Genomic DNA, 60948 nt, shown 5'->3' with positions numbered 1-60948 from the left:
GGAGACAGATGAAAACAGAATAAGTAAAATTTTAAATACAGTGCATTAGACAGTGATGAACGCTATGGAGAAAAAAAGAAACCAGGAAAGGAGGACAGGAAATTTCGAACAGACGACTAGGGAAGACCTCACCAAGAAGGTGACGTTTGACTCAAGACCTGAAAAGAGGGGAGGAGCCAGATATTTTCTTCTTTAACTTGTTATATATAGGTGACTTGCTTCGAAATCCCTAGTATGTATTCAGATATCCTTTAAATCAAGTACATTAATCATTCATTGTTTATCTACTATAATGAGCAAAATGTTAACCCTGATATATCAAAAGGGACAACTACACATCTTAAACATTGAATGCATCATGAGATAATTGTTTACAATATACTCACAGGAATGAAGCAGCCTGTTGGGAATCTTGGAACTGTAGAACGAAACACAAAGCCCCTATATTAAAAAAGAAAGAAAGGGAGAAAGAAAGAAAGAAAGAGATATGATTTTCTACATCTCTTTTTTAAAGCGAGGATTGTTGTTAACATTATTCTCTTTAATCAAATATTCAAAAATGCAAATCTGGGTATGATGGGCATCAATGAGGTTTAAATGCCACTGGTATTGGTTGTTAGGCATGTAGGTAGAAAGGCATGAGAAAAATTATTAAAAGGAACTTAATTAATAAGTATATGATTACCTGGAAGAGTACTTGGGAACTGGTGGGGGAAGAATATCGTATTGTCCCGGTGAAAGCTGCACTGTCTACACATGACAGACAAGGACACCAAAAATAGATTAATACAGGTCTTAAGATCTCTTCATTTTATTATCTGTCATTCATCACCCTTTTTTAAATGACAATATTGCTGTTGTTAGATGCCACTGAGTCAGCTCCACATGCCGACCTCAAGTGATAGAGTAGAACTGCCCCATAGGGTTTTTTTGGCTGTGATTTTTTTTTTTTTAATCTTTACAGGACCAGATCACCAGGTCTTTCTCCCACGGAGCTGCTGGATGGGTTCAAACCACTGGCCTTTCAGTTAGCAGCCAAGCACTCAACTGTTGCACTACCAGGGCTCCTTTTTATGGCCATACAACATCGTATAATTTATTCTCTGTTTTAATAGTGCAAAAGGTACCTTTCCAAAGGTGCAGCGTCAAAACATTCAACACATATTCACTTTTCATGATGAAGTTTATCCCAGTATGCCTGAGATTCCACGTAGAAAAATGCTGTAAATGTACTGTATTCAAGAAATCAATCTGACCACCACTGACTGAGCCTGTTCTGTGTGGGCACAGCACTGTATTAGGTGTGGTGGAGAACACAGTGGTGGGAAAGATATGGCCCTTGACTGGCAGGAGTGAAAAGCCTCTTACATAAACAATTATAATACAAAACACCGTCATCAGTGTGAAGACAGAGACTGGAAATTTTGGGGAAAGATTAAATCCAACTGGGTGACCTAAAGGCAGTAAAGATGATGAAATTTGAGCGAGGCTTTAAGGAAGGTGGAACCCTGGTGGCACAGTGGTTAAGAGCGCAGCTGCTAAGCAAAAGTTTGGCAGTTCGAATTCACCAGCCACTCCTTGGAAACCCTATGGGGCAGTTCTACTCTGTCCTATAGAGTAACAATAGGTCAGAATTGACTTGACGGCAATGGGTTTGGTTTGGTTTTGATTTTAAGGAAGGTAGGGCTTCCTCAAGGGAAGGAAGGGGGGACAGTCCAAGAAGAAAGAGCCTTCCATAAAAGACTGTCTCTCTGCTCATTGCTAAACTTGCTGCTAGATCCCTGGGTGGCTCCATTGCCCCTGGCTCTGTGGATACTAGCCCAGAGATAGGAGAAGAAAGGCTGGAGAGAGGGATATGTGCAGGGGGTGAGCGAGAAGGAAGGAGAATGAGAAGTGGGGAGGAGACAACTGGCCAGACCTCCAGAACTTCCTATGTTGAAGGAGCAAGCAGGAAGGAGCTATATTATATAAGATCCTAGGAAGTATCCTTGCCAAGGCAAACAACCCCCTCCCCCCCTCACCAATTATGTCTAAATTAAATTTTTAAGCACAATACTGCCATTGTTGAAGATGAGGCACCGGTATCCTGGGATTATCTGCCACGTGGAAGCTCAGCTATTATATTTCCCCCTGCAGCTGTGTTTCACATGTTAACGCACAACTTTGATTGAAGAGGCAGCTTTTTGTGGGTACAGTGATGGTGACAGTAAACACACATTTTATGATGAAACGCCCACATTGTCCTGGTGCGCCTGCGCCTTTTTAGTTGCTCACTTGACAGAGTAAACACTGTGGAAATGCTGGTATGATTTCATCATACCACAAGAGTATAGAAACTGGTACTTTAAACGGGGCTGTCTAGGGGGACAGCAACTTTCTATTTTTTTCCTTTGATGGTGGTTATATACAGGTGCTTGCTTTCCATTTACTTTAAACTGTCCATATATGCTTTATGCTCCTTCCCCTGACTGTCTTTCTATCTGCCTATCTCTCTGTCCATCCATCCATCCATCCAACCCTCTCTCTCTCTACCCATTGATCTCACTCACACACATACACACAAACAGGAGAAAGAAGAACTGGGGAAAAAAAAAAAAAAACTCTTAAAGCAGCTGTTTCTTCATCTCTGCTCAGCAATCCACATCAGATTTCTGTAATGAAGTGCTCATGGAAAAACTCTTAGAGAGCATTAGTCTGGAAAGGAATATTGGTTACCATAACATCTATATTTGTCCTACCTCACTTGGCATTAGCCATTCTTTGCAATTTAATATGGCTGAGAAGGCTCATTTTTTCCCATAAAGTCTCAAATAGTCAGCTGCCTTTCATAAGAGACGACCGATCTGCACATTGCTGAACTTGTTGCTAACTATCTGGGTGGTCCCATTGTTCTCGGGTCTGTGGCTAATATATAAATGTTCACTTTCTTTTCTATTTCCCACATATGCTTCTCAGTTCTTCAGAGTTTCAGAGAATCTAGACAATGTGCCCATAAAAATACCAGTTGTTGATGTTTCAGTCCATGTTGATTGGACACTCAGAAACCTTGCAATAGCTTGGAGTCATAACAATGGCCGGATACTAGTGCGGACACTTAATTCAGCAACACTGGACCAACACCATCAACGTCAGAAAACTGGAATATCGAAAAAGTCAACCCTACTTATTAGGCTCTTCTCTGTGTTGCTGTAACGATATTTTGAGAATCCAGATAGTAAACGTTGTTGTTAGTTGCTACCAAGTTGATTCCAACTTACGGCAACCCCATGTGTGCAAATCGAATGGTGCTCCCTAGGGTTTTCAAGGCTGTGACCTTCCGGAAGTAGATTGCCATGTCTGTCTTCTGATAAAAAAAAAAAAAAAAAACCCCAGTGCCATTGACTCAATTCTGACTCATAGTGACCCTATAGGACAGAGCAGAATTGCTCCCCAGAGTTTCCAAGGAGCGCCTGACAGATTCGAACTGCGGGGTACAAAAGGAAACAAACTTTTTGTTCCTATCAGAATAATCCTAAAGTGAACGCAGTCAAAGGGCGGCAGGTGCCATATTTTCAGGTCCCACCAGTAGAAATTCCATCCAGTGCCTCTTCTCTCTGAGAAGTTTCTTGTGTCACATGGAGGCATCTCTGACTCACTGCTCAGGCTTCTTTATGGTCTCAGAAATAGACAACATAAGACTTTAATTTTAAAAAAAGATGCTTGCCTAATGACACCAGTGATATTGTTCTGAATTTTACCAATGCCCTGTAAGTTTCATTGATTCCAAATGGACTAAGAGCCCCAAATGAGTCCTAATTTCTCTGTATGCAGCTTCCAGGCCTCATTCTCATTTGCGACCTCTTGACACATATGCAGAGCCCAGGGGTCACAGTGGTTAAGAGCTTGGCTGCTAACCAAAAGGTCAGCAGTTCAAATCCATCAGCCGCTCCCTGGAAACCCTATGGGCCAGTTCTACTCTCTCCTATATGGTCGTTATGAGTTGGAAACCCTATGGGCCAGTTCTACTGTCTTCTATAGGGTCGTTATGAGTCGGAATCGACTTGACAGCAACGGCTTTGGTTTGGTTTTGTTGACATATATGCATGTGACAATCACCACTTTGTCTTGTCCTTGGTCAGAGAAGTTCAGCCTCAAAAAATATCTGCTAAATAAGGTAACTTTCAGGGTCACTTTTTCCATTTAAATAAATAAGGAATTGTCTCATCTTCTTTAAGTTTTTTTATTTTAGTTTTTCTCTTTGTTATCTCTACATTTAAATCTTGAGTTCCAAAGGCGACAGGCACTCTCCCTAACCCAGCCAGCTTCCATCTATATAGAGAAAGTGCTCAAAATCGCTGCCAATTTTGAATTTAAAATGAGTATCCAGATGGCTGGTTTTTTCTAAACAAAATTTACCATTTACCATTCTGCTGCACACACTGAACACTTCAGGGAGGGTCCGCAGAGAGAGATGCGATGGCCAGTGAAGGTTCCAGAATGCAAATGAACTATGCTATAAATATTGGGCTTCCTGAGGTTTTCTTTTTTTTTTTTTTTAATATACTGGGGAGATGCTTCCATATGAACACATAAAGATTTACCTTTTTATTCTTAATGGTTGCAGAGTATGTCATTTTATGGATGTACCATTATTCAACTAGTCCTCTAGTTAAATACAACAATAAACAATGCTGCAATATTATATAAATATCTTGCTGCACTTTTGTAAGACCATTCACAGGGTAAATTCCTGACAGTGGAATTGCTGGGTTTAAGGCTATGTGCCCTTAAAACCTTGCTAGGAATTGCCAGATTGCCCTCTAAAGTGTTTTAAAGTCCCCCAAATTAAAAAAAAAAAAAACAACAAAACAAACCAGTTGCCATCGAGTCAATTTCAACTAACAGCAACCCTACAGGACAGAGTAGAACTGCCCCATAGGGTTTCTAAGGAGTAGCTGGTGAATTCGAACTGCCGACCTTTTGGTTTGTGGCTGAGCTCTTAACCACTGTGCCACCAGGGCTCCAACTGCACAAACAGTGGATGACAAGACCTGTTTCTGGATCCCCTTTGCTAATAATGGGTATCATCAAACTTAAATTGTTGATCACCTGATAGATCAAAAATTCTGTCTCACCGGTTTATGTCTTCCCTTTATAATTATTTATTCGTTTAAAGCCAAGCATCATTTTGTTTTTTAGTTATTCACATCTCTTTTGTGAATTGGTAGTTCATGTCTTTTGCTCATTTTTAAAGCTAGAATATACATTTTAGTTCTGTAAGAGAATATGACTCATTTTACCTTTTGAAGCAAGAGTGTTGAAGCCAGACAGTTAGTAGTCAGTTTTCTTGAAACTCTTGCATCTTCACAGATGCCTTCTTTTAGATTAAATGACTTTGCTCACTTTGATTCACTGTCAATGGCCTGGGGCTGTATCACCATCTTCTCCCTGTCTGTTCATTGTAGGGAGACTGAGGAACCGTGTTCTGTCTGGCACCGACTTCATTGACTTCAGGGGGCTCTGAAGTTCTCCTAGCATGCTGATTTTAAGCTTATACTTTAAACCTCCTGTCTTAGCCTGGGTTCTCTAGAGAAGCAAAACCAGTAACATGTATACACACATAGAGAGAGATTTATATCAAGGAAACAGCTCACGCAATTGTAGGGATCCCAAGTTCTTGGATCAGGATAGAGGCCTTTCCCAATTCATGGAGCCACAGAAGCTGGCGAACCCAAGATGAGCAGGTCGGAGAGCAGGACTCTTGTTCACAGGCTGTGACAGTCGAGGAGTCCCCAAGGTCGGCAAGGAAGACCTCAAGGTTTCTTCTGAGTCATGTAGCTGCTGGGGCTGGTGAGCCCAAGATAGGCAGGTCGGGGAGCAGGACTCTTGCTTGCAGGCCATGAAGATCAACGAATCCCAAGATGGAAAGGTAAGCTGCTAGTTCAAGTCCCAAGAACCAGAGGTCAGACAAGAGACAGCTACTGGATCCAGAACAATCCAACAACCTTTGCAAGGTGAGCAGAAAGGAAGTAGGCGGCAGAAGGTGGAGAGATGAAGGCTAAGGGGGCAGTAAGCCGCCACAGGCCCTACCCCCACCGGTACCCCCCGCCGGTACCGCTCAGCAGATTCCATCATGGGGGTGATCACATATCAAATTTCAACAGGAAAGTGATCACAACATTATACAACTGTCAAAACACTGAGAACCATGGCCCAGCCAAACTGATGCACAATCTTAACCATCACACCTCCCTTTTAAATCACTTGGTCCATGTTTCAGTTGAAAATATGAGCAGTGCATTTTAAATGGTACCAGACTTATACTCTACAAGGTAGAGGTGCAGAACAGCACAACCTCACTATAGGGCATTTTGGCAACGCATCTCAAAAGTCTTAGACTTCTACATACACTTTCCCCAACAATTCCACTTCTATGCCCAACTGTGGGAATGGCTGAGTATATTCGGGTATGTCCATACAGTAGAGTACTATGTGGCTATTAAAAATCACGCACAGAAGAATGCAAAATGGGTGGAAAAGGTTCACAAATATATTGCTAAGAAAAAAAAAAGTGCTGGCTTTCTGCTGGCCGACTAGGTTGTTTGGATGAATATCCCATTACAGACAACTAGAAATCAGGGATAAAATACTAAAGACAATCAACCCATGAAATTTCTGACAAGATAATAAAGAATATTAAGACCCCAAGCCAAGAAATAGCCAGAGTCCAGGGAAGTTAGTAGCCTAATTTTGCCCTAAGGATGCTTGCTGGTCCAGGCTAAACTCAGTAAAGAGACAGAGCTGGGTGTGAGGGGCTTCAGCGCCCTGAAGGGACCCAGAGGGCAAAGCCTGGGCCCATCAATGATGGGGGTCTAAGGGGACTCGCGCCCACAGGAAGCCAAATCCTTAAAAGGGTACTTCCTGAAAGTAAACCCTCCTACCTCACCCCATTGCCAGGAACTGTAGAGACAGTTGCCTTGGAGCTAAGCAGAACTGGGAGAAGGGAAAGAAACCCACTCCTGAGAGACTGTAATCATGAGCTGCTCCATTCCATGGATTTCAGCCCAAATTCACACCACTGGGGAGATCCCCAAATACGTTAACAGCACACTGAAAGCGGTACCAGACCAGTGGTTCTCCTAAATATTAGCAGAGCCAAAAGCAAATCTTCTCTGGAGGAAAACATTTTCATCTTAGGCCTTGAGAAATTCACGAAAATACTTTTTCAAGAGCAATGAACAACATGCAGTCAAAGGTAATCACACTTGGCAATGAAACAGTAAGGCCCAGCCAGATTTCAGATACTTGAGTAATCGTTAGTTCATTTACTCATTCAACAAAAATTCAGGCCCTGTTTTAGATGCAGAGATATAGCAGTGAACAAAACAGATAAATATGCATGTCCTCATGAAGCTTCACTCTCACGGGGGGAGACAGACAACAAATAACAAATGTAACCAAAAACCAAACCCGTTGCCATCAAGTCAATTCTGACTCATAGTGACCCTGTAGGACAGAGTAGAATTGCCCCATTGGGTTTCCAGGGGCTGTAGCTCTTAACCACTGCCCCACCAGGTCCCCAACAAATGTAAAGTAAAAGTAAATTTATAGTATATTTAGTGGTTGTAAGTGCTAAGGAAAAAGAATAATAATAAGAGGGTAGGGAAGATCAGGACTGTGGATGGTAATTGTAAATGGTACTCACTGAGGCGATGCTTGAACAAAGCCTTGAAGAAAGAGATAGAGTGAGCCATAAAGATATTTGGGATAAAAACACTTCAGAAAAAGGAAGTTCCAGTGCAAAGACCCTGAGGTGAGTAAATGACATGTTCAGTAAGCAGCCAGGAGGCCAGTGGGGCAGGAAGAGAGGAAGAGGGCGTAGAGTAAGAGATGAGGTCACGGATGAAGCCAGTTCACCACAGACCTGACACCTCTGAGAAAAACCACACAGGTCACACCCACATTGTGAGGATCCCAGTGGTTCTCAAAAGGGACCACTTTCTTTCTTTCTTTTTTTGTTTTTATTGTGCTTTAAGTGAAAGTTTACAAATCAAGTCAGTCTCATACAAAAATTTGTATATACCTTGCTATGTACTCCTAGTTGCTCTCTCCACGAAGAGCTCAGTGGTTAAGAGCTACAGCCCCTGGAAACCCAATGGGGCAATTTTACTCTGTCCTACACTCCTTGTCTCCACCCTGTATTCCCCGAGTCCATTCAGCCAGCTCCTGTACCCCTCTGACCTCTCACCTACCCTCCAGACAGGAGTTGCCCACATAGTCTCATGTGTCCACCTCAGCCAAGAAACTCACTTCTCACCAGTATCATTTTCTATCCCCATAGTCCAGTCCAATTCCTGTCCAAAGAGTTGGCTTTGGGAATGGTTCCAGTCTTGGGCTAAGAGAAGGTCTGGGGACCATCACCTCCGGGGTCCCTCTAGTCTCAGTCAGACCAGTAAGTCTGGCCTTTTTACAAGAATTTGAGGTCTGCACTCAACAGGGACCACTTTCGCCACTTGGGGGCATTTGGCAATGTCTGGAGACATTTTTGCTTGTGACAACTTGGGGTGGGGGGGGTGGTACTGGCATCTAGTTGATAGAGGCCAGGGATGCTGCTAAACATCTTATAATTTACCAAACAAAATCCCCCCAAAAGAACTACCCAGCCCAAAATGTTAATAGTGCCAAGGCTGAGAACCTGGATTAGATAGACAAGTGGAGAAGTCAAAAAGGCAGTTGAACATACAAGTCTGGCGCTCAAGAGAGATGCATGGGCAGGAGATATAAATCTGGTACTCATCAACCACAGAGAGTGTTCAAAGCCTTGAGACTGGATGAGATCAGCAAGGACGTTAGTGCAGACGTGGCAGAGGTCTGGGTGCTGGGGCACAGAAACATTAAGAGGTCAGGAGAAGGGGCGGAACCAGCCCAAAGGGCTAAGAAGAAGTGCCAAGAATGAGGTTTGGGGAGGAGGTGCTAGAGGTCTGAAAAGAGGGAAACAGTGATAAAAAGTCACCTTGGAGAGTAGAAGAGTAACAGGACTAGAGAAGTCCACTCAGTGCCCCTTTCACTTGAGATGAAGAGCTTAAATGGGACCAGTCATTCAGTTACATGGATGCAAGTACAAAGTACACAGAGTAAGATCTGACCAGGGTTGGGGCTTTGCCAAACAAGTAAGATGAGTCATCTGGGCAAGGGAATTGAGGGCGAAAGTAGGGCATAACTCTAATGCCTGACTATGAGCGTTAAACTTTGCAAGGAAGGGGAAAAAAAACGAAGGTATTGAGAAGCAGTGACAGGGCGGTCAGATCAACGGCTTATAGGCTGGGAGGAATGGAAAAATTGCTAGGGTTGAGATATAGAGGGAGTGAGGTAGAAGGATAGGACAAGGTGGCCAAAGAGTAGGATACATGTAATCGACACTATGGAGGGCTGAAATAATTGGTCTTAAAAAAGTCTAACGAGCGAGTGGCTGAGGTAAGGTAGAAGAGAGTTCAAGAACCTGAGAAGCCAGGCTGGTGGAATATCATCTACGTGTGTGTGGGAATTATGAAAGAAGTAGTGGAGAGAGTGGGGAGTCCCTGGGTGGTGCAAATGGTTAACTTGCTTGGCTGCTAACCAAAAGGTTAGTGGTTCAAGTCCATCTAGAGGCTCCTCAGAAAAAAGGCCTAGCGATCTACTTCTGAAAAATCAGCCACTGAAAACCCTACGGAGCATGGTTCTACTCTGACACATTTGGGGTCGAAATAGGTCAGAGCCAACTGGTTTCGTGGAGAGCGTGACCGTGAGCAAAGGAAGCAAAAATCATCCAGGAACAAGGGAGAGTAACCGAGGCCGCACTGGGGGTAAAAAAGCCGGTCATAAAATTGTATATATGGAGAGGGATGGCCCCATTTTTGTACATATATTCTACAATGAAAACGTATTCTTTCTTGATAAGAAAAAAGTTATTGTAAAAACTAAACTGCCACCTCAAATCCTTTTTGGAAAGGGCCAGATACAGATAAATATATGCATACAAACACACACATATATATACATACAAATTTCATGTATGTGTATATATATATATATATACATGTTTGTTGTTCGGTGCTGTTGAGTTGGTTCTGACTCATATATATATATATGTGTGTGTATATATACGTATATAACAGCAACAACAACAAAAGCTCAAACCCACCACTGTCAAGTTGATTCCAACTCATAGCAACTCTACAGGACCGAGTAGAATTGCCCCATGGGGTTTCCAAGGAGCAGCTGGTGAATTCAAACTGCCAGCCTTTTGGTTAGCAGCCTGAGCTCTTAATCACTGTGCCAACACAGCTTATATATACATATATATATACTTGATAAGATTCTTTGATATAGATTCTCCAACTGAATTACATTCTCCAAAGTTGTTAAACTAATAAAAACTTTTTTATAAACAAAAAGCCACACTAACGAGGTATAAAAGTGTGTGTTCTATTAAAGCAGAGCATTGGAATGCTCTTCCGCCTTACTAAACAATAACGTGTATATTTCCAACTGTATCTACCTCAAATTCAAATTACTTTACTGAGTTCTTGTTATCAAAACACCCGAATTATGTGTTTTATTGGTGAGTGAGCAATGTTACTCCTGAATATCCCCCTGTGAACAGACTACCTATCATATACCTTTGAAATAGAAAATTAGGAAAACATTTAATTCTCCCAGTTTCTGGAGTCTGGTTCTTTGTGAGGAAGTGGAGAGGCAGGGGTGAAAGAAAAGAAACAGGAAGAGCCAACTTTCAGAAGTCTTGTCCATCCCTCTGGGTAAACAGAACTCTTCTACATTCTTCTCCCCTGTAAACAGTGGGCTTGAAACACCCCTCAGAGCCTCTAAAAGCAAGAAGAGAGGAAGCAGAAGGGAACTACACGGTGGAAGAAAACAAGAGACAATGACTTGGTATTTGAGGTGGCCAAAAGGACTTCGCATGGAGCAGTTACCTGACACCAAGCCATAAAAGTCTATGTATAATTTAGCGTCTGTATTCATTCACTGAAGTGAACAGGACAAGGTCTACCCAATCAACATTTATTATCCTGCTCTGTTTCAAAGTTACAATTTGTTAAGCTGTTGGATATGGCACGTGTTCATCCTGCTGAAAGCTTTTTGTCCTTTGTGGTCCTCACACCCCCTTGTACCTAATTCAAACCTCTAGCTGCAACGCGTTCCGCCTCGGATTACGGAAACAGTATTCTGATGAGGTTGGGAAGACTGTATTATTAACTCTTTCTAAATGAGAGATACTAAGGCAGGGAGACAGGGGCCCAAAGGTCCAAGAAACAAAGTCCAAGTCCTAACTCTGTCCCTTGAACAAGCTCTTCTCATTCCTCAGCATTTGCCAAGGCTGTGCCCCACACCTCACCCCCGCAAGTGCCCCCCTGCTCATTACCCAGGCCCAGAGCCACCGGGTACCTGGAAAGGGGACTGGAGAGTGGGCTGAAATTAGCTCAGAAGCCCTCAGGCAAAAGTACAGCTTCACCTACTTACTAGCTATGTGCTTTTGAACCAGTTCAGACCAAACCAAACCAAACCCAGTGCCATCGAGTCAATTCCGACTCATAGCGACCCTATAGGACAGAGTAGAACTGCCCCACAGAGTTTCCAGGGAGCACCTGGCAGATTCGAACTGCCAACCGTTTGGTTCGCAGCCGTAGCACTTAACCACTACGCCACCAGGGTTTCCTTGAACCAGTTACTTAGTCTCTACTCACCTCGGTATTCTCACAGGTAAAATGGGGATAAAGTCTAATCTGCGCATTTCAGAATGCTTGGGAAGATCAGCTGAGAGAATGCATGTGGAAGCCGGCACAAACATCATGCGTTATTCAAGGTCCAGCTCAAATCCTACTTAATCCCGGGTGGCTTTTGGCCTTTCAGTGCAGCCTGCACTGAACTTTCCCCTGGCATTTCCTGGCTACACTATCCACCTCAGCGCTTGGATCTATTTCGTCTTGTATTGCTGTTTAAATACTTCACAGTCAGGACACCTCCCCTCCACAGGGCCTAGCATAGCGCTGTAAGCCTAACAGTGCTCTTTGTTACCTACGGTACGGGTGAAGCTGTAGAGCTGAGTAGAATCTGACCCTCCCGGTGCTGCGGGGCTCATTTTTACACAAATATTTTTCAAAAATTAAGAGCATGCCTGCCAACCAAAAGGTCAGCAGTTGGACTCCACCAGGCACTTCTTAGAAACCCTGTGGAGCAGTTCTACCCTCTATGAGTCGGAATTGACTCCCTGGCAAGGGGTTTGGTTTTTGTTTGTTTTATGGTATACAGTTACATGCAAGCTCTAATAAGGATACTCAGCAAGAAGCAGAGTTTGCACTTGAAAAGAAGAGGGTCAACTGTATAAACTGGCCCAAACCCAGATAAATTCCCAGAGGCTCCCCAGACTGGGGGAAAACCACCTCCAGCCAGCACCTCCCCACTGTCAGAGAACCAAGAGGGAAACATTTCTCCCCATGTATTCTCCTTAGACCTCACAGGGAAAAATCTTGCAGGACATATTTGCCAATCAGGCAGCTGTTGTTTGATTTCTGTAGGAAATAAGACATTCTCAAAGTTTTTCATTTCTCCTGGGGACAATATACTCTATGTACACAGAGCATTTTCTTCAGGGACTCCTAGTAACTTTCCCACAAACACCAATCTGTTAACAGTGCATTACCTGATCTTTGTAAACCAGTGAGCTGGGGCTTGCCCGTGGTTTGTCTTTAAATGAATAAGTGGCCATTTGCTTCTTTAACAATTCCAGTGAGTCAGGAGGCATGTACTGGGGAATGTCATTTATGACTGGATTGTTTCTGTGCACAAGAGGTGGTTTTCTTCTTCCTTCATTTTTAAAATTGTAGGTTGCTATCACTGGATTTAATAAGGATTCTTCAATAAAGGTTTTCAAGTGGTAAGTGCCAGGTATAGGCGTATTCTGTGGAAAATTGACACAGTTGAGATCATTGAGCAAACATGTGACAACTTTTCAAATACCTTTTTTGGAAGGGTCATTCCTAAGTGGCATTTTTTCTTCATTTTACATTTTAATGAAATTCTATCAAATATAATAAGCATTCTTGACAGAGTAAGATTTCTAGAGAATCATGATTATTTATTTCCTTTCTCAAACAACTGGTAAATTAATACCAAATGGATCATGGCCATAGCTGAAGTGTACCTTCTGAAAAGTAACTGCAGGGGTACACTTAAACTTATGATTTAACTGGACCATAAATTCCAGGCATCTAGTAAGACCACTCAGGGTAGCTTCTACTGTATTTTATTTTATTTTTTTTTACAAGTATCTGAGTTTATTTTTAATTTTTTTATTGTTGTAAAAATATAGATAACACATTTGCAGGTTCAACATCTTTCAAGCATACAATTTGGTGCCACCAATTACATCAGTCACGTTGTGCAACCATCACCAACATGTTTTGCTAAATTTCCCTTCACCATAAACAGAAACTTAGTACTTCCTAAACGACCTGCCCCTCCTCCCGTCCCTGGTAACCTCTTTTATACTTTGATCTCTATGTATTTGCCTATTCTAGATATTTCATGTAAGTGAGGTCATACAATATTTGTCCTTTGGTGACTGACTTTCAGGATAGCTTCTTGACAAAATAAAAGTTATTCTACCTTTGCTTAGTATATACTATGTGTTGGTTTCCAACCCTCAAGTGGGAAGCTAAAGGATAATAGTATGAGGCTGGGATGAAGTGGCAGAGCACAGGGTCTAATGAGTCCAGTAAGAGGTTTGGTACTTCCAAATCTCAAACACGATGTGCCTAAACGAGCAGACCTGAAAGTTTAGTCGCTGTTTCTCCTGCAGCCATCTTTCCACGGAGCATGCCACTCAGCTCTGCCATTACAATTAGTTACATTCCAAAATCCTTGGACCCATGGGGTCCCTCTGTTGTCTAGGTATGTTAACAGAAAGTATTTCCAAAATCTAGAAATTATTTCTCTTGAGGGGGCAGGGGTCTTACGGTCATTTTTCAGTTTTGGACCATCTTGCTTTTGTACATGGACCATGTTAACAAAAGTTCTCATAGGCACTAGACCACCTAAGTCAGACAAAAACTGAAACCAAAACACCTTCCAGCATGTATTTTTTCTTCTTTGTGCACTCTTACCAAGATCATAAACTGGGATGACCTTATCTAGATTCCTATCTACAAAGCACCTGGATTCTCAGAGTTGCTTTGCTTTTCCAAGCTTTTATGGCATTGAAAATGCAAAGCTAACTTCTCACTCATATGCTGATACTACATAGATCTGAACAACCACTGTGTTCTTACCATTAACTGTCACTGACTTAAGAGGTAAGGCTGACTAAAATATTAATGGAAATAAGAATAATCTGAATTGAAAAGACTGAAAATATACGTACTGTTAGTGCTATTCTCCACCATCCTTCTCTTTCAAAAGATGATGACTTCCGGGTTGGTTTCTAGTAACAGACACAATATATGCTTATTCATTTGAGAGGCACTCTCTTGAAGTTTAAATATAATTTATAAAACAAGTACTTGAAGAAATTAACATCTTCACCAAATGGGTCAGTCGGTATTAAAATAAAAGCTGCATAAGGATAAATTTTGCCTGTAATGTTTCCAGAAATTGCTACTTTATGATCTTAGGTGTTTTTTTAAATATCTAAATTCCCTTTGGTCAAATGAGAGTAATAAACATCCTCATCTCACAGAGATGTTGCAAGAAAATATTAGATGTGATAAAAGCTGTGCTCTTAGGAAGGGTAAGAGTTGTATAAATCCAAAATTGTGTTACTACGAATTAGATTTTTGGCTCAGGTGATTCAGCTAGGTGCTCAAGGTCAAAGTGTATAGCTCTATCAAGGCACTATTGGGATACAAGTTCCCGGCAACATGGCAAACGTTGAGAAATGTCATTTCCTAGGTTTACATACACTTATCAAATGTGACAGCGCTCCAGTTCTCTTAGGCTTGTCCAGCTAGAGCCTGTGAAACTTGAGAGGCAGAATGATAAAAGAGCCAGACAGACTTGGACTTGAACCCCAGCTCTGCCATTTAATAGCTAGGTGCACTGGGCAACTTAACAGCCTCATAAGCCTTATGAGCCTCAGCTTCCACAGAGTATAAAAATAGGGCACTACCAGGTTTGGTGTCAGAATAGGGCATTATGTATACAAAGGCTTGCATTCACAACCAGCGCTCAATAAATGGTAGCCATTATTTTTAATGTCTCAGCTGCCAAGTCAAGAAGAGGATTACTTTAGTGTTCTGTGGTTTTCAAGGAAGCACTTGTCTTCCACAGTAAGTTCTAGGTAAAATCATTAATTATGGAGTTGTAGTCTCAGTTATAATGCTTTGTTATTACCATTAAATATGAGTTTCCTCAAACAGGAATGCATTAAAAATATAAACAATCTAATCGGGAAAATGGATATAATTTATTCTTCCTGTCTAGTAAGTTAAATCCACTGCATTTATGAGTACCCAGCAGGCTTTATTTTACTATAAGGTATGTGCATGTCTCTGCAAACGTTTCACACACACTGCTAAGTCTGAATTTCTTCCTATATGTTCCCTTTATTAGATGTCTGTTGACTCTTCTCTGTTGCACATTTATAGTCACAGAAATTGAACTTTCTCGGGCAGGTCAAGCCAGGTCTCCCCAAGCATCTCCACAGCGGCTCCATTTCTACCTAGGAACCAGGGAAACGAGGTGGGAGAACAGCGAAGAAGCCAACAAGACATGTGTCTAAAAGAAGTAACTAGTAACCGCCGTTTCATTTTGTCCAAAGCCGCTGGTCTGAACTCCACTCATCTTCTCGTCACTTTAAGTTGAAAGATTGCAGGCAGGTTATTTCAAAAGAAAGGTAATTTCAAATATTTTACCAATATTCAAATACGAGATAAAGCATGTCTGAAATACTGATACGGGAAGGGAAACCCCATTCTCCGACCGACGGAGGACAAAGTGAAAAAGTTGTGTCACCCAAGGCAGAAAGGTTAGAGAAGAAAACAAAACGAAGGAGAGATCCAGAAAGGTCCAGGAAGAAAGGCCCGCGGGTGACAAGTGGGGCAGGGAGAGACAGGCAGAAGAAGGAAAGAGAGCCGGAGGCGCAAGGGCCGGGATTCAGGGAGGCGGGAGAAGGGCAGCTGAGCCCGGGAGGACTCGGCGGTGGTGGTGGCGGCAGGAGGGAGGCCCCAGGTCGTCCCTTACATTGGTGGTGGTGAGGGTGATGACTGGCTGGTCCATGTCAGCCCCGCTCCACCTGGGCAGAGGCTGGCGGCTGGTTGCTAGGAGACGCCTCGGCCGCAGCCCCGGGGTGCGCGCCGGCCACCCGCCAGGTGGGTGTGTCTCCGGGGGTGCTGGGCGCGGGGGGGGGGGGTGGGGGCGCAGGAAATGGCGAGAGACGATCACGCACACGCGTCAGGAGTCGCCAGAGAGCCCCTCGGGTAGTATCTGCGCCAAGGGCAGCTTGTAGGGGCTTGAATGGACCCACATCTCCCACACTCCCTCCCCAAATCACCCCCAACCTACACCTTTAGGCAAGCTAAGTGGAAAAAGTATGCTTGGAAGTCATACTTAGCTTTAAGGCAAAAATCCTCCATAGCACTCATTTTCTGAGATTGACATTTGTTTTTAAGTCCCTCCAGATAAATCCTGGGAGGTGTGAGCACGGGACGCAGATGTCGCTGGCTGCGAGACCACAGGCCACCCCTTTCCGCTCCTTACAGTCTTCTCAAGGTCTTGTGGCTGTAGGTTCTTTTAAACCTGTTAACATTCTTATCTTTAAAAACAAACCCTCTCAACCTTAACAATTCATTTTATAGAGTATATACAGGGTCGCTGGTATTTCACCTACATGATCTCATTTAATCCTCACAACAACCCTGAGAGATAGGAATTAGGCCCACTTACGAGTGAGGGAACAGAGGCGTCCGAGGACGGTTCAGCACCCAGCATCACCCAGAGGCGGCAGAGTCAGAATTCCACCCCAGCTCTGGCTCCCAGTCTCTGCCCACTACACCATGAAGTTTGTTTCCTTTCACGAACTTTCAAGAAAACTGCGGATGCAACCTTTTCCTCACCTCCCATACTTTCTTAAAACCATCTTAATCTGACATGTGCACACAGCGTTCAGTTAAAATCGCACTTGCTGGACCACCAGTAATCTGTCAAATCCAACGAGGACCTCTCAGCTGGTGTCAGACTTGACCTCCATTTGTCATTGCTGTATTTTACTCCACTCCCTCATTCCTGAATTCCTCCCCCTCCCTCTACTACCAGGATTTGAACCCTGGCTGCATGTACTGACTTGCTCTCCTTGCCTGTTATCTACAAAGTTGGAGATAATAAACAGGTACCCACCTATATGATGTTAACTTGAGTAAAATGTTTGGTGCAGGACTTCAAACCGGTTCGAACCCCTGCTGAGAACCTGCATTTCCACCCCAGATGCCTTCAATCAGAACCTACATTTTAACAAGACCCTCCAGGTGGTTCTTCTGTACAACTTGCTGGGAACGTGTCGGAAATGCAAGTTCTCAGCAGGGTTCTAACCAGAAACGAACCAGTTCAAAACCCCATCCACAGTGTAGTCAGTAAATAAAGCCTATCATTATCACCTTTAGGAAAAATGCAAAACATTTGCAATCCTCACTTCTCTCCCTCTCATAGGACATTGCGCTGTTGCACGGTATTACACTTGCAAGCCCCAAATACACCACCTTCACACTTCTGTTGTCCTCTGACATGCGAGCCCTTCTGCTTGAAATGCTATTCCCCTTCTGGACTGCCTAGTAAACCTCAAGGGCTCAGCTCCTCTGGGAAGTCCTCCTAGACATAACCCCTCATGTCCCAAAAGACCCTGAGCCTATGTTTATTGGAGAACTCATTTTCACAAATCATGTCTCCAAACTTTAGATATACCCAAAATCAGAGTTTAATTTTGAGCCCTTTGAGCAAAGGAAGGACTAAAATGTATTGAATAAATGACTGACCAGTATTCCCCTCTATAAATAAAACCAGAGGGTGAACAGGGCTTTTCAAAAATGGTTGGGGTTTCAAAAGAGCCACAGATCTTGTTAAAAGTGCAGATTGAGTCAGGACCTAACAAGCTCCCAAGTGATTCTGTAGGCAACCTTTTGAGTAGCTAAAAACAAGGTTTCCCTCTAATTTCTCTTAAAATACTGGGTTTCCAGATTCATCTAACGGCCTTAAAAAGTCAATACACAATTAAAAAAAAAGGGGGGGGGGGACCGGACACCAGATTTGAAATCAAGAACTGAAATTTGAAGGGCTAGAGGCAAGTACCAGATTCCTCATAAATATAAGAGATTAATCACGTCCATCACTGTTCGTCATTTCCTTTTGCTGAGCCTGTAGAACTGGCTCAGCAGACTAGGGACTGGTACCCTAGAGACTACAAGAATATGATGACAGGTACAGAGAAGTCCAGAAACCCATACAAGGTGTGAAATAGAAGGGAACATCTAAAGGAGAAAATAGTTTCTCTCAAAAATAGAAACCGTATAGGTCACCAATTTCAAGGACTTAACCATAAAACAGAGTAAGCATGTCCTAATAAAATATTGCCCTGTACAGTATTACTCAGAAATGTTTGACTCATTTTTAGGGCATCATAACAGTAGTGTTAAACAACGGGGGACTTCTCTTTGAGAATACAAGACTAAAATAAGTAGAGCTCCCAACAGTGCTTCTGCTATGAAGCACGCTCTTTAAAATTTTCATCCTTATAGAAATTCTAGAGAAAATACATTATATTCGGATCGTCTTTAACTGCAAGTGGTTTCTGTTAAATTGTCTGAGCTAACAAGCTAGAGTTGGTATTAAGGAAAGAATGATCAATTACCATGACCATGCTAATATAAAACTGGTAAATAAATATGGTTAAAATTGGAAGGGAATGAGGATTTAGAATTACCTGGCTCCATGTATTACCACGTTGTAGGAAGCAGTGGAACTGAAATTTGAACCGTGCTCAGTTATGACTAGTTAAATTCTACAACTGTTCTGTAATTGTTTCCTGTGAAATCAAGATAATGCCCATTTTGTGACTTTTGTGAAGAAAACAAGACCGTAAAATCGGCAATTAACATGAAATACAAAAGTGCCCCCAAATGTGTTTCCTCTTCCATCTTGTTACCCACACCTCTTGGCTTTATATAAATTGCGTACTGTTGGAACTGGAAAAGCACAAGGATAAACTTCGCCCAATTCTCTCATCCTACAGGGTCACAGCTGGGTAAACAGCACAGTAACATACACTGACTGAACACTTCCCCCAAGTGCTAAAGGCTACACTAAACCTTTTGCCCGCGTTATTTCACTAGATTTTTATAAAGGCCCTGAGTTAGAAACCAACTGGGTAAATTATGCCCATTTCACAGGTATAACCAAGGCTCGTATAAGACTAACCTCTTCAAATCCACACGCTGCTGCAATACACAATGCTTTAACACCCTGGAGATAATGACACCCTGGAGATAATGCCAACAATGCCCATCCTCTCCCCAAATACCTGAACCTTCCCTTTGCCTGAACTCTTAGCACATCTAATGAACGGGCCCGATAGAGTGCACAGCTAGATCATCCTACGTTAACTGAACCTTCTGCCTAATGTATGATGTAACACCCTCACCCCTTTCAGGATCGTCAATGCCCATCATTTGCCTCCCCGTATCTAAAACGTTTACCACTATTTTCCTTCACTAACTATCCAGTTTTCTGTTTTCTGGTAGAACTAATAATAATGGTATTAAAATAGTCAAAAATGGGCCACATAATGAATTGCCTCCTGGGCAATTAAATACCTTGTGGCTATAAAAACCAAGTAACAATTATACTCAGTGTTTTAATCTTGGCTCTGGTTTGCTATGGAATCTTTCATTAAGTATTTAAAAGGTAGTTAATAAAACAAAGACCCTGATCACTACCTTCTGAGTGGCTGGAATTAGAGAGAAAGCAATGGTAGAACCCAAGCAAAAACGAGAACAAGGTCTGTTGTCGTCAGGAGCCATCAAGTTGGATCCAACTCCTAGAGGTCCTGTGTGAACAGAGCGGAATGCTGACTGGTCTCGCGCCGTCTTCACAATCCTTATGTTTGAGCCCGTTGTTGCAGCCGCCGTGTCAATCCATCTCGTTGAGGGTCTTCCTCTTTTTTGCTGACCCCCTACTTTACCAACCACGATATCCTTCTCCAGGGACTGGTCCCTCCTGATAACACGTCCGAAGTACATACGACGAAATCTCACCATTCTCCCTTCTAACAAGTGTTCTGGCTGTACTTCTCCCAAGACGGATTTGTTCATTCTTCTGGCAGCATAGAGTATTCAATATTCTTTGCCAATGCCATAATACAAAGGCATCCATTCTTCTTTGGTCTTCCTTATTCATCATCCAGCCTCCACGTGCACATGAGACAACTGAAAATACCACTGCTTGAGTCAGGCGCACCTTAGTCCCCAAAGTGACATCTTTGTTTTTTGTAACATTTTAAAGAGGTCTTTTGCAGAAGATTTGCCCAATGCAATTATGTTGTGTGATTTCTTGACTGCTGCTTCCATGGGCGTTGATTGTGGATCCAAGCAAAATGAAACAAAGTTTAGTCACTGCCAATCCACTCCTAAAGATACATTTTTTTGTAAAGCACCTTGCAGATAAGCAGACACAACAAAAAATTCTTATGGTGGAAAAATTAAGAAAGCAAAATGAGTGGAAGATTAGGAAATAGAGATAATGACCCTCGCCCCACCTAGATTTGGATTGTTGTGTTAACACTCAAACATTCAAAAAATGATTGTGCTTTCTAAAGTCAATATGGAAAAACGGATACCAAAGTTGACAAACACACAAAAAAAGGCTGGAAACAGTAAACACCTATGCCAGTTCCCATGCCAGGTACATTCACAAAAGGTTTTTTAATCTTTCCCTTAAACACTGAAGCAAGTTATCATCCTAATTTAAAAACTAAACACAATCTCAAATAGTCCAAGAAAGTACTTATCTAGATTATACCAAGCAGAAACAAACCCCACATTTTATTCTTAAAATTACTAGACCTCCACAGTATTAATAACTCAGATTCAGAGCAACAGTTGGGTACATTGTAATTTTTTTATTGGAAAACAAATATACAACTTGGAATGGATTTGAGGCAAATTGTGCCATAAGCAGATCCTTTAAGTGGCTAAACAAAGTTTAAAAAGCAAGTAACAATAAAAGAAACTGTTTCTGGTACAGGACCAGCAGTACAAAAAAATAGTGTACGAGTACCTGGATAATACACCCGTTTTGCAATAGTGCAACTTTGAGTACATATTGTTGACTGTCCATAGTCCACGCAGAGTTACAACTCCACACTTCAACAACAACATGCTGACAGCTCCTAAAGAAAACTACTTAAAAAAAAGGCATAACCCAGATGTTCCCTCATTTGACCAACTCCACCTAAGTTTAGATGTGCAGAAGGGCTTAGATATATCCAGAGTAAGCCACATGCAACATGTTACTTGATCAATTTTCTAAAATAAGGTTTCAGGACAATGACAGTAAGATAAGGGAAGAAAACATGGAGGAGTAGAGTCCTAATTACTATACATGCATATTCTTTTGACAGCAGGGGGAAACCTTTTACAGATAAGTTACAAACAAAGAAAAGGCAAATAAACAATTTTGTACAAGAAATTTAACACATTCTGTACAACGTCTTCACTTTGCTGTCATCATTTGTACAAACTCTGAAAAAGAAGAAGTACATGGAAAGTTAAGTCAATGGCAAAAGGCTGATAAAACCAACCACATTCACTCAATCCCTAATGGTCTCCATTTGTTTCTCTTGCTTCAGAATTACAACATGGAAGAAATACAGGAAAACTAGTTTAGAGTCAAGGCTGCAACTTCATAGACTTTAGATTTAGGATTATTAATGCATAACCTAAACTAATGCTTCAGATAAGATGTTATAAATAAAAAGAAGCATTCTTGGCTCTTAAGCTTGCATTTTAAGTCTGCTGGGTGCTAAGTCAACATTGTAACTTCCGTGCCAACAGGCTAGGTTTAATTTTTACATGTTAAAATCTTAAGCTGTTTTCTAAATAGTTATATCATGGAAAATCTAAGTGAAAAGTACAACGGCAAGGTTTCACTGGGAATCCTTTCAATTTCCAAATGTCGGCATTCATGCCATGACCATCCCGGAAGTTTACAGCCACAAATGATACTTCTGAATATGAGCATATGTGAACAGTCTCAAACTAAAGCCTATGAGAGGAGACGAGAGAATCCAATGGAGGAAGTCACCTTCATTTCAATTAAGGGATATTAAAATAAGCTTGAAAAGTTTTTCAAATTAGTACAAACTAACAAAATTGTTTTTTCATAGTATGGAGTACTATGCTTCTCAAACTTCAATGTGCAAAATTGTTAAAATCCAGATTCTAGGTCTAAGGGTAGGACCTGACAAGACACATTTCTAAAAAAAAGTTCTCAGGTGACAGTAGTGATGTCTCCTGGTCTGCCATTAACACTCTGAATGATAAAAGCTGGTAAATATGAAAAACTGTTTTAGTATCTTCATTTGGGAGGTGGGGGGGTTGGAGTCACTACTTTTCACCCATCGGATATGTACAAGTATCTTTAAACTCAAAGTCAAAGCAGAGAATGAGGTGGGGAGAGTCAAAGCATTACCTTCATAGTTTACTTGACCATCACCGTCAATGTCTGCTTCCCTGATCATTTCATCAACCTCTTCATCTGTTAACTTCTCGCCAAGATTTGTCATCACATGGCGAAGCTCCGCTGCACTGATATAGCCATTGCCATCCTAGAAAAACAGTTCAGCAAGATGTCTGAGTAAAATTATAGTTGGAATGGAAGTTTAATAAGTGTACTATACTTCACATTAGGGAGAAAAATATAGTTTGGGAATACATACAAATTAAAGGGAATCTACAAATAGTTGACATACAAATTAAATGTCACTGATACCCAAGCAAACTGTCCTAAGGTTTACATATACTTAAATATTTAACTAAAGTCAAGTGATGCCTCCTTTGTCGCAAGATTAACACCAGTACAAATGTTATTAGGAAATCTGTTTATTCTGAATTTTTTAAAAGCTTTGCGTGATATTTAAACAATTTTGGTAAGTTACCAAAAAAACACGCTTTCAAAGAATAAGGTGCGCCCCGATAGCTTTATTTCATCCTTAAATTAAAATTAAACAAATCCAGTCCTTGAATTCCTACCTTATCGAACACACGGAATGCTTCTCTAATTTCTTCTTCACTGTCTGTGTCTTTCATTTTTCTTGCCATCATTGTCAGAAATTCCGGGAAGTCAATCGTGCCATTACCTAAAATGGTTTAGTCAAAACATTAAAACAGAATTTCAACGCCAGTTCTTCAACGGGCCTCCTCCCCCCAATTAAAGACTTACCATCAGCGTCTACTTCATTAATCATGTCCTGTAATTCTGCTTCTGTGGGATTCTGCCCAAGAGACCTCATTACAGTTCCCAATTCCTTTGTTGTTATAGTTCCATCACCATCCTTGTCAAATAGTGAAAAGGCTTCTTTGAATTCTGTTTGGGGGGGGGGGGAACCACAATCCAAATTTACAGGTTTCTAACAATAAAAAGTAACTTCCTAAATGAAATATACTAATCAATTCTTAAAGCCAAGATACATACGGAGACAGCACCTGAAATAGGACTGTGATTCCCGAAGGACTAGGCTAGGGAACCTTGTGGTAACATCTTTTGCCAATCATGCCAGCATCTGCTCATACTGGTCTAGCCGGGAGCTTCCCATCTACATTCTACAGCAACTCCAGTAACTACATCAGATATAGTCACACTATTCTGGGCTCAAAGAGGGAAAGAACCAAAGCCTCTAATGACTGGCTTCTCTGTTTGCCATTACATATGTTCAGTGAAACGTAATTCAAAATTACAGACCTAACTCACAATAGAAAAACCAGAGTACTGGTCCCAAGTACACTTCTATAGACTAACTATACTACTAATTTGCATTATGTTTTAGAGTTAACCTCAAAGGTTAAAATTATGTCCTAAATCAATCACTTACTAAATTCAAAACAAAAACCTTTAAAATTCAGAACAGTATGCAATAGGCTAGCTTCCTTTTCTAGAAGGTTAAAGAAGGGATTATCACCAAAAAATCTCTAATGTTAACGCTGGGCTGATCAAGACATGATGTTTTAGTTAAGTGCTTTATCACTGAGTAAAAAGATAATGTAGCCCTCCTCTTTAGAATGTAAAACCCCAAGCTTGTGAAAGAGTAAAATAATATATTACTGTTTAAGATCTTTAAGTCCTTCTTGTGAAACTACGGTGCTTCTGATTCACCACTGGATCTAACATGGATAAATTACACAGATTACATGAACAGTTGCTAAAGCTCAATCATTCCTATTCAAAACCACAAACCAGCAGCACCGCACACAAAGGCATGGCAGTGAACAGTGAGAATTCTGGAGTTCAGACTTCCTGGCTTCGTTTATTTTACAGATAGAGAAATTAAAGCAGAGATGCAAACTGGAATTCTAAGAGCATACCAATGAGTTAGTAACAAAGCTAGTACTTCCCAAGTAAGGTACTTTCTAAAAGGTATTAGACTTTTTCAGCAAGCAAACGTAATTCCAAAGCAGTTCCAAAAAAAGCAGTTCCAAGGTTCAAAGGGTCATTAACCTTCTCCAACGTATCTCAACATTTGAATGTGTATACCTGAGACATGTTTAAGAAATGGTACACCTTACCCCTTCTCTGACAGTTCAAGACTATTTATTCCCTGCCTGTCTATCCCTGCCCTAACTTACAGATATTCCCTGCCTGTCTATCCCTGCCCTAACTTACAGATATTCCCTGCCTGTCTATCCCTGCCCTAACTTACAGACCTTCCATTTTCTTTCATCTATTATGTCTTCTTTGGACTCAACTACCGTTCCCCTGATTTTGCCCCTTAGCATATAAACATCTTCATGTTTCTTACCTTAAAACTAAACTCAAACTCTAGTCATATTTTCAGTGCCTGCAAACCTTATCTCTCCCCAAACTCTGAAAGGCACACTATCCCCTCCAAGTATGTTTCAGTATATGAGGCCACACGGCTTAGAAATTTTAAAGCGCAGACTTTGAAACCTGACTGCCAAGAGTTTAAACAATCCTAGCTTTCCTGCCCAGCTTCTTTATTTGTTAAATGGAGCGAGTAGTGCCCACTTCCTAAGTTTAAGCATTTAATATGTGTAAAGCACTTAGAGCTATGTCTGGCAAATGAGTACTCAACAAATGCCAGGAAAAAGATGACCTCATTTTCTTACAACAACTAAAACTACACCAAAAAACTCTCAAACTTCTCTTGGCTTTCTTAACAGCACTTTGGGTTTTCTCCTATTTTATATCTCAAAGGCTCTTAACTCCTGTCTCTTACATGTAGATGCAGCCAAACTTCTTACCCTCTTCTCTCCTTCGCCACTTCATCTATGCCCACTTACAATGAAGATGTATCTTTAGTCTACTTCCCTCTCTTGTTAACATAACACCTTTATTTCTGGTTGCCTACAGGATCTCTCCCCCTGGCTGACCTCAAGCAAGGCATCCAAAAATGAACTCTATGCTCTTCAGCAATAAGCCCTAGGGATCCAAGCAAAAGCTGAGGAGCTACCTTAACTCTTTCCCCCTAAAAATGTTCTACCATTTAAAATACTACCTGGTTCCCACCCCCACCCCCACCCCCATCTCTGCAACCAATATTTTCATTCAAGGCCTGATCATCTCTTGCCTGGACTATTACAATAGCCTCCTTCCTAACCGGGTTCTCACTTTGAAATTAGTCACACAATTGCCTGTGTCCTATTATCTTTTTGCTAATTTCCTGCTGCTCAAAAGCTCTTAATTGTTTAGCTTTCGACTAGATATTGCTGACTAGCTGCACTATACTACAGTCAACAATAAGTAGCTCGGCTCCTTCTATTTAAATATTACTTGTTTCCAGAGGAACGCCACCTGTTTATCAAACAGAAGCTTAGTACCAAACTGATGGTTGATCTTAGGAAAACAGCATGTAATTTTAACTTAGATCAACCTAATGACAAAAACAGATCAGAGAGTCCTCACCTACAAACAACAGAATTTGATAAAGACTTTTCCATTTTATGCAGGTTTTTTTTTAATTGGATGCAGGACTACTTTCTAGATTACATGAACGATCAGTGTTTGAACACACAGCATCTATTACCTAGTACATGGAAATGAAAGTACTTACATACAGCGTATTTGTTTACATCACATTCTTGCTATAGTATCTAGCCATAGATGCTTAATACCATCATTATTAGCAAAAATTCCAAAACGCTTAACTGGCTGCTATTATATGATTTAAAGCCAAATTCAGAAAGATGCATGATGTAAGTTTATGTGCGTGTGTTCTAAATTTCAAGAAGTTTTAAAATCTAAAAACTCTTAAAATGTTTGACGGAATAAGAGCAAAGCAGAAGATAAAATCCTATCTATGCTATAACTACTATTTATGGGAGCAAGAAAAGAACAAATGAAAATATTTATTTTAAATGTCAATGTTTATTTCAAATTTGTTTATATTTTTACACTAAAGAGCCAAAAATACCTGTAAAAACTGCTTGGAATATTAGAATAAACCCAAAAATACAATTTAAATTCACCTGTCCTTACAGTCTACCTGTACTTCAGAACAAGTACGCTCTTTATGCATAGAAGCTTGTAATTCTAGACAGAATAATGCCAGGAATGACTTGAAATACAAAGTCAAGGGTCAAAGCTGGAGTACACAATAAAGACAACACCAGGTCCTGAACATCACAGGAACAGCTATCTTCTACATAACTGATACGAGAAAGAGACCTAAGATTCCTTCTAGCTGTGCCTAAGTTGAAACTTCCATAAAAATCATATTATTAGTCAAGATTTGTTATTCGCTGCCTCAACACCCGTTTCTGATATAAATTTAGCATTTTATGAAAGTACGTTACCATGAAACAACAACAAAAGAAAAATTAAATGCCTGTTTAAGAACTTCTATTTAGAAAATTCTGAAATTCCGAAGTCCTGAATGGTCATGTATCAGACTTTTGTTGACACTATGTAAGGCTAATATTTTTCACCAAACAAGTTTTTATCCCTGTAACAGGCCTTGAAAGCTTAATGTATGTTTAGGCACAGACTTCTAAAACCAAAAGAAAAAGGCAAGTGCTTGTATGCTTTTCCTATCAGGCCTACAAATGTCAAAACCACTAACTAATGACGTCATTGCAGAATCACAAAATTAACCTGTTAGTGATGTCACACTGTTCAGTACTCTTTAAAACCAGGTCATATAAACAACTCATTAGAGAAATCATAACTTCACAAGCCTGCTTTTTCCCTAGACTAAGTTGTCTGATATCAGTAGAATTTCTAAACGCATCTGTAGTGTTATTATATTAAGAGAAAAGCAGTCTTAGAAGTACCTTTGTATATTCAATGTTGCACTGTATTTACAAATGCTTGCTTCCTTCAACAATTTGGACAAACAAGTTTTAGGCTCCAAAATGGTCCTAGTCACCAGTAATGATAACCAGGCTCATCGAAGAAAAAAAGCTGCCTTCACCTCAAAGGCAGACATTAAAACATACCAAATCAGGAAGGAAGGGATTTGGGCAGAAGGTAAATGAATTCTTAAAGGAGAGAGTTTTAGGACATTTTATATATCATGTACCCCTCTTTGAGAATAAAATGTGTTCATTCAAAAAGTATTTATTGAGTGTTTGTTATGTGGAGGCACCAGGGTATCACAGCAAATAAAAAGGTCTCTGGTCTCACAGGGCTTATATTTTAGTAGCACAGAAGCTTTGGTTCCTCCCTCCTAAAAAAAGTCTGTCTAAAGGTTCCCGAAAACCTGGGGTCCATGGTGCAGCTCTCAAGAAACCCAAGGTCTAGGAAAAGGCAAGTTAGGGAGAGAGCTTCCATTTTTCTCCCACTCCCAAGGGAAACCCAATTTTATGATGGAAGTCAATGAAAAGATAAAATCTATCTTACAGACAATATTCCAATAAACTGTTAATATTCTTTATAAATATGCTATCAGTCTTTGAAGATTAAGCCTCTTCGATCTGACAAACTATTTCCAAAGTGGTGGTGTGTTCAGGGGGTGGTAATGATTATCAACTATGTGATGGGCACCTTGAAAAACACATTTTCTACCCTGAAGTGAATATCCTGTGTGTAGTATGGACAACTACCTGACTGGGGTTATCAAGAAATGAATGGCAGGTATAATATACAAGACCAGAGTTTAAGACTAGAAATATTACACAGCCCAAGTCAGTCCCTCAAGAGCAGACATTATATAAAAAACTATTTCAGAAAATTTCACATTTCACTGATAAAACAGTATATGAACAAAGAAATGATTTCCAAAGCTCTGCTTGCTTGCTTCAACATACCTTATATGTGCAATTTACCAATTCTAGAAAGCAAATCTCAGGCTTAAGCCAACTTCACACAGTAAGACATGAAAATGAAACCTGCTTAAATAAGTTCCTTAATACCAAGAGCTTCATACTATATTAGCCTTATCAAATAATATTTGTGATGAATATTTGAGGAGACTAGTGATTTCTGGCTCTTCCAAACCTTGTATTTATTTAGGGGGACGGTGGAGAGGGGAAGTGGCTTGCTTCAAATAGGCTGTCTAGTTGAGAGTTCTAGCTGGGCTTCGGTTTTCTCCAGCATTAAAAAAAATGGAGTGCTTTTCAGCACTTATCAAACTCCTTCCTTGCCTCAGGGAAAAACTGTGGCAGTTTTTGATGCCTGTGCTAATAAAATTCTTTAATGAAAACAAAAGAGTTTGAAAAGCTTTCTAGCACAATTGAAGTGAAAAAAAAAAAAAAAAAAACCCTCTGACAAGACATTTTGATGTTAACCAGCCATCTGAAACTATAGGAATAAAATCAAAATCACTGTTTACTGGTAACAGCACAAAGACAGTCTGACATCAGGTTTTGTTTAACGAATTTCACGATATCCATATGAAATCAAAGGAGACAAAATTAAGAAGCTTCAATAGTTGTCACTGCCTTTTAAGGCAAAATTCAAATTATCCTACAGTGGCATTTGTAAAACAGAATGTTAACTTTTGGACCTAAGCTTTCACAAAAATAGTTTTATTTCCTGGTTGACCAGATATGTAATTCTAAGGCTAAAATATTAGCTAATTTAAACTGCGATAAATTCAATGTTCACTTTCTGATCCTACATTTCAAGTTAACTTAGTTACTACTTCGCCCTCTTTCCTTGCGACTAAGAGCTGCAGTGTCAACCTGCCCAGACGCCGTATCTTATAGTAAAAGAAGCCTCAAAAGAAAGGCCAAAGCCACCAGGTTCCACACACATTTCACAGTCAAGTGTACCTTCTCATCTGCCAAAGCAGTTTCAATTATTATATAACAAACTTTGTTATCATCTATGAAATAGATCATGAACCATTTCATACAACTCTGTTACTTTGAGGATGGCTACTCAATTTAGTATAAAATCCACTGGACATAGCCTAGCAAAGTGTATCACTCACCTGCAATCTGCTCTTCAGTCAGTTGGTCAGCCTACAAAAGAGATCAGAGAGACAGGAAAGTGACTCAGCAGTGTGTAGATTAGCAGCTGCAGAAACAAATTTTTTAAAACCTTTCAAGATTCACTCACTGTGTACCCTTAACTTCATTCAATTTAACATCTTAGCAACAGCAACAAGCACAACTGGACAGAATGTGTACACATCTATTTTATCGTCAAAGCGAAAGTGCCTTGGCCTCAAGTTTAAGATATGCAAATATTTTAGAACTTTGGAAACTCCTAAATTTTACACAATTGAAAATAAGCAAATCTAGCATACCAGACAGCTTAACTGAAGTTGTTAGTCTTCTGATTAAAACAGAGAATCCAACAGATACTGTTTGTTTCTTCTAAGTAAAGATATTTAAATTTAAGCTCACCCTCCACAGTAGATAAATACAAGCCATTATTTCCAGAAACCTCAAAAGAACCAAAATTAATGTTTAAGGGTCAAAAATTCAAAATTATACCATAAATGGTTAAACACATCTTTTTGACATTAATGTTGAAGTCCCAAACCTTAAAAAAAAAAAAAAAACCTAAGCAAAACCCCCACCTATTTGAGCTGTTAAACCCAGTCACCCATCTTTTCTTGATTTTTGAAACCCCAGAGTAAGCCTAAGGTTTGTAATGCTTCTAGAACATAGAGAAGAGCTATTTACTTTTGCTTTTAAAAATATATTTGCCGCCATTTGCTAAAACCCACAGTATGTGCTCTTATTCAATCTTCACAATAGCCCCACGTCGGCATTATTAGCCCCAATTTTACAGATGGGCAAAGAGAGGCTCAGGTTAAAGTTCGGGGCGGGGGGGGGACTGGGGCCAAAATTACTAACTAGCAGAAAAAAAAAAAAGCAGAGCTAGGATTAAATACTAAGGTGTGCGACATCCCCAATAAGCTTTAAATTCAGATCAGCACTGTAGTATATGAAGATGTTTGCAAAATATCAAGGTTCCTTTGTTTTTCTCGTGGCTTTCACTTTTGGACATTTCACTGTTTATTACTAAACCCATGAAGCAATTGCTTACGTGGTTATTATTTGAGGGGCAGAGGCCTAGTGGCACAGTCGTTAAGAGTTCAAGCTGCTAACCAAAAGGCTGGCAGCTGGAATTCTTGGAAACCCTATGGGGTAGCTCTACTCTATCCTATAGGGTCGCTATAAGCATCAACTCAACAGCATTGCATTCAGTTTGAGTTTATGCGAGGGGCAATGCCAAGAAAGAGCCTCCTATCTAAAAATCTCTACCCATATGCAGTCAAGTGTACTAAATTCATTCATTCATCTGTAGGCAAAGGAAAAATAAACATTGCCTGCTTTCATTCTTTTTAAATACACCCCTGTGAAGGGTAACACCTTAAGGTAGAAAGGCATCCCATTTTCTCCAGGTGGGCAGCATGAGTAAATTTAAGAGCCCAGAAAGTGAACGTTCCTTTCCCTGCTCAACAATTTTGATTTGACCCTGATGCCAAAAGAATTCGTTTCTATTAAAACAAAAACAAAGGCTTGGTAACTCAAAATTGAAGTGCCAACAATTAAGTTCAAATGCACGAGTATGCAGAATTTAAAAATTACCTATTTTTACCCCTATAATCCCACCAACGAGTGTTTGGTATAAAGTTGGTCACAGATTGTTTTTCCTAGAAACAAAATGTTAAATCCAAGGCTATAGAGGATTTCGAGTCCCTGGGTGTTGCAAAGGGTTAACATGCTAGGTTGCTAACAGAAAGGCTGGAGGTTTCAGACCACCCAGAGGCACCTGGGAAAAAAGGCCTGGCAATATACTTTTAAAAAACCACCCAATGAAAACTCTATGGAGCAAGTTCTACTCTGACACAGATGGCGTTCACTATGAGTTGAAGTCAACTCATAGGCAATTGGTTTTTACTGAATAGAGGATTTATTTCTAGAGTGATTCCATTTTGCAGGTGTTCCATCATTTCCAAGTTAAGAGCAGCACTGTATAGTGGGGAAAACGTATGGTCTTCTGAGTCATAGTTGGGCTCGTGGAATCCCAGCTCTGCCACTTTAGTAGCTGTGTGACCTTGGACATGTTACTCAGCCTCTCATAGTCAACTTCATCTGTAACACAGGAAAAAGACCTACCCTGCAGGGTTACTGTGCAGATTAAGTGAGAATCTATGTAAAGGGCTAGCCCAAAGAGTGCAATGGTAGCTATTATTTTATATAAACTAATCAAAGGCCCTATGAAGTATCAATCCGATTAGCTCAATTTTCACAAAGAAGGGAGACATGCATGGCATTATTAAGCCGCAGATTACTTTTACAATAAACCTACCGTGTTAACACTGTTTGATTTAAGCTAAGAAAATTTATTTGCACAAACTAACTCAAGTACAACCCAAGGGCAGATGCAGCGGTGAAATCAGTTTAAGACTAAAAATGTTTGTTAGGCTAGATATGTTGACTGCAACTATTCAAGGCAAGCTTTAAAATTATCCAATTTTGCTCGGAGAGTCAAAACTTCAGTCTCACATCATCTTGTCCAGCTCCCTGACTCCAGGCAAACGCAATCTTAGGATAAACCACAAATGAGCTTCAAGAGATGAACTAAGCACAAGGGAGACTCTAAGTTACTCCTATAGCCTAAAAGCTCTCCTCAGTTTTGCTTGGGAAGTTTTAAGGCTTCGGAACAGGATGCGAATCAAGGACTGCCAGTGAAGTAATTTTGAAAATTAGAGAAGTTTTGTGTAGTTACTACTAATTCAGAGTTCAAGGTTTTAAAAGAAACTTCACCACCATTATTCAGGTCCAAGCCTACTAAATAAAGGCAAGAGAACAAGACTCCTAAGCACTCTAATATAAATTTGGTTATTTCTGTCTATGGAGCGTGCCATTTTCTTAGAACCAGGAGACATACTTTTGGGAAAACTCAAGCTCATTAACCTGTGTGTTTATCTCAGTAAAGTGAAGACTAATTCACTAGAGAGATGACTAGTTCTTCTTCCCTTATTTCTACACTACTGATACATAATTTGCTTCCTACTGCTCTTGTCACTCCAAAGAAAGCTTCCTTCCAGGCACTAGTATATTCTCAGGTTCCAGCCTAGTCTTCTTGTTGTTGTTAGGTGCCATCGAGGAGGTTCTGACTCAGAGCGACCCCATGTGTACCAGAACGAAAGCACTGTCCAGTCCTGTGTCATCCTCACAATCGTTGCTATGTTTGAGCCCACTGTTGCAGACACTGTTTCACTCCATCTCGTTGAGGGTCTTCCTCTTGTCTGTTGACCCTCTACCTTACCAAGCTTGACGTCTGTCCCTTCTATCTGCATTTTGGAGAACCACAGGTGATTTGTAAGCATTCAGAAGCACTGGCTTGAAGTGAATGTATTATGTACCTATTAAACATTTCCTAAATAGCATTCAAAAGTAGGTATGAATACTCTGTTTAGTGAAAGGTTGTATAAAAATAATTGGAACTTCTTAACTGAATAAATGCATGAGTCAATAGCCTTGAAATGGAACAAAAACTGCCATCCTTCATCCATACCTAACTGTTCATTCCTCCCAGTGCTACTGAGGTACAACAAAGGCTTCATATGTAAACTTTCCCCTAAAATTTCAGAAGTCAGGGTGTTTGTTTTACCTGATACAGGTAAAAAAAAAAAAAAAAAGCAGTCTATTTCAGTAGGGTAAAAGATACCTTAATTCTGACAGAACAGCACTTGCTACCTCAAAAAACCAAACCCATTGCTGTGGAGTTGACTCTAACTCATAGCAATCCCGTAGGACAACCCAGAAGCGCCCCAAAGGGTTTTCCAGACTCTAATCTTTATGGAAGCAGACTGCCACATCTTTCTCCTGCGGAGCAGCCGGTGGGCTTGAACCACTGACCTTTCAGTTAGCAGCCAAAGATTTTAATCACTGTGCCACCAGGGCTCCTTTTCTACTTTTACAGCATCTCGTATTTAAAAAAAAAAAAAAAAAAACCCACTGGAATAAGATGACTTTATAAAAAATGACGATCTTTATTAAATGCCTAATTTGATATTCTAGCTGAAGCCGGAACGTCTATATGTTAATACAGCCACTGTAGACTCTCTGATTTTCTGAGTGTACTAGGAACAGACCTCCCTGCAGCTTAATGAGATGATTATTTTTACTCAACTGACAAAATTTTCTACCTCTCATCTTTTACTTATCTAACCACCCTGGCTTCAAGACTTCTTGAAGCAATTCTTCCAATGAGCAATTGACTACACTGTAAACCTAGAGCTATATAAGCAATCTTAATCCACTTCAAATAAATTGTGACTCGACTGAATCCTAATTTGTAGTCTTATCACTATAATTATGGAGTTATCTGAGTAGAATTTCCAAACCTATTTATTAATGAAGACTGTCAACTGAACAAAGTAACCTAAAACCCCAAAACATCAACGATCTAAAGTTACAAAAGCTTATCACTGCCAAGTCATCTCCAAAGTGTCTAAGTATTGACAAAAAATCCAGTCAAGCCCTATCCGAATTGTTTAGGAAAAAACTACCTTATTCTTCATTTTTTAAAAAAATTTACCTAACAATTTGGACCACAGATCACATGTCTATAATGTACAGCCAGTTTCACTGTAAAGAGCAAATTCAAACAGCGTATTCAAATTCAGAGTAATTAAAAATATCAAAATGGAACCAATGCATCAAAAGTGAATGAGCGCGAGTTCTGTCCGAGGTGAACTCCTCTCTCCGCACCCATACAGGCTGGAGGTTTCAGTTGGCAAAGATTCTTAACTCCTGTTTAAGATGTCACCTTGCCTTCTGGACACACCCATCGCCCTAACCACTTGGCAGAAGGAACCACAAAATAAGGATCGCAAATTACCACCTTCAGTAGTTCTTTTTTCTTTTTTTTTTTTAACAGGAAAGGTCAGGAGTTCGGTCTTGGGTGGCAGGAGAATTCTTTCTAAAATTCCCTGCACCTCCCCCCACCCCCGACAGTCATTCCTGTACAAATGCAGTGAGCTGCACGTTTAAGATGACCTGGCAATTTCTATACGGAAATAAGGGTCATTTCCAAGGGGGTTGGGAGCTATGTGGGACACTGGTTCTTCAACATCGGAGGTGCACACTGAGCACTCCAGCAGGATATAGACAGTGGCCCTTTACCAAGGCATCCTTCCAACTGTTACAGGAGATAAGAGCGACCCTCCCAGCAGAGCGGCGCTCACCTTTCGGACCCTAGCTGGCGCCGACTGCTTTTTCTGCCATTTACTGCGAGGATGCGCCCGACTTCGGGCCTAAGGCTCATTTCCTTCAACGACAAAGCTTTACAATTTTTTATTTTTTAACGCCCAGCCTGGAACCGACCCGAGGGCCAGGGGTTTGGGGTTTTTTTGTTTGTTCGTTCGCTGGGTGGAAGGAGGCCCCAGGCGGAGCAGACAGACCAGAAGTCCCCGCAGGGACAGACCGCGCCGCCCCCCGCCCCCAGCCCCGTGGCCCGCAGCGCCGCGGGGACCGCCGCAGTCCTGCAGGTGCCAGCGCAGCAGCTGGGGCGCGAGCGGCGCGGGGTGCGGCTCCCGGCCCGCCCGCCCCGCCCCCGGCCGCTCCCCGCCGCACGGCCCCCCCAGCACGCGGGGGCTGCGGGCGACGGCGACGGCGACGGCGCTCGCCCCGGGCTCCGCGCGCTCGCCCGCCCCCTCAACGCATGGCGGGCGCCAACGGACAAAGGCGCTTCCTGGCGCCCGCACCAACGTCCGCGGCGGTTTTGAAGCCGGCCCCTGGGGTGACCTTCCGAACTGCTCGACCCCAGGCTTCCTGCCCTCGCTCTCCCCGCACCCCTTTCGCGACTCCCCCATGTGCCGGGCCGCCCTCCACCCGGATCCATCGCCATCCGAGCCAGCCCCTGAGGAGCGCCACCGCCTCGGGGCCGCGCGCCTGGCCCCCGAGTCACCAGCGGAAACCTCCCTGAGGAGAATGGGGGTGGGGAGCACCTGCGACATAACCGTCGAGGGCACCCCCAGCCTCTTTCGCGCCATCCCTCGGGCGAAGACCACTCCTTGACGGTGTGAGGAAGGCGACTTCCCTTTCTTTGCTCCATTCGCTTCAGCTTCTTTCCCCCGCCGGCCAAGCGCCGGCAGCCTAGCGACGCACTCACCATGCTGCAAGCGGTATCGGTCTCCCGGACGCGATCACACAACCACTCGGCTCGCTAGCTCCACTCGGACTAATTCTCCTCCTCCGCCCCCAGCGCCTCATAAACACCTCCCTCCGCAAGATCCCTCCGCTCCATGCTAGATAACGGAACATCACAAACGAGTCCCGGTCAACCCCCTCCCCTCACACACTTCTCGAGACCCTTTCATCCACAGTTATTTGGCCGACGATGCAAAAGAGAGAGGGAAATAGGCGAACTGATAAGCTAAGTGGGTTTCGTTCCCCAGAGAGCCGTAAGAAGGCCGCCGGAGTCTCGCCTGGGGGGCGCTATTTTGAGGCGCGGAGGAACATCGTGTCGACGACGCGTGGTCGAATAGTCGTTGAGCCGGCCTCTGATTGGCCGGTTCGTACCTGCAATGCGTCACTCGGCATCGCAGCCGCCGCCGGGCCGCGATGCGGCTTCTGCCGTTGCTGCACCGGCCGTCCGTCCTGGCAACTGCGCCAGGCGGCAGCGTGGCTTGCTTTGCTCCTGGCTGCAGAACTTTGCTCCTCCACGCATCCTTCCCTGCCACACTCACACACACACTTTCCCGCTTCTTACTTAGGGGTAGACCAAAATACCTTAAGTCGATGAAGAGTGAAGCTGAGAGACCCCAGTGAATACGAACTGCGCGCTCGGCTTCTCTCAGCTTAGTGCTTTGGCCCCATTAAGACCACACATGGTCATTTCACTCACAAAACTCATAGACATCTGGTAAGGTCAAACGCAGCTGCTCAGCTGACAGACTAATTTGAAAGGGTCTTCCGTTTACACTTATTCCTCGCCTTCCTTGCCAGAAAGAATGTACCAGAAAAAAAAGTCACTCAAAAACCACAGTGTCTGAGATTCTGTGGGATTAGTCACTGTAAATAGTCCCTTGATATCGTGGAATAGGGTTCTGGCTTGGTGTCAGAGCTGGCTGAGTCTTGGTTGAGCCACTTCCTTAAATGTGTGGCCTTAGATGAGTCATTTAATCTAATTTAGCTCATTTGTAAAATGATGTCAATAATACCTATCTCTAACGTGTGAGCATTAGAATAATGTAAAAGAGTTAAGTAAAATGTTCAGTACCTGGCACACGGTAAAAAACAGATTGCCCTGGGGTCAATTCCTACTCTTAGTGACCCTACAAGACTGAGTAAAACCGCCCCGTAGGGTTTTCAAGGCTGTAATCTTTGTAGAACCAGATTGTCACATCTTTCTCCCATGGGATGGCTGAGCTGATCGGTTTGTGAACCCATCAACTTTCACCTTTCAGTTAGCATCCCAGCATTTAACTACTGCGCCACCAGGGAGTTCAGAGATCCAAAAGGTCAGATTAGGCACATTATGGTGACCACTTGTTGGGTCAATTGTAGGCACCCAGCAATGGGTCACTATGTTGTTATTAGGTGCTGTCGAGTTGGTTCTGACTCATAGAGACCCCTACGTACAACAGAAGGAAACACTGCTGGGTCTTCCATCTTCGCAATCTTTACTGTGTTTGAGCCCATTGTTGCAGCCACTGTGTCAATCCATCTCGTTGAGCGCCTTCCTGTTTTTCGCCGACCCTCTACCCATATGCCAAGCATGATGTCCTTCTCCAGGGACTACTCCCTACTGATAACATGTTGAAAGTACGTGAGATGAAGTTTCGCCGTCCTTGCTTCTAAGGAGCATTCTGGCCGTACTTCTTTCAAGAGAGATTTGTTCATTCTTTTGGCAGTCCTTGGTATATGTAATATTCTTTGCCAGTGTCATTATTCAAAGGCATGAATTCTTCCTCGGTCTTCCTTATTCATTGTCCAGCTTTTGCATGCCTATAAGCCAGTTGAAAATACTGTGGCTTAGGTCAAATATTTCACTTAGTCCTCAAAGTGACATCTTTGCTTTTTAACACTTTAAAGAGGTCTTTTGCTGCAGATTTGCCAATGCAATATGTCATTTGATTTCCTGATGCTGCTTCCATAGGTGTGGATTGTAGAGCCAAGTAAAATGAAATCCTTGACAACTTCAATCTTTTCTCCATTTATCACGGTGTTGCTGGTTGGTCCAGTTGTAGGTATTTTTGTTTTCTTTAGGTTAAGGTATAATCCATACTGAAGGCTGTAGTGTTTGATCTTCAACAGTAAGTGCTTCAAGTAGACCATACGATTGTCTGATTTAAAGCTGCCAATACCAGTCCATTTTAACTTTTCAATGTCTGGGATATCAATCTTTATGCATTCTATTTCATTTTTGATGACTTCCAATTTTCCTGGATTCGTATTTCATACGTTCCACGTTGCGATTATTAATGAACATTTGCAGCTGTTTCTTCTCAGTTTGAGTTGTGCCACATCAGCAGATGAAGGTCCTGAAAGCTTCACTTCATCCGCATTATTAAGGTTCACTCATATTTTGAGTGCCTTCCAAGCTGAGGGGCTCATCTTCCAGCACTATATCAGTTGATCTGCTGCGATTTAAAAAGTTTTTCACCGTCCAGTTTTTTCAGAAGTAGACCCCCAGGTCCTTCTTCCTAGTCTGTCTTAGTCTGAAAGCTCCACTGAAACCTGTTCAGCATGGGTGACCCTGCTGGTAGTTGAAGTACCAGTGGCATAGCTTCCAGCATCACAGCAACACTCAAGCCACAAAATGACGGTTGGTGGCTGGTCACTATAACATACCTGATTTGCCCTTTTGAGTCACTAAACTCTCAGATTTTAATGGGTATTTTTAAAAACACATAAAAATTAGCTCATTAGTTCCACCCCAGATAAGCAAGCTTCTTCATAATCTGGAAAGAACCTTATAGTGAACACCTACTCTGTGAAGTAGGTTTAAATATAATGTAATAGTTACCATGGAGTCCCTGGGTGGTGCCAAGGGTTAATGTGCTCGGCTGCTGACTAAAAGATTGGAGGTTTGAGCCTACCCAGACGCATTTCATAATAAAGGCCTGGGGAGCTCCTTCTGAAAAAAAATCAGCCATTGAAAACCTATTGAGTGGGGTTTTACTCTGACACACGTAGGGTTACCGAAAGTCAGAATCTGGTGTGGTTAGTGTAATGGATTGAATTGTGTCCCCCCAAAATATGTGTCAGCTTGGTTAGACCATGCGTGGTTGTCCTCCATTTTGTGATTTTCCTTTGTGTTATAAATCATAATCTCTGCCTGTGGTTAAAGAGGATTAAGGTGGGACATAACACCCTTGCTCAGGTCACATCCCTGATCCAATGTAAAGGGAGTTTCCCTGGGCTGTGGCCTGTATCACCTTTTATCTTACAAGAGATAAAGGGAAAGGGAAGCAAGCAGGGAGTGGAGACTTCATACCACCAAGACGGAAGCACAAGGAGCATAGTGTATCTTTTGGGCCCTGCGCAGAGAAGCTCCTAGTCCAGGGGAAGATTGACGAGAAGGACCTTCCTCCAAAGCCAACAGAGAGAGAAAGCCTTCCTCTGGAGCTGATGCACTGAATTTGGACTTCTAGCCTACTAGACTGTGAGAAAATAAAGTTCTATTTGTTAAAGCCATCCACTTGCAGATGACTAAGACAGTTGGGTTAACTGTTATCAGAGAAGAGGCCCTTAGGTCACCATAGAGGTTCTAAGAAGGGTTGCTAGAGAAGAAACAAGAGGACTCCTAAATTGAATCTGAAATGATAAATGGGCTAGTAAAAGATAGGGAGGAGAGGAGAGCAAGTTCTAGGTAAAAGAACAGAGCAAAGGCCCGGAGGCATGGAATTGCACAGCACAATGCGAGGGCTACAGGTGGTTAGAAATTGTTGTTAGTCGCTGTGAGTAGATTCTGATTCATGATGACCCCATGTGTGCAGAGTAGAACTGCTCCATAGGGTTTTCAAGGCTGTGATCTATTGGAAGTTGATCACCAGGCCTGTCTTCTGAGGTGCCTCTGAGTGGATTAGAACCACCGATCCTTCTGCCAGTAGTCGAGTGGTTGACTGTTGGGGCCAACCAGGGAATTAGTAGAGCACAACATAGAAAGCCAACCGACTGAGGGAGAAGAGGAAGGAACTAGGGTTTAATGCTCAAACTGTGATTCCTCAGGAAGGTTGTTGTTAAGTAACTCTCTCCTACAGCCCAAAAGGAATCATCTCAGGCCGTGTCAAGGCCTTAGAGTGTCCCAGAATAAAGCACAGGCATGTGGACCCTTGAAAATCCAGTGAACAGCATTTTTAGCAAGCTATAGTGAAATCCCACCTACCAGGACCTCTTCCTGCCCCACGTGACCATTTCCAGATGCTCTCTAATGACTATCTGCACCCACTTGGAAGGCTTCAGTGGAATTTAACCTCCTTCTGCCAAGTTAGACATTTTCTCATACTATCGAAAATATTTCCTCTGCTAGGCTAAAGACCGGTCCTCTTTTTTTCAGTCATGCAAACCAGGCATTGAGTAAGTGCTCTTTCAATTAGCATTGGCAACCCTGTGACCTTCCTTTCAGATGAATAACCATTAAATGAAAACTCAAGACTCTGCTTCTATTGTCCTTGCTAATGTGATGATGGGATGACGTGAGGGAAGGAGACTTAATTAACTTTATCCCATAAATGAAATGCCATTGAGGCAGAATGTTTACTTTAAAAGTAGCCACCTCCATTTCAGAATCTGAAGTGAAGCAAGAGCCCCATTACCCAGCATTCTGGTCGCTCCCAAGTCTTTCCCAGAGACTCGTTTGAAATTTGCCTCTGAGTCCTCCTCAGATGGAAGGGTCATCAACCATCTTTTCTTTCTGCTGAGCCACTGAAAATACTCTCTTTACATAGTACCCCATCGATACGCAGTGATTTTACTTATGAAAATTTTAATAATGGAAAATTGGATGACAAAATGAATAATCACCTCTAGACAGTGAATTTTTAAAAGGATTGATCCATAACAAGTGTGAGCTTAAGTCTAATACACAGAAGTGTACTCAGAGACTTCTGTACTGAATCGAGGACCTTTTTAACAAGTATTTGGGAATGAGAAATGTTTGTTATAGAGAACACAGATAAGTTCTTCCTCATTTCTTAGGTTCAATTTCAGTAAGCCCTCTCTTGCAGAACCTTCCTCGCTGACCTCTCAAGAAGAGAGAGAAAATGAGAAAAAAAATCAAGACTTATATTTAAAGCCATTGTGGTTTATGGGTATTTGAGATTGTTCCAAGTCAATTTATTTTTAGAGCATTTGTCTGCCACAATATGACATACAGTTTAGCCTGACTTTGGCAACTGGCAGCTGAGAAGCAAAGTTGGCGACAACCACTATGTCAAGGCCTAGGAGGTGGCTGTCTTTCTGTTTTTCCCTTCTGACCCCATGAGAAGGTCTTACAGCTTTCTACCTTTGCCCATGTTGGGAAAATGAAAATGCACTTCCCCTCCAGGCCTCAGTTCCTCAATTTGCAGAACAGAGATAGCACAGGCCCCATCCTTTGACACTTCCTTCCTACAACTTCCCTCCTCCAGCTGGTTGTGCTACCCAACAAGGCACAGCAACAATTAGAGTAGCGCTCTTGATTGCAGGGTCTATGCATTTCTCAGCTAGTGGAAGGATGAAGCCCTAAACACCCTAAGGCACCCTTAGCATGTAATGAATCAACTTCTCTACTATGCATCTGGAATGGGACTAGTTATGTACTATGTTGAGAGAATTGAGAATATAGTACTCAGATCTTTTTCTTGTTCTGTGGTTCAGATAATGAACCCTGGTTGAGAAAGTTTGGCTATTGTTTCTCTAGTGTTATGGGGCAAAACAGAGCTGGTCTAGGAATGCAGCTGGGTCATGTTTTGCCCATAGCATCCTCAGCTCAACGAAGGGTGAAGAGTGTAGGGGAAGAACTAAATCTTCCAGACACACTGAGTAGGGTTATGCTCATATGCACACAGGAAAAATGGAGGGCCTTCGTCTTTGATATTCACCTGTTACCATTCATTCATTTGCTCACTCAACTACCCATCTAATGGATGAATGGTTAAACAAATTGTGATATATACATACAAGGGAATACTATGCAGCTACAGAGAGTAATGAGTTCTTGAAACATAACGTGGAGGAATCTGGAGAACATCATGCTGAGTGAAATAAGTCAATCACAAAAGGACAAATATGGTATGATGTCACTTTTATAAAAAGACAAGAACAGGCATACATACAGAAAGCAGTGTTTTTTGTGGTTACCAAGGATGGGAGGAAGTAGAAAGGGGAATCACTTTCTAGATAGTAGACCTCATTTTTTTGATGAAGGGAAAGGCAATACTGAATGTGGATGAAATTTACACAACTTAACCAAAGTAAATGATGACACTAAGAAGTACACAAGAATAAGGGATGTTTTCCTAAATACTATAACATATACAACTTTGCAACAACAGCAATAACAACTAAAATATATGTATGTGGCTACGTAGGTAGATATGTATGCATATATGTGTATAGGAAGGCGTGCCATATTTTTATGCAAATAACGCACACTTTCTATGTTTGTTTGCCAATCATGCTCTCTTCCCACAAGGTATTTTCATAAGCACCATCATGCCATTTTTTTTTTAACATGTTATTGTTTGATGAGTAGCATCTGGGATCTTCAAAGCTTGCAAGCTGCTGTCTAAGAAACAACAATTGGTCTCTACTCGCCTGGAGCAAAAGAGAAAGAAGGAAACCAAAGACTCAAAGAAGAAACTACTCTACGGGACTAATAGCCCACACAAACCACATCCTCTTCTATCCTGAGACCAGAAGAACTAGATGGTGCCCAGCTACCACTACTGACCATTCTGACCAGGGACAAAATAGATGGCCCTGGAGAGAATGGGAGAAAAATGTAGAACAAAACAAATTCTTTTAAAAAGCCAGGCTTACTGGACCAGCAGAGATTAGAGGAACCCCCAAGACTGTTGCCCTGAGATACCCTTTAAACTTGAAACTGAAACCGTTCCCAGAGGTCACCTTTCAAGTAAATAACAGATTGGCTCATAAAATAAACAATATCACCAGTGAGTTCTGAGCTTTTTTTACAAATCATCTGTATTTATCCTAAAGCAAAGATGAGAGGGTAAGAGGGAGCTGGGGAAGCTAGATTAATGGAAATGAAACAACCAGAACGGAAATAATGAGAATGTTGGCACATTGTGAAAAAGGTAACCAATGTCACTGAACAATATGTATAGAAATTGTTAAATGGGAACCTAATTTGCTGTGTAAACTTTCACCGAAAACACAATAAAATATTATTTTAAAAATTTGAGGTATCAAGTTAGGGTGACCAACCATCTTGTTTTGCCTAGGACTGAAGTTTCCTGGGATGCAGGACTTTCAGTACTAAACCAGAACAGACTCAGGCAAACCAGGGTGGTTGATTACTCTAGATACCAAGACCTCTCATTCAATACTGATAGCCTGTTATGCGCTATAAATGTGCTATGACAACCATGAGCATAGGAGAGCATGGAGCACATAGGAGAGCAACCTGATGGGCAGGGGAAAGATTTCCTAGAGCATATGATCCACAGGAATTTAAACAGAGATGGAGAAAGAGTAATGGAGGCATTTTCATCCTCTCCATCATCAACAACATCATCACCACATTTGCAGCCACTGGTGAGTGGGCACTTACCATTGACTAGGCACTGTGCTGATTACATACGTTGTTCATATTAATGGCTATTCCATTCTTCCTGGAAGACTCTTCTCACTCGGCTTCTGAAGGCCCCTCTGCTAGTGCTTCCCTTATCCAGGCTCCTTTGCGACGATGTGGCTCTAGATATAGGCCATGGCTCTCTTGTGACTTTTGACATCTGTCCTGAGCATTCTGTCCATTCCCACAGTATTAGGTCTGTGGTGATGACCCCCAGATCTAAATGGCCAGTATTTTCAATTGCTCAGGCCCACCGTAACACTTGCAGACTGGGCCAAGAGTACCAACGGAGGCTTGCATATCATATGTTGAATGTGTTAAAGTTATAAATCAAGCAAACAAAACATGTTGTATCCTCCTACTTTGAACAATAAAATTTCATGGAAGGCCATGGTCAATTTTAGAATCTCAGATTTCCATGCTTCGTTCTGGAAATGTGAGGAAAGTCATTCCCTAAGCCAAGGTCCAACCCCTTCTCTTCTCACCCCAGGCTCTGACTTAGGCTGGGTTCTCTAGAGAAGTAAAACCAGTAAAGTATATAAATATATATAGACAGAGACTTACATCAGGGAAATGGCTCACTGTTTATAGAGGCTGGAAAGTCCCAAGTCTGTGGGTGAGACTGAAGGCTTCTCCTGGCTCTCAGGCTGCAGAGACTGATGAATCCCAAGATCGATAGGCAAGACAGCAGGTAAGCTGCTAGCTCAAATCCCAAGAACCGGAGGTCAGACAAACAGGAGCCAGCTGCAGCATCCAGATCAAGTAAAAGCCAGGAAGCCTTGCCAGAAAGTCCACCTATACAACAAGCCACACCCCCAAGGAAACTCGCTTTCGATTGACTGGCTACTCACAGCAGAACCCATCATGGAGGTGATCACATCATCATACAACTGCCAAACTACATCATAGCTGCCAAACCACTGAGAATCATGGCCCAGCCAAGTGGACACACAACCTTAATGTTCACAGGTTCCAGCACACACTGTGAGGGGCCTCACATGCACATGTGTGGACACTCTAGTCTTATAACCAAGCTCCATCAACAGCCCTGCAAATAGCTGCTCCTTGCTCAACCCCAACTAGGTATGTGCACCCCAGAAGCTCAGTCTGTTCTCAGAGAGTGAGCCTTCTAAGGAAGACAGGTCCTTGAAGCAGGGCTGGGCTGTTTGGGCAAGGAAGTCTGTGACCCTGGGGACCTGGAGTAGGCCAGAAGGCGTTGGGAGAATGTGCGCTCTGAGTGGAGAAGTTCCCTTGGCCCTGTGCGAAGGGCTGCACCTGGATGAGGCCAGAGCAGGGCCCTCTCTTGCCCAGGTCTATGAAACATTCTGTAAATGTCTACTGGCAACTCTTCCTGGAGGCCCACAGGCCCTTAAACATCACATCTCAAACCGAACACATCATCTTTTCACCCAGACCTGATTCCCTCTACTCCTGTCTCATTGAAACGTGCCTCCCTTCATCCTGTTTCCCAAACCACACTGAACTACTTGCAGGTATCTGGATGCATTGTGCTCTTTCCCACCTCCATGTCTTTGCCCCTGCTTCTCCCACTGCCTGGACTGTCCTTCATCTCTTCCCCACTGCCAGCGAAACATCCAATAATCTTGGCCCAAGCATCACATCCTGTGTGATGCCTTCCTCACTTCACCTGCCCCTCTCCCATGGGTCCAGGGAGAAATAATCACCATGTCTCAAAATATCATTAAAACACTTCGTGGTACTATTTACTTATAGGTTGGCTGCCCTAGGTAGACCAAGTACCTTAAGGGATTTTAATTATATTTGTATCCTCACCACCTCACATGGTGCTGGGACATAGTCAATGCTCAATAAATTTTATTGAACGAATAGGTGGATGAATGGACAGGATATTATCATTTTATACATCACTTTATCATGTGGCTTTTAATAAATATTCAGAGCATTTTTACAAAGTATGTCTTATAAACAAGGAAAATTTTTTTATAGAAGAAAGTAGCCAGCAGGACAATTCTGATCTTCTTATGCAAATTATTATTTAAATAACTTGCAAATGCTAAATATGTACTTAATTCAAGATCATTTTCATCTTCATTGTTTTTTATGTCATTGTGCAATAATCGTTCATACAATTTTTAATTGTGTTTTTTCACATCTTATTTGGAGAATTTATGGTTCAGGCTGTATTAGCTTCACGAAATTAAGAATTAAAGTAATTAACCACCAGGTGATTAAGCTGAAAAAAATTGTGCTTTCAGTACTCTGAATGGTTTCACCTCAGAAACAAGCGAATGGTATTGTTGTTTGGATTGTGTTGGCAGCATAGGAGAGCTACGCGGGAATATGAATTCTCTGGAAAGTGCCTCAGATTCTTATGTGATTTTTTTTTCTTATATTGGCTGGATTTTTTAGTATCTCTTGGCTGGTTTGACAGGTAAAACCCTGGATATAGGTTCTCAAGACTGGGAAGTCAACACTGGTGATATCGTCTCTTCCCTTCTCCGTTTCCCATCTCCCATCTAACTATCCACCCAGTATTCCTAGGCTCTGCTCATTGTCTGCTTTGAAAGATTTAAAACTAGACTGACTACCTACCTACCTTCTCCCCTTCATTTTTTGTATTCCAGTTTCTTTTATTCTATGCTCAGGACCACATCGTCTACTCTATCTTCCATGGAATTCTTGGTAACAACATCAGCTTGGAAGTTCCCTGCCACTTTGTTCTCTGTTAGAGGTGCACTGACCTCTCTTCTGCAGGGTAGCCACCAACCAGGGGCCTAACAGAGTCTGAGGAGAAGGTTCACAGCTTGATGAGGCTTTGGGGTCAGATGCGCACAATGTTAAAGCTTGATTGGAAGGACACGGATCAATATCTGGACTTGCTAAATTCCTCATGTTTCTTGTTTTTATTTTTGATGCTCTGAAATCACAACAATAAAAGAAAGTATATTTGCTGGGGAATTATTGCCTCCTGTGGCTTCAGAAAATCTACAGAGGGCCTTTCCTGAGAGTGTTCTCCTGTGCATGAGGAAATGAGAGTCACTTGGGGAAACATCTTCTTTATCTTTCTGCCACATTCTTCTCTTCACTGGGCCCAGGGTGAAGTCACCTCTGAGAGAAGTCACAGCCCCTGCCATTCGTGTGGGGGCTGGGAGAGACGTAGATATGCCCCTATTGCTGTGGCAGAATTGACTAGAAAGGGAAGGACTTCTGTTTTTCCAAATGCAAGCTTTTTTTTTTTTTTAACTGCCAAATATTTTTCTCAGAAATTTATTTCTCAATGTATTTTTTTTTTAATTTCAAATGTACTGAAAAGTCGAAAGAATAGTACAATTAACCACTTGTATATTGTCCACTTATAGCCAACAGCAGCTAACATTTTTGCCATAGTTGCTTTCCCTCTCTCCCTCTCTCTGTTTATCTTTGTTTCTGCCTCTCTCTCTCTACACCCACACAGAGACATGCAATTTTTTTGGCTGAGCCATTTGAAAGTTGCAGGCATTATATTTTTGCCTTTAAGTTTCATCCTATATTGCCTATGAATAAGGACATTCTCATACAAAACCAAAATACTGTTACCATACTTAAAAAAAACTAACAATTTCAGTCTATATTGAATTTCCACCAATTGTCCCCAAAATGCTTCTAACCAGGATCCAATAAGGGCTATAAATTGCAAGGTTATGTCTCTTTAAAAACCAAAAAAATTAGGCTCTTTCAATTCTTTTAATCTAGATCAGTCCCCTCCACCTACCTTTGTTTGTTGATTTGTTCATGACATTGATTTTTTGAAGAATCCAGTTTTCTTCTACAATATCCACATTCTAGATTTGGGTGTGTTTTCCTCATAGTGTCGTTTAACTTGTTCCTCTATCCCCTGTATTTCCTGTAAACTAGAAGTTAGGCTTGACAAAGGTTCAGGCTGAAGGCTTTCAGCAAGAACATTTCACATGTTATGTTGTGTATTTCACACTGCATCATTTCAAGAGAGCATCATATCAGTTGCTCCACTACTAGTGATGATAAATTTGATCATTTGCTTAAGTCGACATCTACCAGATCTCACCATTGCAAAGGTATATGTCTCCCTTTTCATTAGTAAATGATCTGTGGGACAATACTCTCTCACCATGTAAGTGCCTTTTTTCCCAGCAATTCTTCACCTAGTGATTTTTGCATACATTTATGAGTCTTGCTTAAATCAATAATTACATTGGCAGTGGAAATGATAATTTTCCTAATTCTCTAATCCCTTCTATACATATTAGCTGGCGTTGTTTTAAATAAAGAACTTTCCTTTCCCCTTCTCTCCTTTTGTATTACTATTGACTGTTTTTTTTTTTTTAATTCAGTGTATTATAATCAATTATAGTCATTTTACTTTTTGGTGCTCAAGTTGTCCCAAATTTGGCCAATCTGAGCTGTTCAGTCCAGCTCCTGTGTCCTTTTGACATGTCTTCATTGATCTCTGAGCATTTCCTTTCTTTCTGGCACAAAATGTTCCAGACTTACCTTGTACTTTCTCTTCCTTGGCCAGAAATCAGCCATTTTATTCAAGGATCTTCAGAGATTTTAAATGCAATTCCCCCCATTCTTTTTTTAATTCTAATCTTTTTAAAAATCATAGTTCTATATTTGTTGTACTCAGCCCATCCATAACACTTCAATGGCTTTTCCTAGGTTCTCAGACATTTTTCTTCTAAATGCAGCCTTTATCCTGGGTCCTTGTTCTCAGCACTCAGTTCCCTGTGCTGTCTCTGTGTAGCTCTTAGAATCCCCTTCAGGCCTTTCCCAGGATGTTGTATTTGAGGGGTGTAAAACATGAGCTCTGAGTCAAACTGGAAAGTGGGTAATATCACAAGGTTCATTGGGAGGCAGGAGGTAAAAGGCCCAGATAAGCAGGGCCTGGACAAGACAAGAGCACAGACCTCAGTCAGCAAGCTACAGCCATAACTGCCCCTAGTAGAAAGGCTACATCTTCCAGCAGCCCTCATTTTCCCCTTCACGGCTGTTGCTGGTCTTGCTGCTTTGTGCTGCCTCCCTGGAAGACACAAAGACCTTGGGGAGAATAAGAGACTAAGATTTAATCCTGGAATTCAGTGTTTGGGATAGAAAAGCCCTGAAGTCAGGAGAGAGAAATAGGAAGGTAGCTACTGCCCCATACTGCCAAAGACTATTCCAATATTCATACAAACCTATAAGACTTTTTTAAAAATCATTTTTACTATTAGAATAGGGAATTCCTGGTTAATTTTTCTCTCGTGTTCATGTTTAAGTTTCTGTGTTTGAATACATTCTGGCTGAATTTACCATAGCTTTTAGTAATAAATAAAACTGGAATAATTTTACTTAGCAGTGATTTCTAGATATCTTTACTATATATTTAAAAAAAAAAAAAAAAAAGTCATATACTTGGTTGTTAACCGAAAGGTTGGCAGTTTGAGTCTACCCAGAGTCTCCATGGGAGAAAGACCTGACAATCTGCTTCTGTAAAGGTTACAGCGAAGAAAACCCTGTGGAGCAGTTCCACTCTGCCACACGGGGTCACTGGACTCGACAGCACCCAACAACAACAACAACAACATTGGTTAAAGTAAATGGGGGTATACATACATATTAAAATAATAAAACATATTTATTCTAAAAAATCTTTTTTTATTTATAAAAAAGCAAAAATGTAGACACTATAGGCTTCCTTCAACTGAGTCCTTCTGTATCTAGTGGCTTCATTTCCCAACAAGCCTTGCATTATACTTCTTGCTCCCCAGCAAGTACCTGATGGGCTATATGGTCTTCTGCCTTGGACGTTACATGGGGACCCATCACTGTACAAAGACACAGGAGTACATACTTGCTTTCACGCCACCACCAACTAGGTCTGGGCTCTAGGGTAAGTCTCATAACCTCTCTGAGCTTCAGATTGCAAATGTGTCACATGGTCTCTTGCTTTTAGAATCCCTTTAGTAAGAGAAAGAGAGAGGCAGAGAGAAAAAAAGAGGAACGGCCTAGGAATCTTCTTCCTTACAGATTGTCTTAGTGGGAAGGGATTTTGCAAACGCTTGCTTAACTGTTTCTTGCTTAACCTTTCTTTTATAAGGATCATCACAAGGCTGGTACCTATGAAGCAGAGGTTGAAGATGTCCCAAATGTCCCACTTTCCCAAATTGCTCCTCCTCCCTTCAGCACTCTCCCTCCCACCTTTAGGTTCTATAGTTTGCTGCAACGTCTCTCAGAACTCACGAGCCGTATCAAGAAAATGTCTCAGGCGGTTGTGGAGGCTGGCAAGTCCCAAATCTGTGGGTCAGGTGTAGCCTTCTCCTGACTCATGTGGCCACAGTGGCCGATGAACTCAAATTGGCAGGCCAGACGTGGCAGGCCAGATGACAAGGCTGCTGGCTCATAAGGCTGTGGAAGCTGGAGAATAAGGTCAAACGCTAGGTTGCTGGTCCATGGGGCTGCATAAGCCGGATAATCCCAGAATCGGCAGGTCAGATGACAGGCTGCTGGTTCAAATCCCAAGAACTAGAGGTCAGACAGTGACAAGCTGGACGTAGGATTCAGGTGCAGAGAGAGAACATATGCATTGGATGTAGGCCACACCCCAGGGAAAGGTCACGCCCTTCCGCAAGGCTGTGGCTCAAGATACACTGCTCATTAATATATAGAGTTTAGGATTCAGAACACATAAAATGGAGGATAATTAGAATAATTACATCAGATCACAAAATGGAAGGTAGCCACACAATGCTGGGAATCATGGCCCAGCCAAGCCAACATACAACCCCAACCATCACAGGTTGTATACACCTTATTTGCATAGACCACTCAATCATTGTGTGTGTGTCACAAAGACTACGGCCAGAAGGGCCATATTAAGTAATTCAGTGCACCGAAGCGCTCAACTACTAGCCAAAAGGTTGGCAGTCCAAACCTACCCAGAAGCACCTTGGAGGACAGGCCTGGCGAACTGCTTCTGAAAGGTTGCAGCCTCGAAAACTCTGCAGAGCACAGTTCTACTCTGACATGAGGTCTCCATGAGTCAGAATCAACCAGCAGCTAACAACAACAACACCGAGGAAATTAAGGCCCCAAAGCTGAAGCGATTTGCCCATGGTCCCACAACTAGTTTAGGATTAGGCAGGTTTAGAACTCAGTTCTAGTCTTTTCCCAATCTAATCCTTTCTATACTACACATGGCTGACTCCCATCTCCACTGCCTTAGTTTCTTAGTGCTGATGTAACAGAAATACCACAACTGGGTGGCCTTAACATACAGAAATTTCTCATAGTTTAAGAAGCTACAAGTCTGAATTCGGGGCACTGGCTCTATGGGGAAGGCTCTTTCTGTACACTCTGGGCGAAAACCCTTATCTCAGCTTCTCTGGCATTCTTCTCAGCCTTCCTTGGAGGTCTCCCTGTAGCATCTACCATCCCCCTGTTTGTCCTTGCTTGCTGCTGTACCTAATCTGCTCCTTGTAGATCTCAGAGGTGACTGACTTAAAACACACTGTATGCTGATATGGCCTCATTAACGTAACAAAGAAAACCCTATTCCCAAGTAGGATTACTTCCACATGTTTTGGGGGAAAACTATTTAATACATCACACCCACGCTCTTTAATATTCTGTGGTCCTCTGACGTCTTCATAGTAACTCCCATCTCTCACCCTGTTACCTCTTTGTGTGTGTGGTCATCTCTTTTGATTATAATTATAGTCGCTAACATTTTTCAAGCACTACATTCTGTACTAAGCATTTTACATTTAGTATCACATTTAATTCGAATGGAAAACTCACAGGACCAATCCTACAACCATCCAGATTTACAGATGGAATACCTGAAGCTTAAGGGACTCACAGAATTTGGCCAAAGTCACACAGATAGTAGGTCTCACAAGTAGATTTCTAACTCACTTCTGAGTTCAGACCTGACCACTGCACTTGCCTGCCTGTGAGTACTTGCATTCCTTCACTCACCAGTCCATGTACAAGTTTTGTGGTTAAGAGCTACAGCTGCTAAACAAAAGGTCGGCAGTTCAAAGCCACCAGGCACTTTTTGGAAACTCTATGGGGTAGTTCTACCCTGTCCTATAGTGTCACTATGAGTCAAAATCAACTTGACGGTGACAGGTTTGGTTTTTTTTGGTATTACTACCCTGCACCGGGCTAGGCACTATGCAGAATAAAAAGAAATGGAAGTCCCTGTTGAAATTCTAGACACAAAAATCTATAAACATGAAATGACTAAGATTCAATTCAAGGCATATGACATAAAAATGCCAAGTAGTTCTTTTCTATGTCAACGGTAGGAGAACTTTCTGAAGAAAACCAAATCCACTGCCCTCGAGTCAATTCTGACTCAGAGTGATATTTTGTTTTTTACTTTCTGAAGGCAGGGTCTAAGTCCCTGGTTTCTAGAATACAATGGGCTTGAGAGAGATAATGGTCAAAAATAATCTCTTGTCAGACAGAGGATAGAGGTTGGGGTAGAGAAAGCAGATTTACTGCTGTCACGCTCACGTCATAAATTCCTACAGAATTTTCAGGTCCTACAAAGATTTTGTTAATAAACCATCAGCAACCAGAAAAGTTGAATACCTGCTATAAGCTAGGATGGACACCTGGATGATACAAAAACGAAGAAGATAACTAGAACATTCAAACCAGTCAGAGGTAAAGCCAGAATGGGGTTGGTAGAATGCCATCTCACAGATGTGATAAGAAGGGGCAGCCTTTGGGATTATCTGAGGCATTAGGGGAAAGAGAATTATCTGTCATTGAGAAGTAGAAAATGACAAGCTTGGATATTCTGGGAGTTAAAGAAGAAGGAAGAAGTTTGGAATTTGAAATGAGGACTCAGAAAGTAGGCTTGGCTGTTCTCCAGCTTTCTTGTCACCCTCTGCATTGAGGGGCAGGCACCGTAAGATGGGAGCTTGACTTGCTTTCTTTGTGCTAGTCTAGACTGACTCATTCCTGAAGTTGCTACACATTTAGGGGTGAATAGTTTAACTGTTTATATTTCTTTGCTAGAATACTTGGAATGATTGACTCAAGTAGAACAGTAAGTAAATTTAAAACCAGTTTGGTCCGTGGCTCAAATTTAGTTTGATCTCACTAGCAAGTGACCATCTAAGATGCATCAATTGGTCTCAACCCGCCTGGATCAAAGGAGAATGAAGAACACCAAGGACACAAGGTATTTATGAGCCCACAAGGCAGAAAGGGCCACATAAACCAGAGACTACATCAGCCTGAGAACAGAAGAGCTAGATGGTGCCTGGCTACAACCAATGACTGCCCTGACAGGGACCACAACAGAGAACCCCTGAGGGACCAGGAGAGCAGTGAGATGCAGACCCCAAATTCTCCTAAAAAGACCAGACTTAATGGTCTAACTGAGACTGGAAGAACCCTGGTGGTCATGGCCCCCAGACCTTCTGTTGGCCCATGACAGGAGCCATTCCCAAAGCCATCTCTTCAGACAGGGATTGGACTGGACGATGGGATGGAGAGGAATGCTGGTGAGGAGTGAGATTCTTGGATCAGGTGGACACTTGAGACTATGTTGGTATCTCCTCCCTAGAGGGGAGATGAGAGGGTAGAGGGGGTTAGAAGCTGGTGAAATGGACATGAAAAGAGAGTGGAGGGAGGGAGCAGACTGTCTCATTAGGGGGAGAGCAATTGGGAGTGCGTAGCAAGGTGTATGTAAGTTTTTGTGTGAGATAGTGACTTGATTTGTAAACTTTCACTTAAAGCACAATAAAAATTGAAAAAAAAAATTTAGTTTGATCTGAGATACCCAAGTCCCTTCACTGGATACTGCTTTAAGATTGTTGAATTATACAGTAAACGACTCTCATTAACAGTGTAAGGTCATTTCTCCCAAAGCTGACATCTTTGGGCAGTGCCTCTTTCTCTACTAGGTCTTTGGAACCTTCCATCTGGAGTTTTATGATGTAGTAAAACAACAACAGCAATGGCAAACAGAGGAAGGTACAGTCTTCTCTCTTTAGACAATTAACTTTCTAGAAGCACAAATATACCACTGGCCTTGAGGGAATTGAAATAAATGGCCCCCCGAGGTCCTTCCCATTCCCAGCATCCTGAGATCCCTCACACAGGCACTGATTCCCTTCTCAAGTGTTTTCATTTGTGCTGTGCATTATTATGGTAGGCACTGGCCTGTGAATATCACAATCCTTTGTGAAAGGATTCAAATTAAACGAGTTTTCACAATATGGCAGGCTTCTGGAGGCCATCTTCCCGGAGGTGCCAGCTCTACAGACAGAGTGCCTATCTCTACAAGGGATCTGCTGTATGGAGTTTTTGAAATTGAAAAATGCAAATTCTTTTTCCTGGGTTTGAGGGCAGTGTACTCAGTGGTTCTGTGGTAGACAATGATCTAATAACCTGAGAGTGTGTTACCATGCCACCAAAGCTAAGGTCAATTATGCCTCCCCATCAGTGAAACACAGCTTTACTCGAGCCTTTCACTGCCTTCTCTTTTGAAGAGCAGACACTTTAACATTTTTATAGGGAATCAGAATTATCATTCAAGTGATAAACTGCCACACAGGCAGGCATCTTTTTTATGATTCATTGAATTGCAGGTCTTGAGAGGTTATATATTCAGTCTCAGTATTTATTAAACAGAGTGAAGAAAAATAGATCAGAGAACAAATCAAACGTTGCACGTCATAGACGCCAAGCACGACAGGATAATCTTCCAGTATTAATATGTGGGCTCCATAACCCAACTGGGCAAAAACATGTTTTACTCAGGAAAATAACAAATCAAGCCATCTCTCTATAGAAAGCCATTCGCAGCTCATTGGGAAATTGAATTCATAATCTTTAATAAAGCCTGTTTATATCAACAATGAAGGAGTTCCAAATAAATAAAACTGAAAGCAATGATAAATTAGCCCCCTAGCCTTTGTATGTTTATTCCATTGCAATCATTCAGACCCACTGAAGTCAAATGTGTTTCAGCAATTTCCTAAATTCAATCCAATAAACTCCTGGTTCTTACATAAAACCAATTCATATTGCCAAGTGACAGCAAGAAAAATTAATATGATGCTGGTTCTTCCTATTCAAAGGAACTTTACTAAGTATAAGTCATAACAGAGGCTTTTGCCTTCCAGAATTCTATTATTTAGATGTAAATTCTAGCCACGTGCTCTGATACCCTTCAAATGGAAATGAAATAGAAAACCGACCCTGGGGAGCATGTCATATCCAACATGTTAAAAAGGCCGCCTAGGGCCTTGGTCAGGAAAGAAAGAAGGGTCCTTGAATTGTATCGAAAAACCAAGATGACAAAAGCCTTTCCCATTTAAAAATCACAGTTCATCAGCATCACCGAATCAATAGCTGGAAAGGAGTGGAGCAGGGGTCTCCTTCAGATCTCTGTCCGGCTCCCAGCTCTGGACAAGGCATTAACATCACCAGTTACAAATCAGGTCAGGAGACTGCTCAGAAAATTCCCTGTGACAATAGGGTTCCTCTTGGCAGAGGCCCAAGCCAGGCTGAAGCTCTCCTGCCTCGCTGCCTGCTGCAGACCTCTTTCTCACGGCTCCATTGTCAGTCGCCAGGATGCCAGCTTCTGCAGAACATCCAAAACGCCTTCCGTCTCTCTAGGAGCTCCAACCCAGCCTGTCTTCCTCAGTGTTTGGAGCTGTGAAGGCCTCCAAACATTTATTACTTCTACGTCAGCCTTGTTAAAATCACTAGGGTTTTGGAAACGAGCCCTGGGTAGCAGGGGCAGGTCTGAGACAGGCTGTCTAGGAGCCAGGCCCCTCTCTTCATGCCATGTTCTCATCTGGTAGAAGGAGGCTGAGGACTTCTCATGGGAGGATGTGGGAGGAAAGGTAAACAGTACATGTGAACAGCTGGGAGCTGCCTGGAACCAGAAAAGAGCATTCTGTCCCTCCCATTCATGGGGCAAATATTTACCAAGCCTGGGTTATGCGCATAGCATTGCATGCAACTGAGCAATGAACTATGGAGGCGTCCTCCTCTTTACCCAGCTAGGCCCAGGTGGTGAGTGGGGAAGAAGGGATTTCAGAGCCAGGTAGACCTGTGTTTGAATCCTGATAGCAGTTACCTTTTCTCAAATCACCCAGCGTCCCTGCGCTCCATTTTCCTCATCCACACAGTGAAGGATTGTTGTTGTTGTTAATTACCCTGAGTCTATTCGGACTCCTGGCGACCCCACGTGTGCAGAGTAGAACTGCTCCACAGAGCTTTCAAGGCTGTGACGTTTTGGAAGCAGATCACCAGGCCTGTCCTCTGAGGTGCTTCTGGTTTGGTTTGAACTGCCAAACCTTCTGTCAGTAGTTGAGGAGCCACTCAGGGCCCCTGCAGTGGAGGGTAACTGCACACATCTTGAAGCGTTACTGTAGGATGAGGTATAAGTGTCAAGGGCCTAGCTCAAGGCCTGGCACCACGTAAGCACCCCTTCCACCATCCAGCCCTTACTGTTCCCTCCCTTCCGGACCCTGTATTGGAAGAGATGTTCTGCATCCAGCAGTGCAGCCCTTAGTTACTCTCTTTCCTTGGGCTGGTCTTTTTTCCTTGAGGAATCTGTAAGGTCCTTGACAGCAGGCGCCACATCTTACCCAGTGCTGCACTTCCCCGGGCCCATTTCTGGCTGTGTGGTGGGCTTGGGCTTGTGACCAATGGCTGACTGTTGGCTCAGGAAGCTGGAGGACCAGCAACTCTCTCTTTCTCTCTTCTGCTCTCTCTGTTAACTTCCCTGCTGCAGTCAGGCCTGCAGCCAGAAAAAGCCCAGGATCCCCCCTCGTTGTTCCCTGCAGCCTCCACACTCCAGAGCAGCAGAAGAGGGAGAAGACAGTGAGCAGCTCCAGAGCAGGGCTGCTACCTCACAGGGGTCCCTCTCCAGCCTCCTCACCAGCCCAGCCCACATTCCTGTAGGGAGGCACATGGGGCAAGGGGGAGAGAGAATCACCCAGGTGGTCAGAGGTAGAGTTCCTGGCCACTTCTCAGTCTGTCTTGCCAGCATTAAATCAAGACAGTGTCCCTGGATCCATAGCACCCTTCCGCCTCTGGGGGAGATGAGAGGAACAAATCCCCTGTACTGAGCGCTACTGTGGCCCAGGCACTATGCAGGACAATTCGTGGACATCTTCAAACAGGTAGACAGGTAGAGGGCACAGCTTAGTAGCCCCTTTTTCCAAATGAGGAAACCAAAGTGAAAAAAAAAGTGAAGGGAGGTGAAATCGCTTCCCCAAGTCACAGCCAGAAAGTGCCTAGGCTGGGATTTGCTGGGGGAGAAGGAGAGGGCAGCCTGCTGACTCCAGAGCCCACCCCCTGAGCTCCAGCAGGTTAACTCCTGGGCAGGTGGAGACAGCTGAGTCATGGTTTTTGATTCATTCAGTTCTCTTTTCTGCATGAGCATTGCTTCAGCTTAATGAACAAGTATTGAATTTAAGCATTTCTCACTTTGCAAATGTTATGGATTGAATGGTGTCCCCCCAAAAATACCTGTTGTAAATCCTAACCCCTCTACCTGTGGTTAAAATCCCATTTGGGACTGGGTTTTCTTTGTTATGTTAATGAGGCAGTATTATGGTAGAGTATATCCTGAGACAATCTCTTTTGACATATAAAAAGAGATTAAACAACGGGGTAAGGAAACATATTTGGGGGAAGATAGATGGGACACCACATGAAGATCACTAAGGGACCAAGCCATTGCTGAGAAGGTGAGACAAGGAACTTCCCCCAGAGCCAACAGAAAGAAAGCCTTCCCCTAGAACCAGTCACCTGAATTCAGACTTCTAGCCTCCTAAACTAAAAAAAAAAAAAACTATAGAAGATAAATTTGTTTGTTAAAGATACCTAACTGTGCTATTTTTTGTTATAGCAGCACTAGCTATCTAAGATGGCGAACATCCCCGTAAGGCTACTTGTAGCATTTTCAGGTGACATTGATAGACTGGATTGAACTCATTGCGGTTGAGTGGATTCTGGCTCATAGCGACCCTATATGACAGAATAGAACTGCCCCATAGAGTTTCCAAGAAGCAAGCTGGTGGATACAGACTGCTGACCTTTTGGTTAGCACCCAAGCTCTCACCCACTACACCACCAGAGATCCAACTGGCTTTGGAGTAAGTTAAAAAAGAATCATAGAATGTTAGAGCCTTGAGAGATCATCTAAATCAGGGATTCTTACCTTGGGGTTCAAGTGTGGACCTCAGGGGAATCTGGGAAGCCTCCGAATTTGTGCATACATGTATTTTTCTAGGACAAGTTTCTAGAACTTTTGTCAGGTTCCCGAGGAGGTTCTTTAACCTCCAAAGGGTTAAGAACTGTGTGCATCGTGTAGTCGACCCAGGACCTCACGTTTCCAGGCCTGCTCCTGCCGTTGCTCCATGAGGCAGCACAATTTGTGGTAGAGAAAACCCAGAGCCCAGAGCCAGAAGCTAATCTGAGCTCTGAATCTCCCAGCAAACATTTTTAAGACTCATGAATTATTAAAATGGCTAATTAAGTCAACCTTCAGAAGAGAATGTTTGCTTTTTCCCCCTCATCGCTGAGCTCACTGTGAAACTTAACTGTGCTCCGTGGTTTGCTTAAGCACAAGGTCAGTTTCCTTTATTCTTTCTTCACTGGCCTGGGAAGAGCCGTGAGTGGCCTGCCCAGTCACACAGCAACAGCCTGCTGTACCTCGGTGTGCACAGCTGGAAGGCTCAAAGCCCATTTTTTCTTTTCTGTCCCCTACAACTCAACTCCATGCAGCCTGTCTCCCACCTTAACCTCCACATCCTCTATTAGGTCATACCTGTTCCCACATCATCCCCTCTTACCAGGATCGTCCTCCTCCTGGAATGCTATGAGTGAGTGGTCTTAGAAGAAGAATATACCAAGATCAAGCCAGCACATGGGTGACATGGTCACCTTCACACCTAGCCCTACATTTTGAGAGTACATTCACCAGGTATCTTCCTCCCCTAACCCCTCGATACCCCAATCCTACCTCCAGGACCCCTCAATTCCACTGCCGTAGTGAAATCTTCTCATTGCTTTTTTACCTATTTCAATTTAGTCTATTTCCAACCAGAGTATAAACTCCTTGAGAGCAAGAACTTGTTTTTTCTTTTTCTAGTATACCTACCAACAGGTTTTGTACCAAGCTAGGAGCCATATAACAACTGTGTTAATTAAGAGGTAGGCTCCCCCCAACCCCAGTCTTTGAAGTTAACCTCATTGCAAAATGAGGTCCCAGCCAGGGGTGAGAATGTCAATCTCCCCATTCCCAAAAGCCCACCACCCCAACCCACAGCCAACAGGAACCCACCAAGGGATTGCAACCTCCATGCCAGGAAGCACTTGGTGCCTGGATCAGAGGCTACCACCGAGTTGCCTGCCAAGTGTGCTATGGCACTTCCAGCTAAGGGCAGAGATCGCTGCCAGCTTGCCCCACCCTAAGATACTGTGATGGTTAATGTTATGTGTAAACTTGGCTAGGCCATGATTCCCAGTAGTATGTAATTATCCTCCATTTTGTGATTATCCTCAATTTTATGTGTCTTAAATCCTAACCTCTAAGAGGCAGGATTAATCTGGGATATATCTTAAGTTGCACCATTACTAGAGGGTGTGACTCAAGTCACAGCCTTTTTCAAGTCAAATTCTTACTCAAGTCACACCTTTACTCAAGTCACACCCTTATCTGATGTAAGGGAAGTTTATTTGAGGCTGTGGTTTGCATCCAATATATATGGACACTTTAGCAAAGCTCTCTCTTGCTCTGGATCCCGCACCTGGCCTGTCATCATCTGACCTCCAGTTTTTGGGACTTGAGCCTGGGATTCTGGGATTCTCCAGCTTCTGCAGCCCCGTGAGCCAACAGCCTACCATCTGACCTGCCAACTACGGGTTCGTCAGCCCCTGTGACCATGTGAGTCAGGAGAAGCCTCCAGCCTGACAACTGAGCCATGGATTTAGGACTTGCCAGCCTCCAAAGCCACATGAGCCATTTCCTTGAGATAAATTTTTCTCTCTATATTTATACGATTCACTGGTTTTGCTTCTCTAGGGAACCCAGCCTAAGCCAGATACCAATGGGCACATACCCAACCCCATCTCTCCCCACACCTGCGCCCAGGTTCCTGCTGGAAGCAGGGAACAGCAGCAGAACACAGGCCTCCCTCTGCTGATTCAACCTGGTTGCTGCCCCAGGTCAAAGGCAGCAGCAGTCATGGGGCAGAGGTGAGGCATGGGAGGCTGACTGAGGCCTAGGGCACCAGAGAACAGAGAGCAGACAGTTGAGAATCCACCCTGGGGCAAGCGGGAAGGCAGGACTGCACAAGAGTCAAGGCTCCAACTCCCTGGAGAGTGTTTCATTATCCCCTTGGATTTCACTTACAAAACGCAAAATCGAAGATAAAATTATTAAGAATTTGGGGGATGAGGGAGAGGGGAATTTGCTACCTAGATGGAAGACACTTGCTATTTTTGGCGGTGGGTGTACACATTTTGATGAAGGTAAGTGATGTCACTAAAATGTACACAAGAAGAAATGACCTATTGGTAATTGCTATGGCACATATAATTTTGAAACAACAACAACCAAAAAACACATATGTGGGTATATATGTGTGTATGTAGGCATATATTTTATATATATATATATATATATTCTAAAAGCCATTGCTCTCAAGTCGATTGCGACTCATAGTGACTCTAAAGGACAGAGTAGAACTGCCCCATGGGGTGTCCAAGGCTGTAAACCTTTACAGAAGCAGACTGCCACGTCTTTCTCCCATGGAGCAGCTGGTGGGGTCGAACCACCAACCTTTCAGTCAGCAGCACAGCACTTAACCACTGTACCACCACGGCTCCCTACATATGTATATGTGAGTATACAAAGGTAGTCTCCAACTTAAGACAGGGTTCCCTTCTGACAACACTGTTGTAAGTCAGTTCTGACGTAAGTCAAATATGTTTTCTCTTTTTTTAGTTTTCATTATTATTGCCTTTTATTATCAGTATCTTTATAAATCCGATCTTTATTTGTCTTTGGGGGTTGGAAACATTACATATAAACTTACAGATGTATTTTAATACACACATAAAAAATACACAAATCATAAAAATTTACTCCGACAGTGAAGAAGATTTGAAAAACATTAGCGTTTCATCAGTTGTGGTAATAACTCCACTTGTGGAAGGTTCTGGATCATCTGGATTATCCCTGGAAATACAGATGGTGTTTCTAGCCAGAAAATTAGTGAGAGTTGTGGTACGGTCCTTTTCTTTCTTTCTTTCTTCTTTTTTCCCCTACATATTTTGTGGTAACATCCCACTGCTTCCCGAATCTGATCAGCCTTACAAAGCCGTCAGCTTTTGGGTCCACGCTTTCAAGCAACTGAAGTCCCTGATGGGAGCCCTTGTGGCGAAGTGGTTAAGCGCTTGGCTACTAACCAAAAGGTTGGCACTTTGAACCCATCAGCTGCTCCACAGGAGAAAGATGTGGCAGTCGGCTTCCGTAAAGATTTACAACCTTGGGAACCTTATGGGGCAGTTTTGTTCTGT

General features: G+C 42.3%; 2 protein-coding genes across 2 annotated transcripts; both read right to left on the bottom strand.

Annotated features, from left to right (window-relative positions):
* Positions 1 to 371: 371 nt before the first annotated feature.
* On the bottom strand, positions 372 to 16454 carry STPG4 (sperm-tail PG-rich repeat containing 4). The gene is made up of 5 exons (XM_049870154.1): positions 16147 to 16454; positions 14396 to 14455; positions 12677 to 12934; positions 686 to 750; positions 372 to 441 (listed from the first exon to the last, which is right to left on the bottom strand). Exons 1-5 carry the CDS (start codon positions 16246 to 16248, stop codon positions 372 to 374), a joined length of 555 nt encoding a protein of 184 aa, XP_049726111.1. The 5' UTR covers positions 16249 to 16454.
* A 4659-nt stretch (positions 16455 to 21113) lies between these two features.
* On the bottom strand, positions 21114 to 35875 carry CALM2 (calmodulin 2). The gene is made up of 6 exons (XM_049870429.1): positions 35770 to 35875; positions 29621 to 29651; positions 23455 to 23598; positions 23265 to 23371; positions 22705 to 22840; positions 21114 to 21755 (listed from the first exon to the last, which is right to left on the bottom strand). The coding sequence occupies exons 1-6, from the start codon at positions 35770 to 35772 to the stop codon at positions 21727 to 21729; spliced, it is 450 nt and encodes a 149-aa protein (XP_049726386.1). The 5' UTR covers positions 35773 to 35875; the 3' UTR covers positions 21114 to 21726.
* Between the last annotated feature and the right edge of the window lie 25073 nt (positions 35876 to 60948).

This window comes from Elephas maximus, chromosome 26, assembly GCF_024166365.1.
Source record: "Elephas maximus indicus isolate mEleMax1 chromosome 26, mEleMax1 primary haplotype, whole genome shotgun sequence".
Lineage (NCBI taxonomy): Eukaryota > Metazoa > Chordata > Mammalia > Proboscidea > Elephantidae > Elephas > Elephas maximus.
Note: the sequence above shows the minus strand (reverse complement) of the source record. Positions and strands in the feature narration are given on the sequence as shown.

Bases quoted from the DNA above. Each gene is read 5' to 3' on its own strand.
- CALM2 (XM_049870429.1), bottom strand. The intron at 23,599-29,620 runs GTGAGTGATACA...CCCCCCAAACAG, and splicing joins GACTGAAGAGCAGATTGCAG to AATTCAAAGAAGCCTTTTCA. The intron at 22,841-23,264 runs GTAGGAATTCAA...CTGTTTTTCTAG, and splicing joins CATTCCGTGTGTTCGATAAG to GATGGCAATGGCTATATCAG.
- STPG4 (XM_049870154.1), bottom strand. From the start codon at position 16,248: ATGGACCAGCCAGTCATCACCCTCACCACCACCAATGTAAGGGACGAC. The intron at 14,456-16,146 runs GCCCTTCTCCCG...GTCTGTTACTAG, and splicing joins GAGTCCTCCCGGGCTCAGCT to AAACCAACCCGGAAGTCATC. The intron at 751-12,676 runs GTAATGCACTGT...TGTCATGTGTAG, and splicing joins CACTGGTTTACAAAGATCAG to ACAGTGCAGCTTTCACCGGG.